At 38.6% G+C, this 72,089-nt stretch overlaps 2 protein-coding genes across 2 annotated transcripts; both read left to right on the forward strand.

Annotated features, from left to right (window-relative positions):
• The first annotated feature begins 19,942 nt into the window (after window positions 1–19,942).
• On the forward strand, window positions 19,943–35,483 carry LOC311305555 (apolipoprotein B-100-like). The gene is made up of 26 exons (XM_084433339.1): window positions 19,943–20,053; window positions 20,674–20,712; window positions 21,666–21,778; window positions 21,889–22,034; window positions 22,378–22,522; window positions 23,217–23,369; window positions 23,684–23,808; window positions 23,907–23,992; window positions 24,132–24,582; window positions 24,905–25,022; window positions 25,145–25,291; window positions 25,399–25,610; window positions 25,738–25,966; window positions 26,140–26,319; window positions 26,431–26,634; window positions 26,799–26,963; window positions 27,090–27,295; window positions 27,475–27,648; window positions 27,745–27,875; window positions 27,974–28,175; window positions 28,266–28,438; window positions 28,564–28,739; window positions 28,836–28,951; window positions 29,046–29,419; window positions 29,532–33,937; window positions 34,086–35,483. The coding sequence occupies exons 1-26, from the start codon at window positions 19,999–20,001 to the stop codon at window positions 35,247–35,249; spliced, it is 9,690 nt and encodes a 3,229-aa protein (XP_084289465.1). The 5' UTR covers window positions 19,943–19,998; the 3' UTR covers window positions 35,250–35,483.
• A 15,114-nt stretch (window positions 35,484–50,597) lies between these two features.
• Window positions 50,598–59,190, forward strand: LOC311305325 (uncharacterized protein). The gene is made up of 3 exons (XM_084432963.1): window positions 50,598–50,664; window positions 52,873–52,962; window positions 56,451–59,190. The coding sequence occupies exons 1-3, from the start codon at window positions 50,638–50,640 to the stop codon at window positions 58,443–58,445; spliced, it is 2,112 nt and encodes a 703-aa protein (XP_084289089.1). The 5' UTR covers window positions 50,598–50,637; the 3' UTR covers window positions 58,446–59,190.
• Window positions 59,191–72,089: the final 12,899 nt, after the last annotated feature.

The raw sequence follows: 72,089 nt of genomic DNA on the forward strand, positions 1-72,089 counted from the left end.
TTGAAAGGAAATAAAGAAGTCATTCACACCGTGTCAAATATATCACTGCACCAGCAACATGACTGTAGCTCAGTCACAAGCAAATGCTGATGCAAATTAGAATAAGTTTTTGATAGTAACAAATTGTAGAGAAAGGTTTACTATCAAAAGGGGGGGTGATTCTTTATGATTCTTTATGATTTTTTATTCATTATGATTTTTTTTTAGCATTGATATGTAGTTATAATTTTTTATAAATGTTTAAATGACATCAATTGTAAAGTGAAATTTTATGACATTAATGATGTTTGATGTTTATTTGATTAAACCTTTGACTTTCACGTCTTCCATTGAGGAAGCAGAGGCTGAGGGCTCGGAGGCGGACTCGTCCATCACCCAAGCTGAAGTCACCGAGGTAGTCAAGAAACTCCTCGGTGGCAAGGCACCGGGGGTGGATGAGATCCGCCCTGAGTACCTCAAGTCTCTGGATGTTGTGGGGCTGTCTTGGCTGACACGCCTCTGCAGCATCGCGTGGCGGTCGGGGACAGTGCCTTTGGAGTGGCAGACCGGGGTGGTGGTCCCTCTTTTCAAGAAGGGGGACCGGAGGGTGTGCTTCAACTATAGGGGGATCACACTTCTCAGTCTCCCTGGGAAAGTCTATGCCAGGGTACTGGAGAGGAGAATCCGGCCGATAGTAGAACCTCGGATTCAGGAGGAACAGTGTGGTTTTTGTCCCGGTCGTGGAACACTGGACCAGCTCTATACCCTCTACAGGGTGCTGGAGGGCTCATGGGAGTTTGCCCTACCAATCCACATGTGCTTTGTGGATTTGGAGAAGGCATTCGACTGTGTCCCTCGCGGCATCTTGTGGAGGGTGCTCTGGGAGTATGGGGTTCGGGGCCCTTTGCCAAGGGCTATCCGGTCCCTGTACGACCGGAGCAGGAGCTTGGTTCGCATTGCCGGCAGTAAGTCAGACTTGTTCCCGGTGCATGTTGGACTCCGGCAGGGCTGCCCTTTGTCGCCGGTTCTGTTCATAATTTTTATGGACAGAATTTCTAGGCGCAGCCAGGGGCCGGAGGGGGTCAGGTTTGGGGACCACACGATTTCATCTCTGCTCTTTGCGGATGATGTTGTCGTGTTGGCCTCATCAAACCAGGACCTCCAGCATGCACTGGGATGGTTTGCAGCCGAGTGTGAAGCGGCTGGGATGAGAATCAGCACCTCCAAATCCGAGGCCATGGTTCTCAGTCGGAAAAGGGTGGTTTGCCCGCTTCAGGTTGGTGGAGAGCTTCTGCCTCAAGTGGAGGAGTTCAAGTATCTTGGGGTCTTGTTCACGAGTGAGGGAAGGATGTAACGGGAGATTGACAGGCGGATCGGTGCAGCTTCTGCAGTAATGCGGTCCCTGTACCGGTCTGTCGTGGTGAAGAAGGAGCTGAGGCGAAGCTCTCGATTTACCGGTCAATCTACTTTCCTACTCTCACCTATGGTCATGAGCTGTGGGTCATGACCGAAAGGACAAGATCCCGGATACAAGCGGCCGAAATGAGCTTTCTCTGCAGGGTGGCTGGGCGATCCCTTAGAGATAGGGTGAGAAGCTCGGTCACTCGGGAGGAGCTCAGAGTAGAGCCGCTGCTCCTCCACATCCAGAGGGGTCAGTTGAGGTGGCTCGGGCATCTTTTCCGGATGCCTCCTGGACGCCTTCCCGGGAAGGTGTTCCGGGCATGTCCCACCGGGAGGAGACCCCGGGGAAGACCTAGGACACGCTGGAGAGACTATGTCTCCCGGCTGGCCTGGGGACGCCTCGGTGTCCCCCCGGAAGAGCTGGAGGAAGTGTCTAGGGAGAGGGAAGTCTGGGCATCCCTGCTTAGACTGCTGCCCCCGCGACCCGGTCCCGGATAAGTGGTAGAAGATGGATGGATGGATGGATGGGTGACAACTCATTGTTATACACCTGAACTCCTCATTAAAGAACTTAATGAAAAACATGTATTTTCATTTATTTCTTTGTGTATCTTCAGCTGAATTTGTTATCAAATCAACAGAGAACACACTTTTATTTTTGATGTTAATATTGAATTTTAATAAATGCATTACTAGAATAAAATGCTGTGTTTAATTGTGCAGTGAATACTTAAATGTTTCGCCAACATAAGTGTGTGTTTAGATTGCTGTATTAACTGTTTTGAGAGCTGTTACCTGAGTTTGGAGAAATGTACCAAATCGATTGAGAAAAACTGTAATCAATGAGGAAGTTTTATTGCATTGTGTTTTATGAATTATATTGTTTTGTCTTATGTTTTTAATGTGCAGTACATTGGTCAACCTAGGTTGTGCTTAATGATGCTATATAAATAAAATTGACATTGAGATTGACATGTACTAAAAACAGACAACAACGTTGTCAAAATGATCCCTGTTCACTAGCCTGGGTTTCCCCATGCTGCCTTGAGCTCAGCGCGATTTTATTCACGCTGCTAGGCAGTCTGGATACCATGGACCAGATTTTCCCCTCAGCTAGGGAACCAATCACAGAACGGGGAGGGAGCAGCAAGACGATGACGACATCTATGCGACACACCGAAGCAGTTTGTTTATATCTATGGCTCCAACATGACAGATGTAAAAATATATGCATATTTTTAGGAACACATCTACAAAAATATGCCTGTATTTCAAGTTGATAAAATAATTTAAAATCCACATCAGTTTATTATTTACCACGCCCTCCCAGGATCTATAACGTTACCTAGGCTACTTTCACTTTTAAAAATTCATCATAACTGCGCGCGCGCGATCTGCTTGCAGTCGTCGAGATGGATGCTGAGGAGTTGAAGAAAAGAATAGCTAGTGGAGATTGTAAAGTTGTCGACAATACGTCATCAAAAATCAAGTCCAGTGTGTGGGAGAAATTTGGAGTTATCTGAAGAAAATATTGTGAAAGGCTTTGCTGTAAACATTTTCTTGTTGGATAGCCGCAAATGTGGAACTTCATCCCTGAGGAAGCACGCAGAAACTGTGGTAACAAAGCAGTTCTATCGAACAGTATTTTTCATATTTAACACTGTTAAGTATGTGTGGTGTGCAGGGCGTGTTTGAACCCAGAATTGTCAGATGTAGGCTAGACGAAATTGCGTGGCAGATATAACTTAGTGTTGTAGCCGCGTCTGTTATTTGGCTACTCAGTTTTGTGGTAACGTTAGCCATGTTCTTCATGTATCAGCCTTTTGACAGCTTCGGCTGAAGTTGTCCTTGTGTTAATTGTCGTGTAATAACTTCTGTATGACCTGGCAATAAACATTTAATGTGATTGTCTAAACTGATTTTATTTCGGGTGCGGGTGGGGTGTCGGTTCTATTTTAAGCGGGTCGGGTGAAGATTTTAATTAGTGCTGCTGTTGGAAAACTGGTCGGGTGCTGTTTTAAGCACTGCGGGTGCGGATTTACAAAATCGGACCCGTGCAGGACTCTGGTGTACACATAAATCTCTGACCCATCGTCGTCTTCGTTGAATATCTGTCGCTCTACATACGTCATCTGGTATAATTGAAACGATTGGCTATGAGCTACGTACAGGCGCATTTGATAGACATTTGTAGCGCCCAATAAACGGCTCTGGGCATTCGTAAACCACGCCTCAAATACGAGAAAATTAACATGTAGTTCCCAGACCACGTCTCAAAGAGAAAGTGGTCTGACGTTAGCCAGGCTACCTGTTCACACTGATCTGCGAAAATGACTAAAAAGGCTGTATTATGCATGCCAGGTCAGTAGTTGGCGAAGTCACTTCATCAATAAACACCCGCAAACGCATAATACGCATGCACACGAGAGCTGTGTCCTAATTCAGGGGCTGCATCCTTTGAAGGCCGCGTCCTTCAAAGGACGCACCGAGACTTGTTTGAAGCCATATTCACATTGCAGCCCTTAATCCCGTGTTCGTGGACAAATTTGGGCACAGAGGTCTAAGGTGTGATCACATTTAAAAAAAAAAAAAAATGTTATATCACTATCTTCGATAAAATAAAAACTATCTCTTTGTAGTGTTTTTTTATTATTTCTGGGGTATTTTTTTTATTTATTTACCTATAAAAGTACCATATTTTCTATGTAAATTATGTTTATTTTTATGTTATATTTAATATTTCTTTAACTTCAGTAAAAAATAAAATAAAATCATTCCAGTAAGTTCAGATAGCTAAAAACCTAAAAATGTGGTGACTTTGGTGACATCTGGTGTCTTATGTTGGTATAAAATGTAAAAAAAGCAATAATATCAATAATATCAATAGCTACTAGATGGCTGTAGTACTCAATGGCTGCAGTACTCAATGGCTGCATATAGGCTGAACTCTATAAACCACTGTTAATTTAACCTCGTAAGTTTTTGACTTTATCACAAGTTAAAATTGTAATTTAAAAAGAAAAAAAATATGTGTTAGGTGAGACTATACAAAGATGCCAAAATATGCTTTGACAAATATGGCCATGCTATAAGGAAAAGGCAAAGTATTAGATCATTTATCATTTATTTCAAACAAAAAACATAAAATTTCAATAACTCAAAAAATGTATTGGTACCAAACAGTTAAGAATAAACATAACAATAACTCAAAAAAGTTAGTGTTAGGTAAGAATAAACAGGTAAGAACAAACAATTATCATAGGTATAATGTTTACCTGCACTTGTGCGCATGTGTGTTTGTGTGTGCACGTTTTTGTATGTGTGAGTGACTTTTTATTTGAAAAACAAAACAAAACAAACAACAACAACAACAAAAACAACAGCTGAATGATTTGTGTGTGTGTGTGTTTGTGTGTGTTTGAGTGTTTGCTACATTGAGAATGTTGTACAGGATCACCCCTTCATTTGTGTGTATGTATGATATGCATTGTGTTGGATCTATTGATTTTTATTTGTAAAAAAAAAAAAAAAGCTCTGAATTACAGTTTTTCCCATTCATTCCTATGGGTGGCCATTTTTAGCCGCGTTTCCACCGCAGGAACTTTCCCCAGGAACTAGGAACTTTGGGCTGGTACTCGATGTGTTTACACCGCAGGAACCAGGGTCTAAATTAAGTTCCGGGTAAATATTTCCCCCTCCGATAGTCCCTGCTCATGAGGTAGTACTTTTTTAAAGTTCAGGAACTTTCAGGGGTGGGACTTGTGCGCTGCACAAGCTGATTGGTTGTGTTCACGCCGCATTTTGGTTGGATGACTCCACGCAGCATTTTCTTTATTTTTAACCTCCCTTTTAAAAAGTGGCTTCATGCAGTAAAGTTGTCTGTCTGCAAATATGGAATTTAATAAAAAAAACTGGGGGACTGGCGACGAGTTTCAGGCTTTATTATTTGGGTATTTGTGGAAGAGGAAACTTTCTGCGCGTTCGTCACAGCCATCTCACGGCCAATGTCCGCAATAGCTGATAACATACAATTTTATATCTAACGTTAGCATTAAGAGCTCTGAACACGCTTTATCAGTGCTCGTCTCTTTTCTGCCACAGCTTTTAATATTAAGTCATTATGTTTACACATTGTCATCTATTGCAAGGCAAACCATGTTACAAATTTACTATAACAGGATTGAAATAGCGCTTTGAGGTTGGTAACAAACAACTATTTACAAGACTGTCACTGTTTATGATTGATAGACGGGGTTCAGGCTTTTTTTAAGCGTATTTGCGCAAAAGGACATTTTTGCGCGTTCGTCCCAGTCATCTCACAACATGCCTTGTCTAATTTTATACGCATACGAGCTTTCTGAACACGCTTTAGTATCAGTGCTCGTCTATTTTGTTATGTTAATTACCTCGTTAGTAAACCAATAACTGCAGCACAGTTTGAATCTCCTCCATACTTATAAATGTGGCGCTCAAAACTGATTACTGTCCGTCGCAGACTGGGAGGAGCAGTTGCGCGCAGTTTACCTTCCCGGTACTTTAGACCGCGGTGTAAACGCAGAAAGCAACCAGTCTGGGGCAAAAAAGGTTCCTGGGAAAAAAGTTCCTGGGACAAATTGTTCCGGGTAATTTCGGTGGAAAAGCGGCTTTTGTTCACGATAGCGAGATTAAGGAGTTTTTTTTTTTTTTTTTTTTTTTTTTTTACCCACTTAACATTGTAGAATCGAGTCAATTTTTGTGTGTGTGTGTGTGTTCAGGTGGCAAACTTAGGAAAAGTAGCCAAGTCTTGTACCGCTCAGATTAAGGAAAGTATTTTTTAAAATTAAATAACAATTATTTTGCCCACATTTGTCCCGAGCATAGCCGATTGCGTCACCGCGGCGCGATGAAGACCCTCCCAATTCGAAGGTCCTTAGAATGCTCCTTCAAAATGCGGCCTGCAAATACCTCCTTTTCCTGTGAATGCAGGATTAGAAGGATCCTTCACAGCCTTGCCTACACCAGAATTCATTGCACACCGGAGACGAAATAGCCAGATTACACTTTTAAATGGGTTTCAATTTAATCGATGTATCTAATGATAAAAATGAAAAAAAATAATAATGAAAAAAATACAATAAAGGTTCAAATCTTATAGGCTATGTTACCAGTATAGCCTACTTTTATTATGTACATAAATCTACCATGGTGAACATTTTTGTTTTTAGGCAGAAAAAAAACTATATATTTATAAATATATAACTTAAATAAAGTTTTATATATAAAGTCCAGTACAAATGTTACTGCCGCTCTTCTCAACGGCTGTCACCAGTTGCTAGGTGACAAAAACTAGACCGTCCCATTGAACAACTCCCAGGACACAGCTAGCAACAATTTGTTAGTGACAATACATTAAGTTAGTTTCATTTTCCAAATAACCAGTGGTGGATGTGGTGTAATCTATATTACATGTTACCACTAGAGGGCAACACTGGCATGTATGATGTCTGAGTACTGCATGGGCAGACAATATACGGGCGAGTGAGAAGCACAATGTTGTTGCAGCCTGTTAATAAAGCGGCTCAGTGAACACTCAAGGCAACTGTCTTTATTTGTAAAAGAACTCAACACAACATGGTGTCAGAAGTGGCTGTGCTTTGAGAAAGAAGAAGTCAGCTTTGCGCCCGGCTAGCGATTATGAGTGAGGAAGACCAAGCGAGAGGAGTCTCAGCAGCGTGGGCAGCCGCAGCGGCACCAGGGCACGTAACCGCGCCGGCAGGTCCAGTAATGGCAGCGGCAACCCCAGCGGCAACCTTCACCATCAAACCACCGGAGCCGTTTGATTTTGCAAAGCCCCAAGAGTGGGAAAGGTGGAGTAGACGGTTCGAGCGTTTTAGACTGGCAAGTAACCTGAATAGCTCTTCGGAAGCAAACCAAGTCAATACTCTGGTTTATTGCATGGGAGATGAGGCTGACGACGTGCTAAGAGGGCTCGAACTAACGGCCATGCAGCGCCAGCAATACAATGCAGTCAAAACAGCTTTCGACAGACATTTTGTCCCAAGAAAGAACGTGATTTACGAGAGGGCAAAATTCAACAAGAGAGTGCAACAGCCATCAGAACCTGTGGACACATTTATTACAGCTCTCTATGCACTAGCAGAAAACTGTGAGTACGGTGCTCTTCATGATGACCTTTTGAGAGATAGGCTTGTAGTGGGTCTTAAAGATTCGTCTCTGTCAGAAAGAATGCAGCTTGACAAAGATCTTACCCTAGCTAAAGCTATCACAATGGCGAGACAATCTGAAGAAATAAAGAGACAGCAAACTGACCTGAGAGGTGAAGTTATCGCCAGCAAAACAGCTATGGATGCAGTACAAGTTAGAAAAGCCAAGCTGAACAAGTTCAAAACCAAAGAGCAAAAACAGTTTAAGTCCCCGAAGTTTCAGCAGACCAAACATGACAGTAAAGCATGTTCCAAGTGTGGCAAAGCACCCGCGCACGCAGCAGTACAGTGCCCAGCAAAAAATGCAGAATGCCATAACTGTGGAAAACGCAGACACTATGGTAGAGTCTGTAAGTCCGGCACATCTGTGAATGAGGTCGCACAGTGCGGCTGGACTTTTTCTGGGTGAGGTGGATTCTGGAGAAGAACCATGGCTGGCGGACATAAACGTGAGCGGACATAAGGTGACCTTCAAGCTAGATTCCGGAGCAGATGTATCCGCTATTTCCGAACAAACATTTGTGAGCTTCAAACTCAAAGACAAAACATTGGACAAGGCAGAAAAACCACTGTATGGACCGGGTGGGGCTACGTTAACTGTTTTGGGGTCTACCACAGAGACTATTGTGTATGGTGACAGGAGCACTACTGAGAAGATCTATGTAGTCCGAAACCTTCGCATGGCACTACTGAGTAGAACAGCTTCGGTGAGACTGAAGCTTATTGCCAGAGTTGATACTATAAACGAAGCGACAGTGAATAAAGCATACCCCAAGTTATGCGAAGGACTTGGGCGGGTACAAAAGCCATACACCATAAAACTAAAACCTGATGCCAAGCCCTTTTCGCTCAAAGTGCCAAGGCGCGTGCCACTGCCGCTCATGGGCAAAGTTAAAGAAGAGCTTGACAGAATGGAAGGGTTGGGAGTTATTAGTCGTGTGGACGAGCCGACCGACTGGTGCTGTGGCATGGTTGTAGCTCCCAAAAAGGACAAAGAGAAGGTGCGTATCTGTGTGGACATGACACCTTTAAATGAGTCCGTGTGTCGTGAAAGATACATACTTCCTTCTGTAGACCAAACACTAGGCATGCTCACAGGTGCTCAGTATTTTTCTAAACTCGACGCAAATATGGGCTTTTGGCAAATACCACTATCCAAAGAGTCGGCACTCCTCACCACCTTCATTACGGCATTCGGCAGGTACCACTTCAACCGTTTGCCATTTGGTATTTCCAGCGCGCCTGAACATTTTCAAAACATGATGGTGACGGAGGTTACAGCAGATCTCGAGGGAGTCGCACATGGACGATATCCTGGTCTGGGGATCGACCGTAGAGGAGCATGACACAAGACTGCATGCTGTCCTGCAGCGGGCAGAGAAAGCCGGCGTTACATTGAACATGTCAAAATGTGAGTTTAACAAAAGAAAAGTCAAATTCCTTGGATTCATCGTCTCAGCAGATGGAATGAGTCCCGATCCAGACAAAACCCAAGCTGTTCAGGACATGAAGGAGCAAAGCAACGTGAGTAACATGTGGTACTGGGGGCACGATCAGCAAAAGGCGTTTCACAACCTTAAACAAGAACTGTCTTCTCCTCCTGTGTTACAGCTCTACAACCCGAATAAGCCACAGAAAATCTCCATGGATGCCTCTTCATTTGGCCTGGGGGCAGTCATGCTGCAGAAAGAGGGAGATGTGTGGTCACCAGTTGCTTATGCTTCCTGATCATTAACACCTACAGAGCAGCGCTACGCTCAGGTGGAAAAAGAAGCGCTGGCTCTTACGTGGGCCTGTGAGAGGTTTAATGACTTTATCCTAGGCCTTCACTTTGAACTCGAAACTGACCACAAGCCACTAGTGAGTCTTCTGGGAGGACAAGCTTTGGATGCGCTTCCGTCGCGGATACAGAGATTCCGTATGCGCTTAATGAGGTACTCATACACAATAAAGCACATCCCTGGCAAAAGTCTCACCACAGCTGACACACTCTCACGCTTACCGCTTACAAACAGTGTTACTGGCGCTGATACAGATCTTATGAAGGACACTAATATTTACCTTGAATCTGTGCTAGAGGGTCTCCCTACAAGCAGTAAATACCTGGCAGATCTTCAAGAGCAGCTGATGTCTGACAGCGTCTGTTCTCAAGTCATGAGGTACTGCGCAGAAGGCTGGCCGGATCGTAACCAGCTACAAGGAGCGGTGAAGCACTACTGGCTTGAGAGAGCTGTTCTGAGTGTGCACAATGGACTACTACTTAGGGGCACAAGGTTAGTTATTCCTGCTAACATGAGAAACTCAGTTTTGGACAAAATACACGAGGGTCACCAGGGTGTGGTTAAGTGCAGAGAGCGTGCCCGTCAGGCAGTGTGGTGGCCAGGTTTAAGCAACCAGATCAGTGAACTTGTCCTCAAATGCAGACAGTGCATACAGGAAAGAGTCAATGTAAGAGAGCCTTTAATGCCCACAGATTTACCCGAAAGACCATGACAGAAGTTAGGTGCTGACTTGTTCGCTCTGAAAGATAAAAACTACCTGTTACTAGTGGACTACTTCTCTAGGTATATAGAGATTGCCCAGCTCAGCCCAACTCGCTCTGCCAATGTCATTGTGCATTTGAAATCAATATTTGCACGTCATGGAATACCAGAGATACTGATCACAGACAACGGCCCGCAGTTTGCATGTCAGGAAATGAAAGACTTCGCAAGTGAATACTGTTTTGAGCATGTGACCAGTAGTCCCAGGTACCCCCAAAGCAACGGCGAGGCGGAGAGAGCTGTCTGAACAGTCAAAAATCTCCTCAAGAAAGCTAGTGATCCGTACAGAGCTCTATTAGCCTATAGGACCACAGCGCTGGCAAATGGCTACAGCCCTGCACAGCTACTCATGGGGCGTCGACTCCGTACCACCCTGCCGATGCTACCAGAGGCTTTACAGCCATGTGTGCCAAATCTTCGACAACTTCGTCATGTGGAGAGGGAGAGAAGGATGAGACAAACCGAATGTTTCAACAAAAGACACAGACAAGAGATCTGGACAAACTGATACCCGGAAACCCTGTTTGGATTGCAGATGCAAAAGCAACAGGCACAGTGACATCTGTCCACCCAACTCCATGGTCCTATGTCATCAGTGGACCGCAGGGAACAATCAGAAGGAACCACAGTCACCTTGTGCCTTTGCCGATATCAGAGACTCATACTGAATCACAACTGACCCAGTCTAATGAAAGAAACACTCCTGCAGAGACACTTTCTGAGCCACAAGCACAACAAACACCAGATGTTGTTCGAACCAGGTCTGGTAGAGAAGTGGTAAAACCAAAAAGACTGGATCTGTAAAAGAATGCATTAACATTTCTGTTATGCTTTGAATAAGTTCTGAATATGCCTTAATCTAATTCTGTCAGGTCCATTAAGTCAAGAACACACAGACAATAAAAATAATTAAGAATTTTTATTGAATAGATTGCAAACAGGTTGATGTTCCTGAATTGAAATTTGGCGGTATGGCTCTGTTCAGGGAGTCCTCTGACCTTTCATGAGCACCATGAAATAGCAGAGAGTCAGAGGACAGCAGCAGCAGCATTAGGGAACGTTCACACAGTTTAGGACTGTAGGAGCTAAAATATCCCCCCTGTGAACAGAGCAGGCAACATGACATAAAGCAAAATGCCACGTTATGCATAAGGAGGAGCTGGGGAGGTGGCGGGCAGCAGTAGCGAGCAGCAAGCATGTATGAGCAAACTGAATGTGCTTTAAATAGGGCGCCTTGTTTGAGCTTGGCCATTGAGCAACGAGGGGAGTTACCCAGCTAATGCAGCTCAGCTGAAGCAGATCAGCTGGAGCAGATCAGCTGGCTGGACAGTGTTGAAGCTATAGCATTAGCAGCATCTTGACTACCTGGCCTGCCAGAACTGACGCTGACGCTCAATTAAGAGTTTTTGCATAAAAAAATGTTCTAATGTCTGCAATAACTGTTTGATAAGGGAAAAGAAAATGTTATGAAAATTGTTAAAATGTTAATGGCCAGAAATTTACAGTTAGCTGACCAATGTGACATGTTAAAAAAATTTTTTTTTAGATATGCTAATGGTTTGAGTTACAGCTAAGAGTAGTTAACCTACCTTCAGTAAGGGGGATGTGGTGTAATCTATATTACATGTTACCACTAGAGGGCAACAATGGCATGTACGATGTCTGAGTACTGCATGGGCAGACAATATACGGGCGAGTGAGAAGCACAATGTTGTTGCAGCCTGTTAATGAACACTCAAGGCAACAGTCTTTATTTGTAAAAGAACTCAACACAACAGTGGAATGTAACAACATACATTTACTCTGGATTAAAGTATAATTTTTTAAGTACTTTAGATTGTTATTCAACTCCACTTCATCTCAGAGGCTAATATTGTACTTTTTATGAAAAACTGACTTTTTACACATGGATATTATGATATTAGATATTGTTTAAAAAAATATGAACAGTATATAACAGAAACACTAAAAATATGTCTTATAGATCAAGGATTGGCAACGTTTGGTCCTGGAGAGCCGCTGTCATTCAGAGTTTAGCTCATAGGACAGTTTTGCATGTTAAAATATTTTATGGTTTTGAGTATGTGAGTTCATTTCTTTTATTCTTCCCTCTTTCTGAGAACATCGCAGTGACATGACAGCTCACGACTGAGACAGCCCTGCAAACCTGTTAGTGGACAGTGGAAATATGCACTCATCCCAGATGATGTCCCGCTGCCAGAGGCCTTCCAGGATCTCCTGCTCAGCTCAATAAAAGTCTACAGAAAAATGTTTTCTTCCAATCTGTTTTATGTATACTGTTAATTTAAACTTTTATTTTGTTTTTCTTATCTCAAACGTAACTTATCTTGTAAATAGTTGTAAAAAGTAGGCTACTGTAAGTAAAAATGTACAGAACAATTTATTTTGTATCAAATGTACAAATTAATTGACATAACAAAAATAAATGTACAGAATAATTTCTTTATTACATTTACAAGTTTTATAACTTGCATTACAAACATAAACAATGCACAGACATTATTTTTTGTTTCATTAACAAATTATAACTTACATAAAAATAATGTAGGCCTATACGATTGTTTAATTTATAAATTGTAATTCACATAACCAAAAGTTTATTTCTCTACCAATCTGTCAAGAAGAGAAAACAATCTGTCCATTCTCTCCCTGCTCTGTCTCTCTGAAACTTCATGTCCTCCCTAAATATCTCGATCAGCTCATCCTCGGCTGAGGATCTTGACTGGTGTTGGTTCCTCTTTCTATCCTTCACTGTCCTGGGATAGACGGACAGTAGGCAGGGTTGCCAGGTCTGTGCAACAAAAGTAGCCCAAAAACCCCATCGGCTTTTCTCCATTGGGCGGCCGAATTCTCCTCTGGATTTGTGAGTTTGAGAGATGTTTTGGGGTGTTGGAGTATCGAAATTGTACTTACAGGGGTGGAAATCAACCCGTGGAAAAATGTTTACCCGCGGCAACAACTTAAAAGTAGTCCAATTCCGGAGTAAAACCTCGGACTCGGCAACACTGGCGGTACTCAGCATTAGAAGGAGCCTTCGACTTGGTACAGCCTTCTTCGCACCGCTGTGACGCAATCGGCCTTCAAATGCGGCCTTTGGAGGATGCAGCCCCTGAATTGGGACACAGCCATTGTCACCGTTTTCACAAATTCACGTTTTTGTTGTTTATATGGAGATGGTAATATGGAGTTGTTTTCAAAGCCTTACACTTTAAAACCCATTTTCAAAAGCTTGCATTTTCAGGCCCCCAAACCATTTATTCAGGCATATTTATCTTCCTCACTACTGATCGTTAAAAAAAACACAATGACTGTCAGCAGTGGCTGCCAAACAAAAATCGTAAAATTAAAGTAAAATATCCTAATTTAAATAAATCAACAGAGGTTTAGAATTTCTGCTGTTGTATTGGCATGAGAAATTAACTACTTATTTCAACAACTGAACCAGTGAACCACTACATGAGGGCTATACCTTCATTACAGTTTTTCTCAATCGATTTGGTAAATTTCTCCAAACTCAGGTAACAGCTCTCAAAACAGTTAACACAGCCAACTAAACACACTCTTATGTTGGCGAAACAGTTAATTATTCACTGCACAATGAAACACAGCATTTTATACTAGTTATGCATTTATTAAAATTCAATATTAATATCAAAACTAAAAGTGTGTTCTCTGTTGATTTGATAAATTCAGCTGAAGATACACAAAGAAATAAATTAAAATACATGTTTTTCATTAAGTTTTTTACTGTGATGAGGAGTTCAGGTGTACAACGAGTTGTCACCCCCAAAAAAAACAAAAAAAAACAAACAAAAACAAATAAGTACATAGGTATATAAAATAAAAGAATGTACTGCATTCACTGAATCAAATTTATTGCTCATGCCTCTCAATTACATTTGGCCAGAGAATTTCATCAACATCACAGCAAATATTTTCACGAGTCATGCATCGTGGGAAAAAAACGCCTCTGATGCTGTATCCATCCTTGACATGCTTGTGGCCCAGTATCTCCACAGGCCTCTTCCATTGCTTGAAGACTTACTTGGTTGTAAGGGTTGCGATCATGTACTTTCCATCTCCAAGAGAAGAATTCCTCAATTGGATTCAGGAAAGGAGAATATGGTGGAAGGAACACCATCCTGAAATGTGGGTGATTCTCAAACCACTCTAACACTAGTGCTGAATGGTGGAATTGGACATTGTCCCAAACAACTAAATTCTGCACCATTTGCTCCTGAAAAGAGGATTTCATTGAGGAGGTTTAAAAAAAAAAAAAAGGTAGGAGCCTTGCTGTGTTGTATGGTCCCAAGACATCATTGTGTGCCACAACACCAGTTGTAGAAATTGTGGCACCGAGAGTGATGTCGCCTCCTTGTTGTCCAGGGACATTGACTGTAGCACGATGGCCAATCAAATATCTCCTTTTTTTGTGAAGATTGAAGCCTGCTTCATCAATATACAGGTACTCATAATGAGTTGCACTGCTATCAAACTCCAAGATTCTCTAGAGTAAAAAGAACACAAGGTACAATACAGTAAGTTAGTGTTTTACATTGGCATTGATTGCAGTCAATACTACTGTGAAACTCCTGCTGAAGTTTGAGTTCACACTTTGAAGCAGTAGTATACATAGATATGCCTAAATCTTTTCACTTACAGTAGCATGGAATAGTTTATGGACACATACTTAATTCAGGAAAAATATATCTTTGTGTTGACAGTAAAAGTGCAGTAATTGGGTTGCACATACTTGAACAAACTGGAATCGCAACTCCTTCACTCTAACGGAGTTCCTCTCAAAGGGCACTTTGTATACTTGCTTCATTCGGATTGCATTTCTCCTTAGAACACGATCAATTGTGGAGAGACTGCATTGGTGGATATTGTGGAAAAGTTGATTGTCCGGTGTTATTCTTTGGTGAATTTCTTTGAGGTGGAGGGTGTTGTTCTGGACCACCATGTCAACAATGGCATGCTCTTGCTCAATTGAAAGAAGTCTTGTTTGTTCACCTGAATGTTCTCTAACTTCAATTCTGAAAAATGTCTAGACCTGCATGTCAAACAAGACTACATGGATTCTCATTGTAGAAGTAGAATGATATAGTTACTTACCGGTTTTCCCTCTGAAATGTGTGGATAATTGAAGCCACTGTGGATCTGTTTATATTGGGCTGAACTCTCTGCCCAGCTTCTCTCAGTGAGAAACCATGATTTATGACATGGTCAATAAGTGTGGCTCTGATTTCATTTGAAACATGTGTGTACCCCATCCTTCTACCTCTCCTCCCTCCTCTTACACCTTGCGCTCATCTTACACCTTGCCCTCCTCTTCCTCTCTGTGCATCTCTTCTTATATTTTCTACTCTCTCTTTCCACTATACCATTGCCCTCCAATCTATCCATCTCTTCTCCCTCTATACGCTATCTTCTCCTCTTCCTACATCCTCAGCTCTTCCTCTTTCTCCTACATCCTCAGCTCTTCTTTCTCTTTCACCTACATCCTCAGCTCTTCTTTCTCTTGCTCCTACATCCTCAGCTCTTCTTTCTCTTGCTCCTACATCCTTAGCTCTTCTTTCTCTTGCTCCTACATTCTCAGCTCTTCTTTCTCTTACATCCTCAGCTCTCCTTGCTCTTTCTTCATCTCCTCCTCCCTCTACCCTGTCCACCACCTCTCACTCTAACACCTCTTCCTTTTCCACTGCTCATTCTTCTTCTTCTTTTTATTGTCTTTTCTCCTCATTTGTCTGCTTTGTTGTTTTTCTTCCCCTTTTAATTGTTGTAATTAAGACAGCTGTGTGAACAATTAGGAAATTGGCTTTTTCTGTGTTGAGTGGATTACTAACTCATCAGATATCAATTTGGGGTTAATTGAGGACATAAGGTGTGCAACTGACTATTTTACAATTCACAGTGTTTTGTCTGTTGTGTTTTGAAAATGGTACAAAAATGCTTGTGATCTTTGTGAAGACCAATGAAAAAGAGGCAAATGTTTTTCCTGATATATTCAAGATTTGGTTGGCTGTATGAACTGCTGTGATAGCATTAGGGAATTTTGTGCACAGTGTATTGAGAAAATTATGCTTTTGATTTGTAATTTGTATGAAATGAAGGAGAATTTACTATCTGTTTAGGACAATTACAAAGTGTACAGATCACTGTGTTAAATGTTTTGAAAGTAGTTACCTGAGTTTGGAGAAATGTGCCAAATCGATTGAGAAAAACTGTAAGTGTGAACTATTTTGAGTTGTTGTGTGTAAACGATGACAACTGTGTTGTAGTTGTGTTTAACTTTTGCCTGCCTGTGTTTAGCATTTTGAAACAATGGGGTTTAGTGTTTTAGCAATTCAGAAAAACGGTAAGAATTAAACTTGCATATTGACTCGGTAGTATGCGGACGTCTTTTTGTTGGGTGCTGTTGCAATGGTGAAAAGAATTTCGGAGCTCCATTGATCATGGCTTTTCATAGTCGTGGTGCACGCACTTAACTCATGGGTCCGTCACTTCATTTGCACTTTCTAGCTGGTGGACTTACAATGGCTGCCGTGTGCATAGAGTGTCCCATCTTGGGTGCTTCTCAATATCCCTCCTCGTTTTCTCGCTCCTCTGTCCTCCAGCCTGTGACCCGGAAACCGATTGAATTCAGCCATCTTGAAGGACATCTCAATTCTCTAATTGCACCGCGAGGAGGCTTCCAGAGGAGTCATGAGCGAGGATACACAGGTGTTTCCTATGCAGAAGTTAATTAATTTAATGTGTGCCACACATTAACAAGAAATGTCGAGAAACCTGGCACACGTATAAAATTCTAATGAATTAATTTTAAATTTAAATTTAAAATGAAATGAAATTAATAAAACGTATAAATTCTCCTACCCCTTCACATCTGTCACAATAATTTTAATACAGTATATCACACATATATCAACAGGGCATCTTGCTTTATCTTTATTATTTATTAATTTCTTAAATAACCAAACTTTAACAACATAAGGGCAGATCCTTTGAGCGCAGTTGCCACAGTGAAGTGACGCTCGAGTGATCAAGAATATTCCAATATATAATAAGCTTTCCTTCGATTCCTCTGTCCTCATTTTCTTTCCCTCGCATCCTACAGGGGGTGGAGCTGAGACACTAAAGTTCAATTTTAGATCATAAGACTTGGCATTATGGTGATGAACTTTGAAACTGGCATTATCTTTTAAACTAGATTTTCTGTCTGTCAAGCCTGACTGGGCAGTGAGATAGTAAAATAGCTAAGCTTAGCTTTCTGACACAGCCCCTGTCACCCCTATTTTGCATTTATATGTTAAAATTTGAAATTGACATTGTCTTCAAATACTAGAAACCCATTTAGTGTTATTGTCATTAGTAGTTTAGTCAGTAATGTTATTTGCTGCTATAGGAAGGATTCATTCATTTACTGTTTATTTGTATTTTATTTGTATTCCAATTTATACATCGTCTTTGCTTTCATCTTATTCTGTCAAGTTTCACACTGCCAAAACTTCACAATCAAGAAAATCAACAGTACTTCTGACAAACGCAAACTCTTCAAAATATTAAATTCTCTCCTCTGTCTCCCACTATTTTATTTCTATTTTATTCCCATTTCTCCCACACTTCTGCCATCACTCACACATCATCAACACATCTCTCCTCTCAGGCATTTTCAGACTCAGGCTCGGGTGACACAAAAAAACTAAACATTTAACACTTTAGAAATTTACAGGCCTGTCTCTCGGATTGAACGAGTTGTTTCCAACCAGGTATCATCTTTCCCTTCACAGAACAAACAGCTGGATGATAACCAATCAGGTTTTAAAAGTAGCTTTTCAAACGATACTGGCTTTCTATCGGTTATGGAAGCTCTGCAGATTGCAAGAGCTGCTGGGGCCAGTTATACACTATGTTAAGAAGGTGTCTTAAGAACTAGTCTGACAAACTAGCAGTTAACCAAGGGTTAATCAGCCTTTCTTTTCGGATTCAAATTAGACCAATATACCTTTTTATGTAACTGACTTTAAAAAGTTTTGGCCAGTCTTGAAGTAAAATTAAAAAAAATAGATGCCTAACTTGTAAGAGTAGTCTAAGAAGTTCATTAGTCATTAGTTCTCATTCTGATAGATCTACAGTATCTCTCGCTTTCGACACTGTTAATCAGGTTAATCATTTGCTGGTTTGAATATATATGCAACTGCAAACCAAAAAATAAATAAAAATAAAATAAAACAGTGACAACAAATATATTATGTAACTTATCTTGATGAGCTTCTCTCTGATTATAAGTCCCATAAGTTAACCCCCAACAACAGACTAATTTTGAAACTATGATAATGAGAAGTTTAGCATGACAAAATCCAACAAAAAATAAATATAAGATCTGAGACTTAAGTTGAGACACATTTAGTTTCTTTCTTTTCTATAATATTCCGATCTAGTGCTAATGATGCTGTTGATAATTCAGAATATATAATTCCGAACACAGTCCGTCAGTTGTTCTAAATGGATGAAATGTTCTCTGAACTGTTGCACACTGACTTGGTTTCAAAGATAAGAGTTGTAAATTGGGAAAGGACATGTTCTTTGAAACTACCTACGATTAGGACATGACTCACATGTCACTGCAGAGAATGGTATTTGTTAACAACTACTCAGATGTGTTTTGAATCAGGGTTTCTGCTCCAATAATTAGGCTACAGTATTTGTGGCATTTGTAATTTGTAAATTGCCATAATAACATTTTAATAAAAGTTTATTTCCTTAATATTTTAGTTTGTAGTAAGTATTTTATAAAAGCATATCAAGAATATAATTACAGCTAAATAAGTTGTAGGCCCTTTAAAGCCCTTTAGCCCTTTTATTGCTTATGATTTAGTCTTACACTTAGATTACATTTATCACGTGTATTTACTAGGGGTGTAATGATACCCTCATGTCACGATTCGATACATATCACGATACTGAACTCACGATACGATATTATTGCGATACTCCAAGACATATGATTAAAAGTACACAAAATGTACTGTTGATTAAAATGCTAAATTTGGTATTACATTGTGTTTGTAAATGAATAGGCTTGGACTTGGTGCTGGAAACCCAATGCACAAGACAATAGTGACACCAGAATAAATATATTCATGATTCTGAAGCTGAAAATACAGAATTATTTTAGACGAATATGCTTGCACTCTGTCACTGACTAGATTTATTTAAAATAACGTAGGCCACTTTTTACTGGTAGCATAAGACATTTGGCATTATCAGGACCCACAAATATTCCCCCACTGTATTATTATACATTATATTCAACATTATGTATAGTAGTTTAATGTAGTACTGACACTAAGACTCTGAAAAGTTTAAGTTTTCTTAAACACACTCATTTTTATTTTGGGTGAACTATACTATTTTTGTATTACGATATATTGTTACACACCTGGTATTTACACAATCTGTGAAGGATTAAACATAGCTAATTGAAAATCAGCTTAGAAACAAAACTTGTTCCCCCCAACCAAGCAACAACCTTTGGCCAATGCAACATTTTCACAAAGAAAAGAAAATCAATCAAGGTCTAAAAGCTGTGGTTGATGTTGGCTAATGCAATCAGTGAGTTCTATCAGTTCAATTGCTGACAGGAAAATCTTGGATGGTGTTTATGAAACAGCCTTTGCCTTTGGCCTGCCACACTGGCTGATGGAACTTTGGACCTGTTGCAACCCTTGATTAACACTGGACTGAATAGATCCGAGTATAAAAGATGCACGCCAGGGGATCACCATCAGTCTTCGTTTGGAGGAAGACTCGCTTTAGTTTCAGGGCTTCTGAGCTTCGTCTGTCCCAGCATGGGTAGTGTGAAGTTCTGCCTATTGCTGATGCTTGGCACCTATGCCATAGCCCGTGAGTATAAAGTTCCTTTGCATTCTGGTGCATTAAAAGATTTTCAGTGCATATAGAGTGCATTCATTATTTTGCTTCATCCTATGTCTCCTATATCCTGTTTTTTTTAGCATTTTATATTATTTCAAGGCTATTAATGTTTTTAATGATAAAGTTGTTTGAATGATTAAATTCACCTTTAAATTATTTATTTTATTTTATTGAAATACATGATCTTTTAATGTTATGTTTAAAAGATAAACATGCATTATTTATTTTGCTTCATCCTATGTCTGCTATATCCTGTTTTTTTTTTTTTTTTTTTGCATTTTATATTATTTCAAGGCTATTCATGTTATTAATGATAAAGTTGTTTGAATGGTTAAATTCACCTTAAAATTAGATATTTTTAATTGAAATACATGATCTTTTAATGTTATGTTTAAAAGATAAACATGCTTTATTTATTTTGCTTCATCCTATGTATCCTATGTCCTGTTTTTAGTTGAATTCAGAATGTGTTATTAAAGATAAAGTTGTTTGAATGGTTAAATTCACCTTAAAAATAGATTTTTTTAATTGGATACATTATTTTTTAATGTTATGTTTAATGTAATTACAAAATGACTTTTTCTCGCCAGAGCAAGAAATTGAGTCCAATTCTCATCCAGGATGTCACTGTAAGTATTTTTCTTTCTTTATTTCTAATCCTTTGATTCATTTTTATTTTTATTTTTATTTGTATTTGAGGTGTCTATGACTCACACATGTTAAAGTTCCATACAATTTATCCTGACCTTTTACCTGTTGGACTCACTGTACCAATTGTTGTTGACACTTACTTTGAACCCTCAATAAATGAGATCACCATTGTAACCTGGCCTATGTACTCTTTATCAACAACAGACAGTTCTTGAGTCAGGATGACAGAGTCCATATTTCTTATTGCTCATCTTGATTAGATAAAAAAATGTAATATGAAATGCAATTTAATAAGTAATATTTTAAATAATAATCTGATAATTTGACCGCTAAGAAAAATTATTGAAAAGTCTAGTGCCAAAAGGCAAAATGTATATTCAAAATTTATATTACATTTACATTCTATCAAAACAATCCACAGTTAAAAAAAAAAAAAAATGTTTTATTGGAAAACAAGAAATTAATTGAAAACCAAATGTACTGAAAATATGATTAACACTTTAAGGTTTGTTTAAATTTGTTAACATTAGTTAATATAATATATTATAATATATTATATTAACTAACATGAACTAACAGTTCGCTATATATACTTGCGCTATACAACATTTAGCAATCTTTGTTCTGAATGAATATACAATTGTTCATTGTTTATTCATGTTAGTTCACACTTTACTAATTTAACTAAAGTTAATACACCTTTTAATTTTAAATATGTATTAGTAAAGGTTGAAAATAATAGTAACTAAGTCTAATACATGCTGTAGAATTATTGTTCATTGTTAGCTTATGGTAACTAATGTACTGTTTAACAAATGTTAGCAAAGGAAACCTTATATATGAAACCTTAAATATGACTGTTTATCAGCATGTGATTATTGTTTCAAATATATAATTTTTTTAATTGACCTTGTATTTATTTTATTTACAGTATCTAAAAGATTTAAGATCTACAAAAAATATACATATCGGTATGAAGCAGAGATCCAAAACAGGGTGACTGGGACCTCTCCTCTCATGAATGGCCCCAAATTGTCCTGCAAGGTACATCGAAATTTGAGAAATCATATCTAACTATACAGTTTCTCAATATATATTCCCTGTTTTTTTGTTTTGTTTGTTTCTTAAAGTCATTAACACCCTTCCATCCATAGGTTGAAATTGATGTGCCTGTGGCATGCAGCTTTGAGCTCCGGACGAGTGAGTGCTCCCTAACTGAGGTGGTCGGAACAGATGCAAATGCGGCACCCATCTATTCACCTGCTTCTGAGGCCCAAGCTTTTCAGTCTGCCATGGAAAAGTATGTTTAAGTTTCCCTTCCCAGCTTTAGAGAAACTGACCCAAATAATAAAGTTCACAAATATTTAAAATGAGCAAAGCCAGTATAGCTAAAATATACAAACAGCCTGTGAAAAATAAAAAATACCTTTAAAACTATATATTGTAAGACTGGTTTACACTGCCCTAACAAACACTAACATTTTAAATATTTTAAAGTTACCTTTGGACCCAACAACAATTAAAGTTTGTGTTTATTAAGACATTGTGAACTAGGCTATGTTCTCCAGTCTATAATAAATTGATTTTAAATTTGTCCAGAAACTCAAGAAGTTATTCAACAGCCATTAATTTTCTTTGAACAGGAATGTACTGAAGTTTGTAGTTGAGGGTGAAACTGGTGTGACACTCTATCCTGAGGGTGATGAAACCAACATTCTGAACTTCAAGAGAGGTATCATCTCTGCCCTGATTGTGCCTGTCATGGAGAAGGAACAGAGCAAAGACATGGTACATAAACATATTTACTTCTTCCTTAAGGTCCTAATCTGTAAAGGTATTAATTGCCTTTTATTGTTATGTTGAACTTGTTTGCAATGAATCTTCTTATCTAGAATAATAAATTCCAATGAAGAACAAGGTGATCTTGACCTAAGGCACTTAGCTGATAGGAGACAATTACCTAATATCCATTACATTGCCTCTAACATCATCAATATCCTCATGACAGATTTTAAACAATTATGTTAGTACTCTCATGATTTGGTGAAAAGTGTTTTGAGGCTAGCTTTTGCATATTTGCTTAGTATAATCATTATTGTAATTTTATGTAAAACAATATTTAATTTGCAAACAATATCCTTTCTCTAACAGAGCCCTCCAATCCCCACTACACCATTACTGTATTTAACCTTAGAGTAGTTTGACTTTACTCATTAGTAGTAATAAAATTAAACAAAGATTGTAATTAAAATATTAGTTTTACATAACCTTTGGCCATATGGCCCAGTAAATTAATAAATAAAAATAACATAATAATTACTCATAATAGTGGAATATCAGTTGAGTACACTGACTTTATATATGCCAGTACTTTTTGCAAAAAAATGCAAACAGTGACTGAAAGTAAGTGAGGATCTGTAAAAGCAAAAGCCTGTACACAAACATGTATTCGCATTGATTTAGATTTCCTTGTTTCATCTAGGTTACTGTCCATGGAATCTGTGCCACTGACGTCAAGGTCAACACCAAGGAAGATATTGCCACTGATGTCACCATCACTAGGGACCTGTCAGGATGTGATGCTTTCAAAACCCAAAGAAGCCACACCAGCCCTCTTGCCATCATCAATAGTTTGGTGAGAGAAATATATATATATTTTTTTATTACACCCTCTGCTGGTTGAATCTTGCAATTATTGCTTCTTCATTTTTTTTTATTTATTTATAAATTTAAATAAATGCATTTATTCCATTAATCATCATCCTCAGTGTAATTTACCCATTACCAAATGTTTTAACAATTAGGTAAAGATTAAGCAAGTTACCTCTAAGCAATATTGACAAAATCATTATATCATACAGACTGAGCCAACAACAGGTGGAAAGAAAATGGTACTCATATATTTCAAGAAACAGATATTTGTACTTAAATGTATGTGTTTGTCAACAGCAATACCCTCTGTCCAAGCTGATTGGCAGTACCCAGACCTGCAACTATAAGTTCGACAACCAGAAGAAGCACATGACATCTGCCACATGCACAGAAAAGCACATATTCCTTCCCTTCTCTTACCAGTGAGTGACACTGACATCAAATCACTAGCTACATTTCCTAATGCATAAGTGGTACAAGTGGTCCTGATTCATTCAAATGTATTTAATTTCCATTGCAGGAACAAGTATGGTCTCTCTTCTCTTGTGAAACAAATCCTAACTCTTCAGGAAACCAGCAAGATCAATGACAGAGTTTTTGATTACCGTGAGTATTCCCAGTTTCACTGTATATCTCAAATAAATTAAAGATCTTTGGATTTGATTTGTCTGGTTAAAAGTTAAGGAATACTGACTACATTTCCAGACACTTTCACTCACACATCATCCCACTCTCTACAATACAGGTTCTACTAACCCCAAGGACTTGGTTCTAGAAGCAGTAGAGGTCAAAGCCCCAGTCCAAACCTCTGAGGCTCTGCTGTTCATCTTCAGGGAGCTGAAATCCATGAACGAAAAAACAGATCGCCAGCAGAGTGCCAACACGTTCCAGAGTTTGGTGTCTGAACTCCGTGGACTTGAGCATGAGGTTTTTCAGCAGGCCATTACTCAGATGGTGGAGGAGGACAAGCTCTTGACTTGGCAGGCTTTGACTCAGTGTGGCACCCCAGAGTGTGGTAGTGCCATGTTCAGTCTCCTGAAGACCTTTGACACTGATGCCATCGAGGTAGATGCTGCTGTCTATGCTCTAGGAATGATGCACAGCCCTACTGGCCTCTTGGTGAAAGACATATTGGAGATTGCCAAGACCAAGCAGAGCAAGCCAATAATGTATGCTCTCAGTAATGCTGTAAGGCGGTAAGCAAACTCTTTGTACCATTCTTATAGAATCTTTCACTTCCCTGCTGAAAAGACCAGCAGAGATTGATTTTCCATGCTTGTCCAGGTTTGTTCATACTAGTAAAGTGGTGGCCATCATATAAGCTGCAAAACATAGTTTGTGAAAATTGTCACCTGTATGGTCTTTCTAGTGAAACTAAGTAATCATGCGCTATAAGCTAGTTAAAAAGCTAGATGGGGACATATACACACCAGAATCCAAAACACAACATATGCTGGGGGGGTCAGAATATGTCTGGATATGTCCACTGTAACTGACAATGTATAATATATCCCTTAGGCACTTCCAAGCTGAGGGTCAGCTCACCTCTGAGATTCTTGAGGTGTATAACTTCATTACCTCAATCCTTGGTGCTGACTGTGCTGGCGAGAAAGATCTGATCTTCTTGACCTTAAGGGTGTGTCTATATTCCTGGACATATTCACACTAGTAAAAACAAATCCAGTAATAATATATCCAATATAGTAATATAATGTTATTATTATGATTATTATAATTATTATAACCTGTCCTGTTTAGGTGATTGGAAACATGGGTGAGGCTATGGAAGCAGCTGATCCCAACATGAAGACCACTCTGCTTAAGTGCATGAGACAGCCTGCCACCACCCTATCCGTCCAGATGTCTGCCATCCAGGCTTTTAGACGTATGTCTGTGACTCCTGATGTAAGTATTGCTGGATTTGTCCATCTATTTACATTTCTTCAGAACCAATTATGTGGAACTTTCTTACAAAAACTAACCAACTTCACACTAATATTTTTCACGCTCAGGTCCGTTCCAACATTCAGAGAGTGGCCCTTTATGCCAAAGGTGCTGTTCAGAAGAGACTGGCTGCATATCTTATCTTGATGAAAAAGCCAGAGGCAAGCGATCTGGAGGTTGCGAAGAAGATCATTACCCAGGACCAGAATGTGCAAGTCAAGTCATTTGTGGCTTCTCATTTCTACAACATTATTCATTCCAGGGATCCTGAAATTCAAGAGTATGTTACTCAGTTTTTCAGTTTTATTTAGACTGAGTTTAAAACATTTCATTGCATATCATCTGCTGTCTATCATTTCAGTTTGCTCTTTATCCTCTCCTTAAGACAATAACTTTTTCCTTCCCAGGTTGGGCAAAAGGATAGTTGAGGTCATGCAGGATGATGAGGTGCTTACCCACTCAAACTACACTCAGCTTTCTCGTAACTATAAGATGGACATATTTATGCCAGGAAAGGATGTCATAGGCTCCAGCACACAGGGAAGCATCATCTTTGATCCCAGCAGCCAGCTGCCCAGAGAGGTTATGCTTGAGACAACCCTAAAAGCCTTCAGTTACAACCTTGACTTTATGGAGGTAGGAATCTTCATGCGATATGTACTTGTAATTAGTTAATTGTGAAACTACATTGTTATATGTTTTAAGTTTTACTAATTGTTTGTACCAATTCTTGATTTTGTTCTACTTGTTGCACACACACGTGACTTTTAGAATTTAAAATGATTATTGTTCATTTTTTTGTCACCAAGTTTGGTATGGACGGCAAAGGATTTGAGCCAACTGTTGAGACTCTCTTTGGAAGCAATGGCTTCTTCCCTGATACGATTTCCAAGGCAATGTACTGGTTTGGGGACAAAATGCCAAACAAAATCAATGAGGTTCTGCAAGAATGGGTTGACCCTCTGCGAACAGAAAAAACTAAGAGACAGGTACTGATATCCATTGCTTATTCCAACCCTAAAAAATTTGATTATTTACATGATTGAGGTTTTGATGCATGTATCCAAGGCTAGATAATATCAGGACCTTCTCTTTGACAGGTTCCTGAGAACATTATCAGGGAAATGGTGCGCAATTTTAACAAGCTTGCAAAGGACCTGTACAACCAGGACTCCCCAGAGGCCATGGCTTACTTAAAGATCATGGGGAATGAATTGGGATACATCAAGAGTACCAATGAACTGTCAGCTATTGTTGATAGGATGGCCACATATATTCAGGCCCTCAAATTCTCACCTGCTTGGGTATGTATATGCATTTTACATACATATCATATGTCTATATTAGCTCATATATCAGACAGCAATTGGTATTTGCTTGATTGGTAAGATTTGCTTTGTTATACTTTAAGAACAGTTTGTTTTTCAGGTTCTATAAATGCAAATACATATTATTCTTGTTTCAATAGATTACAAAGGTATTAATGTCTGGAGATCAGAGCATCTTTGCTCACTACATCTTTATGGATAATGAGTTCAGCCTCCCAACTGCCTCTGGATTCCCCCTGAAGTTTGCTCTGTCTGGGACTTTTGCACCTGGTGTTGAGGGTGGTCTGCACATGGAGCCTGGCAGGGTACAAAATTTTGCCCCTGATTACTATTTGTTCAATAGCTAGATGGTTATTGTATAAAAACTGCTACATTGCTATATTACTGACATGTTTATTAGCATTACAAGAGTTTCCCTGTTCTTTTCACAGCATGAACTGTCCTTTTCACCCTCCATGGCAGTAGAATTTGTTACCCGTATGGGAGTCCATATCCCCAAGTTTGTTGTCTCTGCTGTGGAAATGCACACTAATATGTTCCATGAAAGCTCTTTCAATGCCAAAATCACTAAGGTCGATGGTCAAATAAAGCTGTCTATCCCGGCACCTAAGGGTACTACCGAACTCTTCAGAGTCAGGTATCTTTTGTGTTATATGTCTGAAACATACTTCAATGCTTTATTTAAAATGTATACTCTCTTCATACAAATAAAGAAAATATACAGAAAGAAATATCATCAGCTTTCAACAATACTGGTCAAGTCAACTGTTTAACAAAGACATAATGGGAAACCTCTTGTCATTTTTTCACAAATAGCAACAAGCTAGTGATGGTGTCCAAAACCCCGGTCACACTTGTTCCTGACACAGGTGACAGGACTGCCATAGCACACTGCAGCCCCCTTATCTCTGGGATCAATTTCTGCACCACCATAATTAACTCTAGAGCTGAGAGAAATTCTCCATACTTTCCTTTCAATGGAGAGTCTAAGTAAGAATAAAATATTTTCCATGCAAAAACACACCAAATCATTCCTCTACTTCATTTTTCAATGCCTGTTGTGCAAAAATTATTACTTTCCCACAGTTTTGTTTTGGGTATCCAGCCCACTGGTGACATCACTGAGTACACAGCAACTATTGCCTACGATCTCTTGAACGAGGGCAAGGAAGGTCGCCAGAAAGTAGATTCTCTGAAAATGATTTTGCAAGCAGAAGGCATGTAATTCTTAACAACAGTGAATTTTAAATCATGACCACTATATCTCTAAATTGATCAAAGGTGGCTAATTACTTTTTTCTTTTCTAATCATAAGGTGAAAAGCCCACAGAGGCATCTGCTACTATTAAGTACAACAGGAACAAGAATACTCTCACCACCAGCATTGCGATTCCAGACTATGATATTGAGGCTGGAATCAAAGTTGGTGTCACTGACAGCATTGCCAAGGGAAAGAAGATCGCCATTGATATCTCCAACAAAAATATTCACCAGTTTTCTCTCATTGGTCGTGCAAAGTAAGTAGAGATCCAGATAACTTTTTGAAACACTTGTCGATGGACAACCAAAATTCTTTTCATCTAAAGACAAGTTTCTGCTAATAACAGGCTTGATACCATGAAAGATGGCTTGCTGGAAGCTCAGTTGATTGTGCCCTCACTTAACACTGAGTGCATTCTTACTGCCACCCTGAACTGTGTTGAAGATTTGACCGTGGAACTCAAGAGTAACATCAAGCTCCCAGAGACCAACTCTGTGCAGAAGATTACCTTCCAATATGGTATTGGATCTATTTCCTGTCACTGTTTTTTGTAAACTCTTGATTATTAATTTAAAATCTTTATTATATTAAATCAATCATCTATTCTGTCAAATATGACAAGTGAAAATGTGCTTTTACAACAGCTAAAGATGAGATGAAGATAGAGATGAAGTCTGACATAGACTCTGAGATACAGAAGCTGATGCCTAATGTAGCACCTCTTCAGAGTCGCTTGGATCAGGTCTTTGATGACATCATGGAACATAAAGTTGTAAGGACTGACATGAAGCTCCGTCATATTTATGCAAAACTCTGGGAGGTATGATTGTATATAATTTCAATTGAAAACAGTATTCATTACAAACAGTATTTTGTTTTAATGATGTTCATACCAGTATGTTCATTAATTTTACAGGCTTACCTCATTTGGATGGATAAGATTGCTTCTGATGTGCCCTACCTTCAGACACTAAGAGAGAACATTCCTGAGTTGGTTATTCCATCTATGCCTGAAAGGGTGTTCATGAACACGTAAGATTAATGCAATTTTTTTTTTTTTATCTACATAATCCAACTTCTAAGGTGCATATCTATTCACTTCCTAAAATGTGTATTCTCTTTACAGTGAGAGCATGTTCAAATACAAGTTCAACAAAGATCGTGTCACTTTCACCATTCCTTTGCCTCTTGGTGGAAAGACATCTGAGGACCTGAAAATCCCTCCCACAATGGCCACCCCTGACCTAACTATGCCTCAGATTGGTCTAATGCTGCCCTCTAAACAGTTCAGTCTACCCACCTTCTCCATCCCCTCCAGCTATGATCTCTCAATGCCTCTTCTCGGAATGGTAGAGGCATCTGCAAAAGTCAGCACTAACTTGTATGATATAGAGGTGGTTTTCTCTGGTGGCAACAACACTGTCGATAAGTCCAGCTACACTGCAGGCTACAAAGTTGTTGCTAACAGCCCGTTGGAACTTCTTGCCTTTACTGTGGAAGGTAAACACATGCATACATGCAGTATACATGATACATGAATTTAGTGTATTGATATCGGTCCTTGGATACATTTTTCTATAATTTCTGTAATTTCCATATCTGTTATATACAGGATCTGCACAAACTGCTGGCATTTCAGAGGACACTGCGAAGTTCGACATAATTTCTTCCCTGAAGCATAAGCTCTTAGATGCAAATTTCAGCCTAATGGAAACAGCCAAAATCACAGATGCAGTGAAAACAACAGGAAATTACAAGATTGAAGCCTTCAGCCCTCTGGGTATGCAGATGTCTATGATGTACACAACCCAGGCTTTATTATCTTCTGAAATGACAGGTGATGGCAATTTAGATGGATCACTAAAAGTAGGATCAATGTCTACTACGACCACTGCCACCCAAACCTTTATACTTCAACCCAAAACCAGAGAGGCAAAAGCTGAATCCACTTTCAGTGTCAGATGTCCCATTCTCCAAATTGTAAACAAGATGAAAGCTGAAGCAGTCAATGGAGAACTTTCTTTTGAATCGAACACTGACATAGAGAATGACCCAGTCCATCACACCACCAAGTTCAACATTGAACTGAAAGAAGCTCAGTTTACCATTAAGTCTGATTCTGTCACCAAATCTAATGAGCGAAAGCTTCAAAACCAGGTAGACTTTACTGCAACCATGAAGGAAGTTGCTCTCAGGATTGAGTCCCAGGCTGATGATAACACAAACCGAGCTTTCTCCCAGCTTGCTGGATCCCTGAACACCCAGGGACTGGAGCTCAATACTGATGCCACTATCATCTTTGCTGCCAACCGTGCCTCCAACAAGGGCACCCTGTCATTCACCAAAGATGGCCTGACCACTAGCTGTACCACCAGTGCCCAGGTCAGCTCTCTGACCTTTGAAAACATTTTCCATGGTGGCATTACAACCACTGGTGCAACAATGTCTGTCTCTACCAAAGGAACAGTCCACGAGAACAGTGCTGAACTCAAAGTTGAGGGAAGACTTGCAAGCTCAGAGGTATACCTAAACAGTATGTACAAGGGAGACATTTTCAGTGTCAACACTAGAAACAGGATAAATTTCAAGTTGAATGAAGATGGCCTGAACCTCTCCAACAACTTGATTGCATCAAATCAGGAGATGAAAATAGAAAACACTGACTCTCTGATACTTACCCTCAAATCTCTGGCCATCCGCTCTGAGTCAGACAACTTTCTGAATGAGAACAACTTCTACAAGCACAAAATTGTAGTGGACATGCATGACTTTAAAGTATCTTTAAATGTCAACAATGAACTTAAAGTCATTGGTGTCAACTACATCAATGATGCCCAGATGACGGCAGAGCCCTACAGGATGGAAGCTACTGGAACTCTGAAAGGGGCATTTGGTGAAGAGGAACTAAGACATACATATGAGATCACCTATGTTGACCAGACAGCCACTGCAAAGTGCAGCACCACTGGAAAACTCTTGGGCACTCAAATGACTCAGAGCTCTGAGTTTGAGATTGTTGGATTTTCCACAAAGTTCGGCAATGAGGTGCGCTTCATCTCTCCCTCTCTCCGACTGGAAAGCAACATCCTCACTAAAGCAGAACCTTTTAGTGTGAATGTTGAGAGCTCCTTCAATTCTGATGGATCACTAAACCTGTATGGAAAACACAGTGGCCAGGTGAAAAGCATGCTGCTCATTCAAGCTGAACCTAAGTCTTACTCACACAAGCATGAATACAAGGCATCAACCTCTCACCAGTTGAACAGTGGAAACTCCATTGAAACTAACTTCCAGCATAAAATAACCAGCGCTATCACCCCTCAGCAGCAAAATTTTAACATGAATATGAAGTCTATGCTGAATGACCATGCCTTTGACCACTCCCTGGAAATCTTCAACACTCCAAAGAACATACGTATTACACTGAAAGGCACAGTGTCCACCAACCTCTTGAACAAAGCAAATGATAATCAGGAATTTGCCATAACAAGTGCTCTGCAATATGAAAAGAACAGTGATAGTCATTTTATTTCCCTGCCTTTCATTGAGAAGCTGCCTGTTGTCATTAGGGATGTTAAAAGTTCAATGCTCACCATGAAAGATCATAGCATTGACATGCTTCACGGCATTGATGATAAATATGACATTACAGCCACTCTTTACAGCAAAGGAACGGAACTTTCACAAGTAATTGAAAATTTTGATGTAGATATGTTCTTGGATGATGTGAGACTTTTTGCCTCCTACATGACAGCTGTAGTAACGGAAATGGGCAAACATCTGCGATATTTAAGGAACTTGATTGACAGTTTGGATCGAAGAACTGGCATTATCACCAAGATAAATGAAATCTTCAGCAAAATTAATGAGGTTTTGGCAGAATATGAGGTTGAGGCAAAGGTCGAGAAAATCATTGATAATGCTGTGGATTTAATGAAACAATATGAGCTAAGAGAAACTATGCAATCAGCTGCAAGTTACCTAAACCATCTTGACATAAAACCTGAAAGAATCTTTGGACAGATTAATGAACTGACAAAACAACTAATTACCAAAGTCAATGAAATGATTGCTTATGATTTTGACACCTTGGCTGATGAAGTAAAGCAGATTGCTACTGACCTCATTAAAGTCCCCTGCTTTGGAATGCTGCATAGTGAGATTGAGATCAAATCCTCCGAGCACACTCTGAAGACCATCGCTGAACTCAAGAACTCGACAGACAAGATCACTGCTAATCTGAATTCTCAGTTCCAGACTCCCATTGATCTCCTGGCCTATACATTTGATGCCACTGCTCACCTTAACATCCCTAGAATGAAAGAGCTGTCCCTGACTGAGACAGTGAAAGCCAATCACATGGCTTTCTCTCTTGATCACCAGGGAGAAATGTCCATCAATGACGTTTTTGCCCAGGTATCTTCCAAGACCACAGCTAAGGTAACCACAGAACCATACACAGCTGACTTAGAGAACAATGCATTACTGAGCACAGAGAATGGCTTCTCATGTACTTTGGAGACCTCTTACATCCACAGTGTGAACATGCCAGTGGCCAACATCTTCAGTGAAGCAACAATGACCCAAAAAGCTGCCGCTCAGCTTGAATCTGGTATATTTACTCTCACCCTTGGAAATGATGGCAAAGGAAAATACTCTATCCTTGATTATTCTGATGAAGGAGACCATAAGAGTAACTTGGAGATTGTGATGAATGTAGAGTCCATAAAACTGAACTTTAATGGTGACACTGAGAGTAGTCTTCTCAAGATGAAGCAGAAAGTGGATGTTGAGACCAGTGGTTTGACTCAGATTAAGTTTAATGTGCATGCAGAGACAGAAACTCCCTTCATCCAGAGAAGCATTGCAGCAGTAAAAGGGCAGATTTCTTTGAAGAAACTCATGTTTGAGCTAAGTGGGTCTCATGATGCTGAACTGATTGGCAAAGTTGAAGGCACCATTACCAACACAATTAACTTCAAGGCTGTGCCTTTTAAAATGATCTTTGATACCAAGAACAAGGAAAACATAAAGCTGATGCTTCCCTTTAAGTTATCCAGTAAGGTTGATTTGCAAAACGATATGACTTTAACTCTGAGTCCCTCTGTGCAACAGGCAAGCTGGACCGGTCTTGCTAGGATCAATCAATATAAGTACTCTCATTATATCAGTATGGCTAATGGCGAGAAGGAAATTCAGATCTCTGCATCAGTCAATGGTGAGGCTGACTTTAATGTGCTGACCTTGCCAATTAACATTCCTAAATTGACTATCCCTTTCATTAACAAGGAAACACCGTATGTAGAGAAATTTTCTTTATGGGAGGACACAGGCCTTAAAACAATCTTGATCACACCTCAGCAGACCTTTGATATGGATGCAAAGCTTAAGTATGTGAAGAACCATGAGATGTTCAACATTCAGCCAGCCCTCAATTCTGTTATTAGGAAAATTCAAATACCCATTTTCACAGTTGCCAAAATCTCATCTGATATATACGAATGTCCTTATTTGGCCAAGATCCCTCTTCCCAGTATAAAGGAATCCATTATGATCCCTGTCATGGGAGACCTGACCTATGACTTATCTGTGAAAACTGCTATGATCACCATTAATACCAAGGCTGAGATCCTTAATCAGGATGAAATTGCTGCCCAGTTTGAAACTCTGGCTACATCTGAGTTTGGTGTTTTTAATGGCAAAACCAGTGGCTCTGCAACCTTTAACATGAAGTCAGGGATGAAATTGTTAACCAATCTGATTGTGGAGCATAAATATTTTGAGAACAACTATAATGGACTTCTTGAGGCCAACACAGAAGTCTCAAAGGCTGTTGTTTCAAATACTGCCAAAGTCAATCTACCAGATATGAAATTTATGCTTTACCACGAATTAACTGGAAATGCAGAAGAAGGTCTTACTGTCTCTGTATCTTCCCCGTCTGCTGGACTTCTTGGTCTTCAGCTACAGAGCAAGAACTTATCCCACCATACAGGAAGACTTTTTGGTGCAATCCCAGTAAGAATTTGTTTATCATTTTAGAATATTTCAATTTATTATACATTTAGTGTATCTTACATATCAATCAATTGTTGCTATCTTAAATATTTTGAACGTTCAATTACAAGGTGACATGATTATAACATTTTCTGTTTCTTTATTACAGTCTGAGGATAATGTGGACATTCTGAAGGTTGACATTGCGGTAATGAACTCAAACAGACTGAGCTTCCAGACACAGTGGAACAAGGAGGTCCCAAATCAGATTCTTTTGTGGCTGAAGGAGAAAGTTGCTTCATTAAAGGATTTGAAAGACACAATAACATATTACATTACTGCAGTTTACAATGGCATCAGCAAGAAGTATGAGAAGCTAGAGAGTGTCATTGATCACATCAAAGATCAAGGTAAAGTCATGTACGAGAGAGCAGCTGAAAAGATTGCTGATGCTGACCTCGCAGGAATCAGCAGTAAGATTTCAGACAACATTGTAATGATCCTAAGAGCATACCAGAAGAATATTCAAGCCCTACTGGAAGCAACCATTTCATTTATGAGGGACACCCAGTTCCAGCTTCCTGGACATGCTGAGAAACTCTCTGGACTTGAGGTCTACAATAAAATCAGTGTCTTCATTTTTGATGTCATCGAGGAGGCCATCACAAAGGTGCCAGAGATCTTTACCTCATGTGCTAAAGCTGTCATTGAACATATTAGAAAAGTAGAAGTCACAATTCCTGGGTCTACCCATATTATCACTGGAAGAGATGTGTTGGATGACTTCCATGTTGCATTTCAGAAGTTCCAAAGCCAAATTATTACCATTGTGAAGGGTCTAAGAGATGTAAGCTTTGAGACCATTGTGCATAAACTGTCTGAAATCCTGAAATTTAGTGTGGAGAAAGCAGAGGAGCTCTTTAACACTATCAAATTTCAAGATCTCGACAAGCTCTCATCCTGGATCTCTAAAGTCTTCTCTGATGCTGTCAATTCCAATAGCCTGAGTGAAATAACTGAGCAGGCTGAGAAGTTCAGGACAATTATTGAAGACTACTATAAAACTGTCAAAGCCAAGGCCCAGGACATTTTTGCTGAGATGACCATTGAGCAACTGATTGAAGACATCCAGGCTTGGATTAAATCTATAATGAACCGACTGGAAGTTCTCAGGGACCAAATTACTAAGACCCTCAAAGATGCCATCAAGAACATCCCGTTTTATGTCAGAATAAGTGACACAGAGATGGACATTGACATTCCTATTCCATTCATATGGGATTTCTTCAGTAGAATGATTTCTCATCCTTGTATCAAGTCACTAATTAGCTAAACTCTTTACCAAGAGTAATGATTAAGATTGCCTCATTAAAAGTGTTATGCCCACAAAATATTTAGCCCATGCTGCTTTGGTTCCCTCTTTTTGTTTTGTAAGTGACTAATTTAGAATAATGTTCTTTAAAGTAAATATCTGAATGTTACAATCTGTCTTATTTTATTTAATAAGCAATGACATTGAAGTATCAATAAAACAAAACATTTGTACTGCATATAAGGTGTTATGTGTTCCTTATACTTTGACACTTGCATTGCATTTTCTTATATACAGTTCTTATTTTCTTTATTCATTCTTTGGTATGTACATCTTCATTTTCTGAATATCATAGGTTGACCATACACTCACCACTGGGTGTCACTAAACAGCAGGGGAAAACAGATAAGTTTTAAGATGCACTTCAGTTAAATTTAGTAGACAGGGCAACACTGATCAGATATTCCACAGATTCTAGTCTGATAAAAATAATAATAAAGAAAGAAATAATAGAAATATTACAAATCAAATTGTGAGTAAACTGTTCAATCTGAAATCTTGCTTGCTCAAATAGTCTGGTTCAGTGTTCACTGTTGGCGAATGGTCTTTTATCATTCAGATTCCTTTTGTAAAGGTTTTATAAAGGTGTTAATTAATGACTAATAACTCATTTACAGATGCATTATAATTTGTTGATAAGAAGTTAGAACTGCATGACTAAAAAGGGTGACTTTATTATGACGTACAGTATATCTGCCAAATAATGAGCCATTTCTAACTCAAATGTTATAAATGCTTAATAAATATATTTATTCATATATATTTCACTCAAAACCAGATTCCTGAATTATTCTATGATGCTGCAAAAATTTACTATTATAGTGAAACTGAAGGGTGTTGTGTTTGTGGTTTTCTCATGACTCATTTCACTTTTCTTACAATGTTGCTTACCAGAAGCTACTCTCTGACTCATAGACTTTCCACCGCCATGCAGAGAAAACAGTAAACACAAATCCATAACGTCTCACCCAATTCCCCAAACATCCTATTTTCAGGTCAAAATGAAGCTCTACACTCAAAACCATTCACTCTTGCTGAAAAAACTAACTTTGCCCTCAGACATCACACACAAGCCCTCACAAACACACACACTACAACATCTTACACACTGGTGCAATAAATTCAAAACAACATTTCCAAGTTATGTTGCTTGTTGGTTGCTTTTTCCCCCTGAAGGTTCTTATGATCGAGGCGACAGTGAAGCGACTCAAGTTTGGCTGTACTCGTTGCCCAGCCTCCCTCATAGTCGTACCATGGACAAAGACATGGGCAACTACACTGTAAATGCAAACATGGTATTTAATTAAAAATAGTAAATTGACCTTAATCATTTTTTTTCAACCTGCTATTACAGTTTTTCTCGATTGCTTAAACACATTTCTTGAAACTATGCCTCGTATTCTCAAAACAGTAAACACAAATCCATAACGTCTCACCCAATTTCCCAAACATCCTATTTTCAGGTCAAAATTAAGCTCTACACTCAAAACCATTCTCTCTTGCTGAAAAACCAAACTTTTCCCTCAGACAGGACACACAAGCCCTCAAAATCACACACACTACAACATAGTCTAATAAATTCAAAACAACATTTCCAAAACTGGTAAGTTATGTTGCTTGTGGTTCCCCCCCTCACAAACCTTTCCACATGATGAACACAAAAGACACAACCAATGGATACATTGGCACAATTTTATTCATTCATGTACTACACAGTACAACACATCCACAACAAAACAAAGAAAATTTTTTTTTCCCTGTTTTACTTTTTTTTTTAAATTATTCTCTCCTCTAAAAAATGTTTTATATTTACTTACAGTAAGATGTGTGTGACCATCATATGACAGTAAAAGAGCACACACAAACCTTATTCTAATATGGAATTGTATTGGAATGGGAAAGAGTGTTGGAATGTGACAGGAGGGCCTCCACTCAAGGAGACAATATGATGAACACGTCTAAGAATGTTCCACATATGGTTGAAATACCATCATTTGCCTAGAAAGATAAAATTCTGGGAGTCAAGACTATAAAGGAGAAAGGATGCCCTCCCTTCACTGTCACACTCTGTGCCACTCTGTGTGCCTGCTGGCCTTTTCTTGCAAGAAAATACACATCATCGAAGACTATTGGAAATGTTTGTCTTTTATTCAGTGATAGAATTTTGTTTGCCACCACTCCACCCTGAAGGTTCTCAAGGCAACGGTGAAGCGACTCAAATTTGGCCTTACTCGTAGCCCAGCCTCCCTCACAGTCATACCATTGATAAAGACATGGGCAACTAGAGTGGCTTGAATTTCATCTGAGACTGCTTGTCTTCTTGCCCTTCCTCCTCCTCCTCCTTATCCCTCCTCGATCTCTTCCTTCATGTCTTTCTGGATCCATTGTTCCAAAACTCAATAAACTGATTTGGGCCCTTTTATCTATCTATTGAAGGATATGATTGATGTGTGTTCAATTTTGACTCTTAATGTTTCCACCTGGGTAATTGTGTGTTAACTGAGCTGAAGCTGTGCTGACTTAAGTGAACAATATTGAATGCTAGTGCTTTCTAAATGACAACATGCTCTAGGCAATGAGAAATTAAGGGATTTGTGTGTAGAGTTTTGCAGTGACAGTTCAACAAATCTGACTCATGTGTCTAAACAGGGAATAGTGTTTATAGTTTAGTGAAATGGGTGTGCTTTTTGATAAATGGCATTATGGTTTTGAAATTTTAGTTCAAAAGCCTGGTTATAGTGTTTAAGCAATCGAGAAAAACTGTAATAGTGGACCATAATGTTTAGACAGACTCAGTTTGGTATGTTTGGGATGTTTAACACAATGTTTAAATGTTTGTTCAGCTGAGAGCAAAATTATAAACCCTAATATGTAAGTTTGATAAAAGACTAAAAATCCATCCAAATTCATTTAGTAACTCGAAACATTTAACAACATTGTAAGTATACCGAATGAGGAAGCGACACAACTTGTTTAATTCAAATGACACACTTTCCCATTAAAAATAGCACTACAAATGAGTTTGTAATTTGCTGTGAGTGGTGTATTGGTGTCCCAGTTAAGCGTTCCAAATCCACAAATGTCTCTGACGTGTAGTTGAAGACAATCAGTGGTTCTAAACATGATTCTGACCCAAAAATGGACTGAAAAAAAGTATATATTAGAAGAATAAAAGGTAACAGTTTCTGTGAAGACCATGCTTATAATGAATTATAGCCCCATTTATACTTATTTATAAGTATTACTTTTCTATAAATATATTTATAAAGACTGATTAAGACCTATACTGCATCATAAGAATAATTATAGTTGCATTCATATTATCTTTATATAACTACTTATAGGTCATGCATTTGCTTTTTCGATGCACGTGCTCATAATCCATTATGCACTGATTTATAAATTATCAAATATAAAATAGTTCCAGAGACAATTACCAATTAGTTATCAATTATAATATGATATATAATAAAGATAATTATTATTATGATCATTATGATATATTATGATTGGCTAATGTTTGCATTAGAGGTGATGAATGCTAACTTTGATTTGTTAAAATCTATATCTCCTCAGCCATATGCATATATTGCTTATAGCAGTTTGGAATTATACTTTTTGTTATACTATTGTTGCAGTGTTTTGCTAGTATGTAACATAAAACATTTTTCAACTGTTTGTATTATTGATTTCTGTTTTTTTATTTTATTATTTTTATACAGGAATTATTGTTCATTAGTTACATTTACAAATAACTTAAAATGTATAATGAGCACATCTTCATGTTTTCTTTGCTTTAGGAAAACTGCATTTAAGTATTTATAAGAACACAACACGGCTATTAATCACAATATATTCACTTATTTGAAGGAAATAAATTGAGTTACTAAAAAGTCATTGCAACTGTAATATAATAACAGCAATGCAGGTTGCATCTTCATAAATACATTCATGGAACCATACGACTGACTAATTAATACTTATAAATCAGTGTATAATGATTATGAGCATGCGCATTGAAAAAGCAAATGCATAACTTATAATTATAAAAATAATATAAATGTGACTATAACTGTTCTTATAATGCAGAATAGATATTAATGAGTCTTTATAAATGTATTTATAAAATAGTAATACCTACTTATGAATAAGTATAAATGGAGCTAGCTATAATTCATAAGCATGGTCTTCTTAGAAAGTGTCTTCTTTTTAAATAAAAAAAATACAGCCATTTTTTTTCTCTAATTATATTTATGTTTTGATTCAAACCTTACATTTTGATTTAATATTAGTAGAAAGGTTCCCAAAGATAAAAAGATTATTATTAAGACCATAAACTGGATTAGAATAGAATAGAATAGAATAGAACGATTAAATCATGTACAGTACATCGATTCCACAATTAATAAAGTTAACACAAACACACAAATGTAATCTGTTCATGTAACTTTATTATCATTGAATTAGACTACTTAATTTGGTCACTCAAAAACAAAGTGATTTTATATGGTATTTGTATATATATATATATATATATATATATATATATATATATATATATATATATATATATATATATATATATATATATTGTCATTTGTCACATCACTGAATAATACTAGTTAGCTAATGAACAGCGCTTATTAGCACGCTAAATGCTAATAATATCCTTTCCTTAAGGAAAGTAGCAAAGACATTGCTTAATTCGGAACTGCATATACTACTTTTACTATTTCTGTCATAGAAAGATATGGTACAAAAAGAGTAATATGCGGTTCTGAATTCAGCTACACTCTTCATGTTCCCATTCTCAGCAAGCAAAAGCTCCACTCTTCATGACATTGGTAACCCAGTATCATTCAAACGGTTCTAAATACAAATATAAATAAACAAGAAACACTTTCCATTCTCGCTTTTCTCTTCTTGCTAAAAAATACAAACAATATACATGATTTCAACATTCAACAGTCCCATGCAAAGCAATTTTGTTGTGTAGTTTTTTTTTTTTTTACATTTTGTTTATGACATGACACAAAATAAACATTTTGACAATGTTTTCTATAAAAGAGAGAACAGGAATATATCTTCGAATATTGTATATTATATATATATATATTACAGAATAATATCCTGGTATTAATTAAGATGTCTTTTTTTGTTATACAAATAAATATGTTTCTTTTTCATTTTGTTTCAAATGGAACAAAACAGGATATATTGATTAGATCAATATAAAAATGCATTTTAAATAAATGACATGGTCACTTCACTTTGTGTGTGTGTGTGTGTGTGTGTGTGTGTGTGTGTGTGTGTGTGTGTGTGTGTGTGTGTGTGTGTGTGTGTGTGTGTGTAACATTAAGAGACTGCAGTTAGGATAGTAAAGTAGGTGTATCAGCTTTTAAGGGAAGTGAAAATGCTTTCAACATCTTTTGATTATGTAAAAGGAAAAGGAAATACATGGAACTAAAATGTTAAATTGGGTCACCACTTAGGTCACACTGAAGCAAGAACAACTAAGAACCATATAGGAAAAGTCTCTAGGCACTCTCATTATTTTAAAATACATCTGTATTTATGTGTCATTTACTAGCAAAACCATGTATTCACATTGCTTTACATTCTAATTTCCCATAAATACATGAAAGCAACAAATTCACAGGAATAAAAGCAAAAAATCAGGGACGTGTGACCAGTGCCCAGCCCTGTTGAGCCAGCATTTTGACCACATTAAAGGTGCTCTAGCGATCCCGGGGGCCTGTACCATGAAGCCGGTTTAGGTGGCTAGCCAGCTATGTTTCAGTTTAGTTTCAGCCAACCCTGGGTTTTAGGTACTATGAAAGTAGCTTGGCTTTAATCGGTGTTCGTTGCCATGGTATCTTACGCTGCACGGCTAACCTGCTCCGGGGCAGGTTATGTTCTGGATTCAAGAGCTCAGACTGAAGTTTGACCAATCAGCTGAGAGCAAAGAAACATATAGGTGACGTAACTTATTCCAAGTGTCTGTTGCAATGACTTCACCTTTTCTTCCAAATCCGGTGGACATCTCAGCGCAAATTGTTTGACGAGCACTTCGTGGAGAAAGAGTTTTTAGCCAGACAAAATCCCCTTGCCTTAACTGATAGTTACTTGTATGAAAGATACAGATTTTCCGCGGAAGTAATGTCTGTAATGAACTTCTTGAGCCGCACATACAGAATTTAACACGTCGAATTCATGCACTTACTGTACCGCAAAAATATTGCGTTGCGGTTTTTTTTTTTTTTTTTTCAAGTAGTACTTGCACGGTGGGTGACGCACAGAAGCTATAGGGGAAAACACGGTTTGTCGAACCATTCGTAAGGTGGTCCTTGCTCTGCAGGAGTACATGAAAAGTTTCATTAATAGTGTTCCCCGGACATTTATCGACCATGTCCATAAAAGAGGGCTTTTATAAAATTGCCAGTAAGATATATTGATAGGGTGACATCACATGAACACTTTTTTTTAAGCAAATTTCACAAATGTACTATACAATATAATACATGTTAAGAATTATTTTGAATCTTTTTTTTATTATTCTTCTGTTAATCTTATGATAGGATTCCCTAGAGTCATTGCAACATGTATGCAGTCTATTGCTCCAATCTCCACTGCTCTAGGGGAACATGAGGCAGATTATGTTAATAGGAAGTCCTATCACAGCCTTAATGTTCAGGTAGAGATGATGTGAATATGTGAGATGATTATTTTCTGTGAGATGAATCTTTAAATTAATAGTAACATTAACAGATATAACAATGATTTACTAGGCTAAACATTTCATCTGCAGACGACTTGTGGTCATGAACATATATGATCAAGTTTGGATGCCAAATGGCCTGGCTCCAGTGCTTGACTCACAAATTTTCCATGAGTCTGTGTTGTGTCAGCGCTTTGAGGAAAGCGAGTTAAATTTGGTACAATACAAAACACTGTTAATTTGAACTGAGCTAGAAAAACCTACACAATAACCCCCTATCATGACCCTCAGACAGGGCCACAGCACCGCTTCAGTGTGGCCCTCCGTAAAACCAGAGTGAAGATAGAGATGACCTTTGGCATCCTAAATGCACGTTTCAACTGTGTTCAGCCCTTAAGAGTCACCAGAGCGGGCATCAGAGATAGTGGCTGCATGTGCCATTCTGCACAATATAGTCACCAGTAGAAAGGAGCGAGAAACAACACAAAACCAGCTTCTCCCCGATGAAACTGACCCCATCACACTTGACCACCCAGCTGGTGCAGATGTAGATGCAATCACCATACAATATTACACTTAATAAAAGCACATTGAAACTGCAGATATGTCTCAAACTGTTTTATTGGTTTTGTGGGATGGTAGGGAGAAAGAGAGCAAGAGAAAGTTGCATTAATAAATATTCATACTAAAGTGTTACTTGGTTAAATAAGTTAAACATACATACATACATATATACATATATATATATATATATATATATATATATATATATATATATATATATATATATATACTGAGATCAGTTTTATCCAGCTGTTTGATTTTGTTTGGAGCCTCCTCAGCTCACAGTCAGCTCCTTTAGTGAACAGTCTAGTTCAAGTCTCCTTTTGTACAGGGCCCTGACTGAGTCTGTTTCCACCTGAAACATAATTCCACCACAAACATGATCATTACAAGTTTTCTGGAGGCTCATCAAATCACAAAAAGTTCCTTGACTTCCTACAAACACAGGACTGACTGTAGTTTATGTCAAGGGTTTTAAATCCTTACACATTTCTTCTGAAGGCCATTGAGGTAGAGGCCTCAGTTTCTGGGGCAGGTTGTGAAAAAACCTACAATAAAAGAGATGTGTAAGGGCCAGTCCCTTTTTTATGCCACACATTCAAATGTTTGCCATAATAAAAAGCCCAGTGCATTCACATCAGCAACTGTCTGAGAACAAGTGTCTTCATTTCCTCCACCCTAATAAATATAAATAGGCCAATGTAAAGCATAAAGCAGGTTATGTTTGGTGTTCTGTCTTCTGCATACTGACCTCTGTGTGGGAGACTGTGTGTGTGTGCTGGCTTCAACAGGGACACTGTATTTCCCTCTGCAGAACATACAGTCAGCCATATTTAAAACTTAAAAGTAGTAATGTATTGCACACGTACCCAGTGTTACTTGCTTAGAGGAGCCAGCACCAGGGTCAGACTGTACAGCACCTGTAATCCCATCCATAATCGGCTGTCCCTTATTGCCTACTCAGAGCCAACTACTCTGCCACAGTGTATTCTGGTTTTCTGAATTTAATTCTTTATTTCTGTTTTCTGCAAACAAGTGTTTGTGATAAAATGTTCACAAAAGTAATAAAAGGTTGTGGTAAATACTCACCACTTTGAATTATATTTTTATATTTTGTCTTTATCTGCTGCCAAGAACATTTGGAGTTGGGGTTGCATCTAAAAATCAATGAATATTATTTTTTCTTAGTACCGGTACATGCACATTTTTATATATTATAAAAATAGGCTATAGGCTATATTACACATATAGGCTACACATACATACATAATTTTACATAAATATAGAACGTATTTGTTTAACTTACACATTAACAATCAGCAATCTTTCTCCAACAGTCTTCTCTTGCTTTGGCAGCAGAGACCGTATTGTTTCGAGCTTGAAATACATATTTAAATTCATTTTAATTATGAATGATTATCTCTTGCTCCTCCGCGGAAAAATCGCGACCCGCGATTGGTTGTTCAGTGTCGACGTCACTCTTTTATGTGCACGCGCGCGTGGAGTAATCATAGCTTGAGGATCAAAGCCTGAGTTGACAGAGAAAGTTGATGAGCTGCATCATGGTACCAATAAAGCCTGATTGCATCGGTTTGGTTTTGTCAACTCAAAACGTATCCTGTAACCCCGAGTTTGTTCAGCTACCTTCATGGTACAGGCCCCGGGAGACGTTACTTCTTGTTGACATTCGAATTGTTGTCAAACAAAAACGGAGGCTAGCTAAACCCTCCCTCCTCCTCATCCCGTCTCCTCCCTTCCGACATAAAGGAAAGTCAAATGGTGCGTTCAAGTCATCTCGTATAGATCGTATTTACGAGTTGAACGCACTTGAACGCCACCACAATGTCGTAAATACCAGTGGGGAGCTCGGGATTTTCTCAAAGCTCCGATCTTTACGAGTTGGGGGCGTGTCAGTGATTAACATGGCGAAATACACACTACGTTAAGGTATTTAGCTGTGATATTGTCAGGCTTTTCTTTTTACAGGGCAGTTAGCTATATCGCCAACACAGAATATGATAGTATTATAATATAACTATGCAACATACACGATGAGTTGGCAGTGGCTTCATAAATTAATTAAAAACATAAAAATACAAAGTAGGCCTACACCTGATGCACATTTCTTTGTTCTTCATTTTCTAGAACAAGAGTTTAAGAACCATACTGTATTTTTGTGTAATTAATTAAGAGAAAGTACTCCGCCATTTTGCTGCAACGAAAGTGACTTGAACGCACATGCCGTTAAAGCACGACTTCCCACCTCGTACGTACGAACTTCCCAGGAGGACTTGAACGCACCAAAAGTATAGCTGCTAGAAACATATGTTGTATTCACCAAAGTTAACGCTGACTGCATAGTTCTAGCTAATTACATCCTTGTGTTGGTTTGGTGAACATGAACGGCAATTTAGAAAGAAAAATGGATTTACCCACCAGTTCTGCAAAAACAGTTTTTTCCGATGTAAATTCGGTACTTCGCGCGTTCCTTATCCTTGTCCCTCTTCTTTGCAATTTGTTTATCGGAACGTCGTGTCGTGTCTCTTTGGTCGTGTGTCGGCCATAATTCAAACTTCCCTCTTCATGCTTCTCTCTCCTCCACACACCCCCTTCATGTGTACGCGCACTAACCCCCCAAACCCCACCCTCAAATACTTCTCGCCAGTTATTGGCTGGAACACTGTTGTTGTGTTTCGTGGTGCAGGGGCCCGTTCTTCGTACGTCGCTAACTCACTTAGCTGGATTTGATTGTTGGCGATTTGGCATGATCTTGGATTGTTTGGTTCTTCGACGCTCATCCTGGACTTGCTGTCATAGCAACAGGTGCGCAATCTTAAACCTGCTCGGGAGCAGGCTTATTTCATGTAAACAGGTTTAGACTGCGGCTCATAAACGGAGCTGAAACGGGAAGTCCAGCGCAGCGCGATAGTGCACTTTCTGAGATATATTTTTTTTTCTCGTGACTTGTGAGATTGTCGTTTACATTATTAATTTGTTGGAAACGCACATTTATTTTCGACTTGTCGGAGTCGGGCTTTAACTACAGCACAAACTGTACCCTAAGATTAATTGCGAGTGGCTCTTTCCTTTACACTACTGGAGATGCGGAGAACTTGATGGAAAGTGCTGTTTGTCGTGTCATTCGGAGTTTACCTGGCGCTTTTAGGTTTAAAAAACAGTTTTCGTTTTTTTTTTGTTTTTTTTTTTTTGTGGCATTTCCAAGCCACTGAAGACCCAATGTAAATCAGTTTTTTTAAGCAGCTTTTTATTTATTTTATTTATTAGACTATTTAAATATTTTTTTATGAAGATCATGCGATCATGACCATGCTGATTACAGTATGTCACTCAGGCTTATAGGCTAGACTGCCATCAAGGCCTCAATGAAGGGGATTATGTGAACAGAAAGGGGGTTCACAATGTAAATGTGCAGCCCAGTTACTATTGTGATTCTTAATATTCCAGATTAATAATATTATATCAAATAAAAAAAAGGCAGTTGACAAATCTTCCATATCACAAATGTGAAAGCAAAATGGTCAGGATCTGTGTATGACTTAAGAATTTTCAGAGATTCACATTTATGCACATTATTTGAAAGTGGTAAGGAAAGTTCCACAATTAAATATCAAGCTCACTGTATTACACACACTTATGCTGATCCTAACAGAACTGCATTTCTTCATAGGTGATTATGACATGTTCCTGCCTGCAGACAGGTGTTTTAAGACCCCATTCCCTGACCCAAACCAGTTACAATGCAGCTCTAGCCAGGACAAGGGCACACAATGAAATGAACTTTGGCTAACTAAAGGGAAGATTTCAGTGTCTGAAAAGTCTGAGGGTTGCACACCTGACAGGGCCTGTGACATTGTCGCATTTGCATGTGCCATATTACACAACACTGCCAAAAAAAAAAAAAAAATACACTTTTCATTAAATGTTTAATAAAAGACAAATATGCTTAGTTCCTTGAGTTTTATTTCAATTGTTCTTTGTAAAGAAAAGCCAGTGGTCAAGTGCCTGCAACAAGAGATATTAGACACATGCCTCATGCAACAAATAAAAGGAAAGTTGGCTATACACTGCCCACCTGTAGGCCTATGTCTCCTCTGTCTGTGCAGACTCTTCTGTAGGCCTTTCTGTAGATGTGGAATCCTGCAACTTATATTGCAGCCATAAAGCATACAAGTATAAATTAAGTAAAGTTCTTTATGCACTTGCAGGTAGGCTAGTTCCTCCATATGACAGTTATCTGAGAGGGTTTATTCACTCTCCAGTGCAATGGAAACAAATGGACATTATAAAGTCTTATACTTTATTTATTTTGGAAAGTTAGAAAATGTCCACTTACTGCACATATTTCAGCCACCACTTTCTTGGGAACAGATACAAGTGTTAATATTTTTACATTAACATAAGTTTATCAGTTTTCACTTTCACAAGTCAAAGCAATTCATCACTCAAGATTTAACAGTTGAAATGACTATACGGCCTTAATTTAATGCAGCAAAAATTATTTTACAGTGTAGGCTACTAAGATCTTTTCTTTTCTTTTCTCAACCTTTTTCTTGGTTGCTTTTATAATCAGACAACCATTTATTTAACAGTGCCTTTTATAAAAGAGACTATATAACAAAAAATTACCATTATGTAGAATATTTTTGTACTTCACTTTTATTTGTTCCCATGTTCTAGTGTGGTGACTCTGACATTACAACAAAGTAATTATGCAATTATTAAAATACAAAAATTTAGGCTAATAAGTGATAAAAACATCTAACATGGCCACTTCTAACGGATTTAAATTGTCTGCTACTTTTTGCCAGCCCTCTCTCCTGGCTTTTGCAGACTTTGAGGTGTTCCCTGACGTTTTAATTAAACATTAAAATTCCGAATAAACTTTGACTAGTTCTTGCTCTGCTGAGGAGAAAAACTGTGGCACTCTTTGGCCACGCCCACGCTGAGCAGCCAATAGCAGCGTTGCTGATCAATGTTTCTACTATCGATACATATCCCCTTTTAACCAGCGCATGAACGCGCAATTATCTCAGATGACTCAATCCAGCTATACTAATCATATCCGGCAAGTGTGTTCGAAGAACCGAGTTAGCCAGATCATGATTAGCACAATGATATCATCTTGGATGTCTCATTTGATCTCGGATGTTTTAAGCAACGTACGAAGAACGGGCCCCAGGTGAGCCCAGTTTGTTTATGTTGCCGTTTGTGGAGCCTGGGCTGTCTACAGAGACCGCGTTTTTTTTACAGTGTGTTCAGGGGACAGGCAGCTAGCGGATAGTGAGGAGATGTTTGCTGGATGTGACAAAAAATGTTTTGGCCTAAAAAACGCGTGACATCGCTTAGAGCACCTCCCAGCTAACAGGGAACGTTCTCAGAACATTGGCTAACGTTCTCTGAAAGTTCTCTAAAAGTTATCAAAAACGTTCTTGTTGTAACGTTATTATAATGTTGTGCCAACGTTATATGTCATTGATAAACGTTCTAAAAACGTTAGCATTAAAACATTATTCTTACATTGTTAGTGGAACGTTTTAAAAACGTTATTGTTAAAATATATATTAAGATAAAAGTTCTCTTAAAGTTACCAAAGTAACGTTGTGCCAACATGTCATTGATAAACGTTTTAAAAAACATTATTATGTTAAAAAATATATATTAGTCATTACAAATTTGTTATACAGCTTTTTATTCTGCAAATCAACTTCAGAAACATATCATTTGTAAATCCAGTGACACAACTAATGACACAATGCACTGACATTATTTAACTATTTCATTTAAATATTTTTTATGGTCAGAATAAAAAATCCCAGAATATAAAATAATTATGTTCAGGAAAATAGCAGTATTCATTTAAGTTGAGTGCATTTTGCTTGTTGTATGAATTAGACACTTTTATCACAATGCTGATTAACTTAGATAAAAGTTCTCTCAAAGTTACCAAAGTAACGTTGTGCCAACATGTCATTGATAAACGTTCTAAAAACGTTAGTATCAAAACGTTATTCTTACTTGTTAGTGGAACGTTTTAAAAACGTTACTAAATTAAAACAAATAAACAACTTCAGAACATACATACATTGACACAATACATTGTCACAATGCACTGACATTTTTTGGGGGGGTTAAAATATTTTTTCAAATATTATTATTAGTTTAGAAAAAAATCCCAGATATAAAATAATTATCGATTCAACAGGAAATAATTCAAAAAGTACAGTCAATTATAAATTTGGTTTTACCTCTAAAAAAAATAAAGTATAAAGTCGGCAACACCTAAGTACGGAGCCCCCCTAGTCCCACTTTGGCAAAAAAAAAATTATAGTCCCACTTTGTCAAAAAAAAAAAAAAAAAAAAAAAAAAAAATTATAGTCCCACTTTGTCAAAAAAAAAAAAAAAAAAAAAAAAAAAAAAAAATATAGTCCCACTTTGTCAAAAAAAAAAAAAAAAATTATAACTATCTCGTGGCCTCAAGATACTATCTCGTGGCCTCAAGATACTATCTCGTGGCCTCAAGATAGTAACTCGTGGCCTCAAGATAGTAACTCGTGGCCTCAAGATACTATCTCGTGGCCTCAAGATAGTAACTCGTGGCCTCAAGATAGTATCTCGTGGCCTCAAGATAGTAACTCGTGGCCTCAAGATAGTAACTCGTGGCCTCAAGATACTATCTCGTGGCCTCAAGATAGTAACTCGTGGCCTCAAGATAGTAACTCGTGGCCACAAGAAAGTGATTTTTTTCAAGGCGAACGTTTCCTTTAATGTTTCCATGGCGACGCGTCACGCAATACACCGCAGCCACAATAATACTGTATGACAGATGTGTCAAAATATTCACAAACTTGCTTACCTTGTCATCAACTAGCCTATCTGATATTCCGATTCTCAAATACGTGTGAGTGTGTTTGGTCGTTTAAAAACCTTTATAAATAATCTTGATCTATAACATGAGATGGGCGCTGCAATGTTGTCCCGTCAGTCGGATTTACAGCACATGAATTCATCACTTTCTCCCGAAATAAATGCAAGAAAGTGGCCGGTGAACTGAGAAGAATAGAGTAAACTTTATAGTTCCTTGTCTTGCACTGTTTGTCTGATATGAATAACACATGGCGGCAAATTATATTTGAATAGATTGTTATTGCTGCTTCCACAGACATCAGTGTGTATTTTACAAACTCCAAATGTATTGTTTTACTCGTGCTTATGTGTATGGTTCATTAATTATTGAAGTGTTTCACATTTTGGTAGTTTTTAATGTAAGAAAAGCATGTGTCCGTGTAGCCTACGAAAAAACGTCAGCAGAGGGCGTTCTAGACTTAGGTCACGGTACCTCTGGCTATATTTCCATATGTGTATTTCCCATTGGAACTCAATTGAGACAAGTGAAGCCCATTTTTAGCGATTTCTTGGCACTTCCTTTCCTGACGCGCAGACTCAAACCGAGCAAAGCGTTACACGGACCACGTGAGCAACCCGTCTGTCTTCTAGTAGCTGTGCCAAGAGAAATCTGAATCATTCCCTCCCGAATCTTGCAGAGACGGAGAGTGTGAGTAGGAGGTGTCCATGAGCTAGGAGCAGGAGCAACTTTTGCTAAGTATTCTGATTAATTATATTGTCATTTTGCCTCCACATCCCCCCGATTACCCGCGAGATTCTCTTCCTGTCCATACGGTAATCTCGCTACTGTGCGACAGAAAGTCGCTTGGTTATGACGCAATCGTTAGCCTACTTTTACAAAAACTGCTTCTACGGGGCCATAACATAAGCTGCAAGGTAATGGAGCATTTTATACATTGTCGTGTTTATTTAGAAATAAATAATGGACAAATGGAGTCTTCAAACGCCTCAGATGTAAAGTTATTCGCTGTCAAAGTGACGCCAAAATGAATGGGAGTCAATGGGATGCTAACAGCAGGTGAAGTTCTGCTACAAGATGGTGGCACGCGGCGGGCTTCAACTTCCGGTCGACAACTTCCGGTCGACTTCCTTCCCGCTTGACGGCAAGGAGCTGTAGAAGAACAGCAGATGATCTGAAATGATATGAATCATTGTGACGGCTTTACAGAGGTAAGAGTGTTTTAATTAGCACGGTGAACATTTAGTTAGATGGCAAATTACTGATTTAAGATAACTGCAAGACTAGCTAAGTTAAGTGTTCGAGCTGGAAGCATTAGTGATTAGCATATTTAACATTAAGCAGGCTAATTCAATGTTAACGGCTACCATTAGGCTAACGGTTCTTTAGCCTCGGTAAAGTCCGGTAAAATTTGTAACGTTATGCCTGGTTCAGATTACACGAGTTTAGCCCGATTTTGGCATGATCCGTTTGACGTAAGTTTGGGTGTCCTGGGGATTCGTAACCGACAACGTGCGTTGGGACGCAAGATTCGATCGTTTCATCTCGTGAAAGAAAAAAAAAGCCCGGCAGTTCATGTGGTGGTGTTCTATTTAGTTACGTTAACTGATGGTGTCACTAGTTTTTGGCCATTGACTAATGGTGCGTTCACACCAAACGCGAATAGCGCGTCAGGCGCGAGTGATTTCAATGTTAAGTCAATGCAAAGACGCGTTTCGCGCGTAAAAAATTCCTGCGGCGCGAATGAGGCGTTTAGCGCGGCGCGGTAGACGCGAATACGCCTCATTCGCGCGTCAAGTGCGTTATGCGCGAATGATTTTATTAGTGCTATTTGTGCATTCACGCGTTTGACGCGAATTCGCGTCTGCCGCCCGAGTTGAAAAATCTGAACTTCTGCGTCAATTCGCGCCGCGTTAACCAATCAGGAGCCTGCTTGCTGCTGTCACGTGGTGAACTGACAGTTTATAATGTTATTTTATGTTTGGCCTCAATAAATTATTTTGTAATATGACTAAAATGCACAACAAAGCAAATCTTTCACATAAAAACTCGATTTCAATATGAGAGATACTCATTTTTTATTGAATGCTATTTATTCCATATCTATTCTAGATTATATGAAACTTTATTAATCTAATGTAAAGACGACAAACACAATTTAGTGTATAAAAACTTTTTAAAAAAAATCACAGGACAGGTTTCACTTTTGGAGGCTGGCTCCATTTATTATCAAAACAAAAATAAATGACAGATTAGGTGCGGGCGAGGGTGAACCTCGCGCCGGGCTGTACAGCGCGGGCTCGTCATGCAGCGACCACTCGAGGCCGAGGCTTATACGGCCTACGCTGTCCTCGTCAGCGTCCTCACCGTTAGGTCCACCAAACCTACCTCCTGGAGCAAATTGTGAAACTCCTGAAACCCTCCGGAGGGTCTGGTGGACCCGAGTACAGCGACGATGTCCCCTACGCAGCTGTTTCTGCTCTCCAGAGCATATACGAGCGGTGACTCTCTCGATTAATGCTACTGCTAATGCTCGATAAACATCTAAAAAAGATGGCCGCCAACAGGTTTCGAAACTTTCGCCTCCGGATTTCGCCTCTGACGCGCGTGACGCGCGTAAATTTCATTTCAAACTTTTGATTTTACGCGCGTCAATTTCGCTCTTGACGCGCGAATTAACACAAAGTGGTCAAGCGTATAACTAGACGCGGCAGGCGCGAATTTGACGCGCTATTCGCGTTTGGTGTGAACGCAGCATAGGCCTAGTGGATGCAGTGAAATATCAGTTATGTCTGTGTATCAAGTAATCATATAATAATAATAATAATAATAATAACTACATTTAATTTATATAGCGCTTTTCAATAAACTCAAAGACTGTTTAGCCTATATGATACTGAGACCATATTAAGAACACACTACTTAAAGCATATGTCACCATACATTAAACACTAAAACTATATGCTATAAACACAAAATTATAAGGTGTGCCTAAAGTGGAGGGGAAGCTGCTGGAGGGCTTGTATAAATACCAACCATGCTCTTAATCATGAGCAGCTGTGTATATTCAGTTAATATTAGAGTAGCCTATTCATCGTATTTGAATAACGCATTTCCTACAAATATGACACAATGTCATCGCCTATAATGTATTACGGTCTCTCCTCATTTACCTACTAAGATGTCTTTCATAATTGTGTGCATATCCATACTATTTTCATTCACTAGTGCATTTTTGTCCTGATGAGTAGTAGAGGCCAGCAACTTCAAATATCCATTCTCCCTTTTTATGAGTTTTCTCAATACTGAGATCAACAAGAGTAATCTTGCTTTGCAAGATACTATACAATCCACGGTTTGTAAATCGCAAAAGTAATGCAAGTTTTGAATTTATACAATGTTTAATCCCATTTATACAGGATAGAAAAAGAATGGATGCTGAGCTGAGAGGATTTTTAATTCAGCGGGAAATTGATGAGGAATTTATCCAGAAGCTGGAAAATGAAAAGGTAATCTAAGCCACTTTACATATGAATCTGCCTCATTTCTTTGTTATTATTCTTAAAGGAGAACTTTGGTATTATTAAACTTAGGGCTTGTACTACGAAGCGAGGTAACTGGCTTATCCAAGTAATTTCAGGAGTAACTTTGTGATGTCCGGTGTAACTTCCCGATTAACCCGCACTACGAAAGGTGCATTGGTTTCGTTTTACCCGAGGTATGCAGCTATGGCAATTTACGCTACATCTCTAAACTGCTCTGCGCAGGTTATCTTAGTGGTTAGCTCAAAGTTACCCTAGATACGTGCCCACTGCAGAACCCATGGTGAACATCATCCATGTCCAGGAGATCACCTCAGCCAGTGGCCATACAACTGGCTGCATGTCTGCAACATAATGCTATTGGGCAAAAGACTTAAGCCACTTTCCGACCGGAGGAACCTTTTCACAGTTCCTAGAACTATTGGCTAAAGTACCCGGATGTCGGCGTGTTCGCACCGCAGGAACTAGGAACGATTTTAGTTCTAGGAACTCCATTTGTAGGAACTAATTTAGGTCCTACTTCAGAGTAGGGTCTAAACCAGCACTATAGAGAGCCTAAGTCCCGCCCCTCCGCTTCCGGCTCATGGGACCTTATTTCGGAAAAAATATGTATGGAAGTCAATGGCGAGAGATAACTTATCTTTTTTATTCCGTCTGAACTGTGCCCTGAACTACACATATGATGTTTGTCAATTTAAAAGGTAATTATGAAAGTCAAGAAAGTCGCAGTTTGTCATAAAACAGAAGAGTAACGTTTAGTTTTATGTGAAAATCACTCGATGAACTACATCTCTCGTCTCGCACTATGTACGTCACAAGATCCGTTGCTCGTATGTGTGCAGTCTGGCTCAAAACACTCAGGCATGACAGCGTAACGTTACGATTATAATGTAAGACTATAGAAAAAATGACAGACGTTAGCTTCAGTAAAGTTAGCTTCATTCATTGAGAGAAAAGGTATGACGTCGCATGTGCGCCTTCTGGGTTTGTAGTCTTTGTAATTACGTATTTTCACAGTCTTATACCTCAGCAGTTTTACATCAAGCTGCGACTTTCTTGACTTTAAAATGTATCTTTTAAATTGACAAACATCAGATGTGTAAATCAGGGTACAATTCAAACGAAATCAAAATATTTGTTGTCTCTCGCCATTGACTACCATACAATATTTTTCCGAAATAAGGTCCCATGGTGGTCGACCGGAAGGGGAGGGACTTAGGCTCTCTATAGGAGCTACTCGTGACGTTAGTGTACGCTGATTGACCGAACGCACGCGGAACACCAGCACCCGCCATTTTTAAAACAGCTAGAATGTAAACACACAGATTATAGCCTATATATTTACTCCATAAACTAACTATACAAACATGGAAAACAGTGATAGATGGGTCTCTAAACCTTAAATGCTGAAGAGAAAATCCAACGCAACTTTGAGGGGACCAAGGCAAACATGATTATGTTTATCTGTCCAGCTAGCAACACTGGACATCAACCACACGGCATAGGCTAATAACCTTTTTTCATATACTGTCTACTTTCTATATCAATTCTATATAATAACATATTAAACAGTACTGTTAGACAGATCTCTAACTAATAAACACAGAGAATGCGAGCATTGTTTGCTCTGGCGTTCTCAGCGCCGCCAAAATAAAGGTCCGTCGCGCCGTCAAAATAAAAGTCACCGTGCTTGCGTCACTCCCTTACCCCTCCTACCAGTTCCTGTGGCCACTTGGCCAGTGCGAACGCAAACAGCAAAACCGAGTTTAGGGGAGAGTAGTTCTTAGAACTGTTTAGAAGTGGACAGTTCCTAGAACTAAGTTCCTAGAACTACTTGGTCGGAAAGTGGCTATAGACACACATTGCCATATTGAAGACGGTGCACTAGTTAGAGCTAACTTGAAGTGAAACCACATCGGCAGATGCAAGAGGCTAGCCCAGTTCATTGTAGATTTCGTGGCTGTGTGGGAGGAGTCTGGTTATGCTTTAAAAAAAAAAAAAAAAACATGCTTTGTCAAGCTTGTATAGAGCTGGTAAGTCCCGTCCCTTCCGCTAACCCCACTGGACCTCTAGGTTGAAAAATCGTTAATGCAAATGAATGTGAGAAAATAATTATTTTCTGTTTGAATTTTGCCATGAATGTGAACATATGTTGTCTGTGAATTTTTAATATAAATTTTCATGTGAAGAATGCTACAATTTAGCAGGTAGAAGTTTGATACGGTTAGACTTTGTGTGAGAGCACTTTGTGTACTACAACTTGTTTTTACATCAGACGGGAATCTGAAGAAAGAACAGCCAATTTGGTTTGAATGGTGACATTTGGGTACAAAACACACAGGCATCTCGATCTGTCTCCATAGATGATCGCAGCATTAGCACCGTGATTTGACAAGTGGAGGGAAAATGTGTTATGGGGTGACGTCACATAGGCGACATGTAGTCTTTCTCGTTATGTCTTTTCCACAACTGCTAGCCGAAGAATCAGACAATATACTGTCAAACTCGTAACATGAAAAATTATATAAAAAATTCACAGAGACAACATATGGCACATTCATGGCACAATTCAAACGGGACCAGAAAAATAATTATTTTCTCCCATTCACTTGCATTGTCGATTTTTCAACCTAGAGGTCCACTTGGGGTTTTACGTATGGGCGGGACTTACCAGCTCTATAGAAGGATGCGCGCTGCCCACCTGAGAGTAGCATCGCAGACCTGTGTTCAGCAGCATATGGAGGCTGTCAAGCAATAACCTATTTGAAATGGGACAATTCACAAGACATGTATTGCAACAATGCATTCATTCTAATATCAAATAGTATTATAATAACCTGTTTTAACATCCTACTGTTGTAGTAGCCTACATTTGAGAACTGTACCCATAAATAATTGCACATGCATTTGAGTTGTTTTCATGATACAATTTGTAAAACTTTCTTATTGAATTATTTAAATTTTATTCATCACCACGATTTCACACTTTCTGATGACTAAAAGGTGCTTAAATTGAAAATACAGAATTCAGAAAGATTTTACCAGAAAACAAGAAATCTGGCAAAAAATGTAACGTTAAATTCAATTACATTTTATTTATATAGGGCCAAATCACAACAACAGTTATATCAGCGCTTTTCATAAAAGAGCAGGTCTAGACCGTACTCTGTGATATTTACAGAAACCCAACAATTCCCACCAAGAGCAAGCACTAGGCCACAGAGGCAAGGAAAAACATCCTTTTAAGTTACATAAACCTCAAGCAGAACCAAAAGCCTAAGACTACAGAACCTGAATGTTCCATAAAGTAATACATAGTGATTTCATTAATTATTAATTACAAACTTTGATCATATAATAACAAATAAAACATTGTTAAAAAATGTAAAATTATAAAAAACGTTTTACTATTTATAGGTCAATCTAAACATGCTCCCAATTTTTTGTTTTTCTAGATTGATGCATCTATAATCCCTGTAATGAATGATGGAGACCTGGCAAAGTACATCCCTAAAGCTGGAGATAGAATAGCTACTGTGGCCTTCTGTCGGAAAGCCAATGCATCACTTGACACAAAGAGCAGGAAAGAGTCTATAATGACAAGGCTACGTCAGAGACTGTCTGGAGAAGCACCTGTACCTGTGAAAAAAAAGCCATTGGCAGGAAATGCAAATGCCAAAAAAAAAGATAGACGGGTTGAGCTTGGATGGATGGACTTTAATGAAAAAGACGAACGGTACAAACAAGTAAAGGCAATCAATGGGGGAGGAACGAGACACCTGACAATCGACAAGGATAAAACCGTAGTAGAAATAAAAAAACTAGCTGAAGACCTGTTTTTCCCAAATGGTTTTTCGAAAAAAAATAAATGGCTCTCCGATTATTCTACTGAAATTGAATCGTCTCAGGTACATGTCAACAGTTGGAGCACTGTGGATAACTTGTATGAAGAAAGCAAAGTAAAAATTCTTAGACTGTATCTTTGTTCCAAAAGAGTAAATGTGGAGTTGTCCTCTGAGGAAGAGGAAGCAGAGATGTATTTAACTTCAACCCCAACTGTTGATCTCACAGGACATGAGCCACATGCTTCAACTGAGGTACAAGATATGGATGACATAGTTCACCAAGAGATGGACCACGAGATTATAATTGGGGCTGTGGCAAATGAAGATGTGCAGTTGGATGACACTGTGCCATGGAATGACCAGCTACCACAGAGATTGGTTGAACCTCAATCTGTTCCTTTGATTGACCAGCCACTGCAGAGCCCAGGTGAACATCAACCAGCTCCTTGGCCTGACCAGCCACTACAGAGCCCAGGTGAACATCAACTAGCTCCTTGGCCTGACCAGCCACTACAGAGCCCAGGTGAACATCAACCAGCTCCTTCAAATGAACAGCCACCGCAGGGATTTGGCGGCCTTGTTGCAGAGCCATGGAATGACCAGACACTTGGTGAACGTGCTCCGGTTACACTGATTATTAGGCGGGGGCATTGTCTCACTGACCTAATCAAAGCCTTCACAAACCCAGATATTTTAAGCGCCGATGTGTTTATTAAGATGCGCCTACCTAATGGAAAACTTGAAGAAGGAGAGGGAAGTGGTGTGACCCGGGACTGCTTCACAGAGTTTTGGACAGACTTTTATGAAAGGTGCACCATGGGCGGGGATGTAAAAGTACCCTTTATTAGGCATGATTATCAGTGTGAAGAGTGGCAGGCCATTGCTAGAATCTTAGTAGTAGGATGGAAGATTGCCCGCTATTTTCCAGTGAAACTGGCGACACCATTCCTTGAAGAGGTACTGTACTCCACAACCTTCAGCAGCTTAAAGGACACCTTCTTGCAGTACGTGTCTGAACAGGAGAGAGAGGTCCTTCAAAAGGCTTTGGAGGACTTTGACTCTGTTGACAGTGATTCACTATTTGATGCTCTTGAGCCACACGAGTGCCAGCAGGTTCCTACAAAGGACAATCTGATCCCACTGCTCTCACAGATGGGACACAAATCTCTCATACAGGCACCAATGTATGTAATCGAGTGTTGGCGTCCTATTGTGGTGCACTTAGCAAGTGTGTTGCCACCAGATGCTCTGCATCATGTCATAGAGCAGAAGACCCCAACTGGGAAAGCTGTAAAGGACCTCCTGCAGTTTCCAGATGTGATGACTGCAGCCGAAAAAGCAGTTGCCCGCTACCTGAAGAGATATGTAGGTGAAGTTGATCTGAGAACCCTTCAGCTTTTCCTCCGCTTCTGCACTGGTTCAAATTTGATGGAAAAACCAATTAAGATAGAGTTCATTGAAACCTCAGACTTTGAGCGAAGACCACAATCACACACATGTGGCTGCCTTTTAAAGCTACCTGTGGGATACAACAATTATCCAGACCTCCGTAGTGATTTCAATACTATACTCACAAGCTCAGTATGGGTAATGGATATCATCTAGGCCAGAAGGGTGAGTGCCAATAGGTAGCACCCACAATTTCTGGAAAGAACATATAAAAGATAATGTTTAAGTTGCAAAAGGCATGATTTCAACATTTAACTTTTTGTTCTGATTAATTTACACACAAGCTCTCTTTGACATTGGATTATCTTTAAAATGTGCACCCTGATTCAGTTAAAGCTAGCAGGTTTTTTTTTTTTACATGCAGTGAATTTGCATTCACAGAATATTTGATTGTGACTGTGTGCATGTTTACAGAAGAATTTAACATGTTCACATCTTTATTGTACACATAGTGTATATACACAAGTGATTTGAAAATTGATTTGCTGTTTAAAGTACAAAAGGCATTACATAAGCATGTATTGTTTCCTTAGAAATTGGTAGGACAAATTCATCCCATTGTAACTAGAAACTGCATGGGATATGCAATAGTCCAAACAAAAAAAGATAAATTCTGAGTTATGATAGCATAAAGTAGATAATTTGCAGATACACAGAAAGCCAATTCTAATGTTCAATAAGCATAAAACAAACAACTACCAGAAAGTCAATGTTTTAATTCAATATATTTGTAGTATATTTAAGTAGTTTTACTTAAAACAGATGTCTTAAAAGTGGTATTGCTTTCCTCTTAAGATAAGGGGTTGTACTTCAACCACATTGTTTTTCAGCATTTGTGCAATACACTGAAAAAATGATTTGTTGAATTAAATGTTATGGTAAGTGGTTCCACACAATTGATTTTAGCTACATTTAAACAAATGCATTAAGTTGAACTAAAATGTAATAAGTTCAGCTTAATGCATTTGTTTAAATGTAGTTAAAATCAATTGTGTGGAACCACTTACCATACATTTTTTTAGTAAATTCAACTATCTTTTTTTTTCAGTGTAGAAGTTCCACATGTTTTAAAAGAAATAAGTATCCTTGATAAGCTCAAATAAGCTACCCTATGGTACATAGGTCGAGATTTGCATATTTTGTTTTACTTTAATTATTTGTAATTTCGTGAAATTAGTCATTACATTTACTGAAAATACTTGCACTCCATGACCTGACTGATAGTAAAATCTAATGCGCTCACTTATAATTGTGAAGGGTTATTTTTTGCCTTTTGTTTATATAGAAAGAAGGTGTTCTTTGTTTATTGCTAATTTTTCAGTAGACTGTTCTAGTCTGTTTAACGAGTGTATTGTGAGATATTAATGTAACCCAGGGTTAAGAAATTAACAGGACTTTAGGAGGGAATAGAACCAAATTGGGATTGCAGGTGCAGATAAAAAAAAATGGAGATTGGGGGGTGGGTTCAATGTGTGTTCTCACGTGCAGGAGGTAATTTTCTGCTCACATTTACCAGCCTGAAGGGGAGTGGATAACTATACTGGGAAATATGTGTAGTTTTTTTCCCACATTTCATATATACTGTATTTGTTAATCTATGTTATTGAAAACTATGAAAAAAATGTGTCTGTAATGTTACTTCAGAAGAGGGATTAGCACCCAGCTCTTTATTATATTTGAATAGCAGAAATGTTATAAATACATCTGTTAACTCCAGTTCTGAGTGCCTGTTGTATAATCGCTGACATTCATGTTAGCCTAAATTAGGCTTACTGTTCAAATAAGATAAATAAATTTCAAAACAAGATTTTATTTTTGCATTTGTGTGGTTGCTTTTTCAATGATGTAACATAGTTGCATAGACATAGACTTAGACAAGACTCCGTTAACTGATTCATTGTTAAAGGGGCTATATGGGATTTTCTGAAATTTAAACTCGCGACTGACACCTGTGGCCAAAAAACGGAACTGCTCTTCCTTTATGCTCGCTCTCCTACGTGCACACTTCACAAGTCATCTGCTGCAAAGAAGTCAACATTATGTTTACAGAGGTAAGAACAGTCAAATACATATATTGTTTGAGAAACTAAGTTTGTTTGCTGACTAGCGGTGGTGGCAGAGTGATCTGAAACGTTTAACATGAACGCGCTTGACGTCACATCCGCAGACAGCGCGCGAAAAATCCGACCCGACAGAAAATAGGAAAAATAGGATACAGGCTTATAGGTGCACCCACTGTGAGCGGACAAGGTGTCAGTATGCTCATCAGGAGATGTTTGAGTCATAAATGGTCAAATAAAAGGGCTATCGTTACGTTTATTTTGGGGAAAAAGCTGCATATAGCCCCTTTAAGTTAAGCAGGGCATATTGTTATACCCCATACAAACACCCGGAACCCCTCTAATGCTCTCAAACCTTCTCAGGATACACAAAGGGAAGGACCACCACACAGTTCTTAAAAAATAAACATGATGGACTGCGTAACTTCAATTACATATTTATTCAATTTGTTTCACACATTTAATATTAAGATTCTAAATTACCGTTTGGCTTACATACCTACACCTCCTTCTCATCTGCAGGTGGAGATTTGAGCTAAATGAAGTTAAACTGATGACTGTTTAAAATCCCTGTGATGTTATACCCTATACCGGGTGGGTGGGCAAGTAAAGTAAACACAGAGAACAAACAAACAAAAAATTTCTATTTAGATATGATTTTCTTTGAAAGTTGTGAATATTCAAAGTTATTTTGGAAGGTTAACATTAAGCTTGAAGAAAATGAACTGATGGCACATGGCTGCAGTATGATTAGGTTATTAATTTGTTCAATGTAACTGTTGGAAGTCGCTGAGATTACTATGCAGACTAAAACAAGATTTCAGTATTTATAATGTAATAACTGGGACTGTTAAAAACAAACGGATGGTACACTTGAACTGGGTGACAATCAAATGATTGTTGCTTCAGTGGCTCCCCAATAACTGAGGTTGACTGCATGTCACTTTCAGTCAGGTAAGTATAGTGAACTATTCTCCATAGGCACAATAACAATGATTCACACCATGCCATGGGATTTTACTGTTCTAGCAGACAACTCTCAGGCCTGCTCACAAACGATATAGTGACTGCATGTAAGTTTTGAAAATGATCTGCTGTTTTTGTAAATTTAGATTTGATGTATTGGGTGTCAGTGGTTCTGATCTTTTTGAAATATGCTGGGCAGAGGTACAGCTCTAGATCCACATGTTACTAAAATGACAGTGAAGCTGCATCATTATCTTATTAATGTTGATCACAGTTAGCCATAGCTGACTACCCTTTCGCCAAGTGTTACTTAAGTACTAACTTGTTTTAACCAACATTCAAAACTTGTATTCAGTCAACAGCCTCCCCTCCCTAATGATCTAGTCTCTCTCCTTTGGCTGATCTGAACACAGCCTTACCCACGCAAATCCTGGTCGGGTTTGACACTCAGCACACGTCTCACTGGACTATGGCCAGGGACCCCCTGCCATGTACAAAACTGTCTGGAATGGGGGGAGAGAGAACTGGGGTATCCAGCACCAGGTGGCTAGTGATGGGGGTGATTTAAGGGAAAGAAGCCCCCCACTGGCAGCCATGACATTAGGTGGTCCTCCCTTGAAATGTGGTGGAAGAGGTCCTGCAAATCTGCAGAGTTGGTCGGACATGTGGCGTGCTCTGAGGTTGACGTGAAAATGAGCATTGTAAAGTTCAGAAATCTTTTAAGTTGGAGCCTCAAGTGAAATTATGTTATTTTCTGCTAGTATAGATCGTCATGTAGCAAGAGCACAATATATTAGGGTCAATTATAAAGACATTAGGGGTTTGATGTAAAAATATATATAATAGTAATTGAGTTTCTGCTATGATTTAAAAAGTTTCAATTAATTTTACATTAAGTCTAAAAGGCCAGGAAATCAATGGCTAACGTTCCATATATTTGATATTCACATCTACCAAAACCCTTTAATTGATAAATCTGAGGGCTAAGTGAGAAGGAGGAGGAGGATGAAAACGTAGATTATTTAATACCATGAAGTCACAACAAAAACCCCAAATTAACATTCATTAATTTTTATCTGACACTTTATTCCAAATTCCAGAATGACTATGTCATATATATATATAGGGGCGGCTGTGGCTCAGGAGGTAGAGTGGGTTGCCCGTTTATTGGAAGGCCCTGATGGCTATTCCACCAGTAGATTTAGTTTCTGTTTGAGCACTTATAGGCTCAGTGTATGAATGTGTGTGAATGGTGAATGCACTGTAGTGTAAAAGCGCTTTGAGTGGTCGCAAATACTAGAAAGGCACTATACAAATACAGATCATTTACGTATATGTATTGTATATATTAAAAAAGAACGTATTTGTGGAGTTTTGTTCTTGAACAAAAACAGATGTGGTAGGACACAGGGTGTGTGTCAGGAGGAATTTATATAGTGTATTTTTTTGGCTACTTGCCCACTTTGAAACATGACAGCATCACATGACTGAGAGAAAAAGCTTTACAATCTGTACTACACTGAAACTGTGCTCTGAAGCTTTTTAAGCTTTTCCTGCAAATACATGCATTTAGTGGGGGTGGGAATTGATAACAACAGCTCATGCAAACAACAGTTTCTAATGAGGGGTGTGGATAATGTTTTGACAAAATCTGACATTCACCTGTAATGACACGAACCTTGCCATTTATGCAGGCAAACTGATACGTAGGTCCAACATGCTGGACTAGGGCCACACAGACCGCGCTGCCCCACAAGTTCCTCTCCTCAGCACTATGACAATAGTTGCACAATCCATCGCAAACCACCTGCCCACAAACAGGTCACAAAGGAAAGATGATGATGTTTAAAGTCTACTACACAAGACACGATTTAGCTGTGTGTGATCATTTTCTACTTCCGAGTAATGATGATGTTAGATGTGTGGTGACAAACTTGTGCTGTCATAACCAAAGTACAGAAAAGTTTAAAACAAGATAAGGCAGTCTTTACCCATTTCATTGACCTAACAATTGTATTCACCAGATCTTTTTCTGCATGTGAAAGTGTCTGTCTGCCTTCATTCCTGCTTTAAATGTGATCTTCACACGGAGCAGCTGGCCAAAGTTGTAATGTTGAATTCCTTGGGTCTCTATACATACTCTGTGACTCCACTATTGTTAGTTTAAGTGACAAGAATGTCACCCATCACGTGGACTCTTTGAAAGCCAAGACAAGCTGGTTGCCTGTCCACCTGTGGCTTCGATTCTGCTGATGGTGGTTACGTCTGCAGTTCTTTTTGTACCAGCCACCACTACTTGACAAAGCAGTAAAATAAGATTTTTTGTCTTATGTGAAACACATGAAATAAAGTAAGCAAGTGATTCGTCCCATCTCCTTCTCTGGGTTTGCATGAGCGTTCAGTAATTCTGGTGTGGTGTTGAAAAGGGTCTTGGCATTATTGGTGAGTGGTCTTTTGGCAGAAACAAAGGGTGACATTCATGCAGTTGGCTACTGAAACACATTTGGGCGGATGATATTCCTCAGTGATACATACAAGTCAAGTGCTTGTGACATACTCATTGGAAAGCCGAAGCCTGATTCTTCCATCATTATTGTGCACATATCGAATATGTCCTCATCACATGGAACTGCACTAAGAAACTTGCATCTCTCTTTGCAACTGGCTAAGTCATCAGTGAGTGGAAGAAGAAGGTCCTCTGTGCCCCACAGGTGAGGTGCCAGATACATGAGATTAGGAATTCCTGATGGGACATTGATGTTTTTAGAGGGCCGGATGCGATGTGCATTCCAAACGTCTCTTATTTCATTCAAGTCCTCCTGTAAAATAAAGGGAAAAGAGAAAGGGGGAGGGGTCTTACACCATGTGTTTGCCTAGTAGCACTTTATTAATAGATACGCGGCATTATGGGGTTGCATCACAGCATCATTAGCTGAAATCGAATAACAGGGCTATATATGCCAGGCATGTTTTGCGCACCCACATATTCTTACAGTGGATTCAGTGAGCTACCAAGTACACCAACCGGACACTGAAAATTATTATACTATACTTTAATATAATTATACTATACAATAATTATACTACAATTACTATAAATATAAAAACAAGGTTAAGTTGTTATCAATTTTTTCACCGTAGCATAGCCTAGCAACTACAATACAACTTAATGCAAGTATAGGCCTACCCACCGTGCGTAAAGACGCACACAACTCATTCAATAAAACAGGTAGCCATCCCCTCATTCAAATATATGAGCCAGCTGTTTGAATATAGCCCATGGAAATTTTAGTAACTCTTTGCATTGTTTATGGGTTTGCTAGTTCATATCAATGTGTAAAATGATGCCAATGAATGCATAAAACATGATTTATTCATAGTTATAATCTGTTCAAGTTATAATCTGAGCTTCGTGGGGGTCTCTAACTAATGTTACAGGCGGCGGAGATATATATTGCTTATTACGTGGTCCAACATTTCCCTCTCTCACACACACGCAAACGCGCAAACGCACAAACACACACACACACAGCAGTCCACTACTTGCCCCAGATGTCTGCTATATATTTTACGCACTGCTGGCCGCCGGTGTTCTGACGATTTGCTGCCTTGTCGAAAAATGCTACCGTAGCGCGAATCGATCACAGAGAATGTCATTCATTCTCTATTGTTTCCATAATGGTGTGAATCTCACAATATTATGACATCGTTATTTCATTTAAAACAAGTAAGTGTATGGGGTGCATATTTTGATATTTTAAATGAACTAGCAATTATCACATTTGATATAGGCTAACAAGTAAAAATTACATTATTGTATATTAGGCTATATGAAATACAATTATAATAAAATTGTAAGTTATGACTACTGTATACTGTACTGTTTTTATTTTTAAAACGAAAAAATTATCTGAAAAGTAAAAATTATCATCAAATATTAATCTTTGACTTGTCAAAGCACACATTTCCTTATAACTGAAACTTTCAGCTATTCTTGTTCAGCTGACTGACCGTACAAATATTCATATGGTAGTTAGCATTTTTTAAAGGGAAATTACATTATAACACATGAAAATTTGTTAAAAATAACCAGTAAGTAGCCAATCTCGATGGGTAGCATGAATCGTCAGAACACCTGTTGTATGCAGCGCTGTAATAATTGGAGGATGCATTATAAAGCCAATAATACTGAACAAACAAGCAACAGTAAATAAAGAGTCTAATACAGTACAATACAATCGAGTTCATGTTCGCGGATAGCAGCCTCAACCTATTCGGTCAAAACTGTGCACACCATAGAGGGTTGCCAACTTGCTGAAATAGAAATACGGAACAGTGAGCGGGGGGTTGGGGTTAGTGGTGAACCACCACCACCACCTGGCACGGCGCCAGGATTCCAGTTTTGGATGGGCTAGACCAATAGTGGGTGGGCCTTAAATTAAAAACGTTATCCAATCACTGTTTAACCTAATAAAAAAATATTGACTAATAAAGCCTACAGTTATATTATCTGTGCGTATACATAATATAGATTTGAATAGCTTGATGCTCTTTAAAATGTATTGTTGCATTGTTAAAAGTTTCGGTGCATAGGACGACCTATATCCACGATCGCTCTCCATGGTTCTGACCAAAGAAGAGCGCTTTGGAATCTCCATTATGCATCATACCTGGACTGCATTTTCCGATAACATTACTCTTAGCGCGCTACAAAGACTCTTAAGGTATAACTTAACTAAAGGTATACTACCACTAAAGGTATACCATTGCTAGGCTAGGCGTCTTCAGGGCTATCATCTACTCGCGAGGCAGAGGCGCTGGCGCCCTCCTAGCAACGGCGCTGTTTTTGGTAAAACATGATTTTGACGACTTCATTAAGTTTTGTTTTGTAGAAAACTCTTTTTAAAAGTTTTTCGTTTTGTATAAATTGTATCTTAATTTTGATCAATGTTTTATCAACAAATTGCCGTATTTATGAAATAAGAAGCAAATATATAGCAGGCAATGTAAGGCGCCATGCAGCACAACTTGCATTGAACGTGAACTGGAGGGCGCCGAAACTCAGCTTGTGCCTCACAGATTTGAGAAATATTGGCTATCTATTACAGAAAACTTGAAATGTCTACTTTTAAACAAAAATATTCAAACCAAAATAAATAGGCTACTCTCTGATTATCCATATGAAATGTGCATTTCTCTCTGCAGCGACACAGAAAACACCAGTTTATTACTAAACAAATAAATGTCTCCTTGCTAATTTAGACACATTCATAATCATTACTTTAACCGGTTCTTTGTGGCAAGCTCTATGCGTGCGGTCATAACGCTTATTATCCTGTACCAGCCTATTTAAGTAATTAAATTAATATAAAGGGGCGATTTGTCCACAAATGGCTTAAATGAACTACTACTAGTCGACTAGAAAAAAAAACATTAGTCGGAGGCAGCCCTTATTCCACATATTTTCGAACCAGCAGGCCATTCTGGGTTGAGCGAGCGACCCTGCGGAATGCGGAGCGTAATATTCAGAAATGCGCTCTCCGCTCACGAGCTCTGATCGGAACTAACCTGGGGTGCGTTTCCCGAAAGCATCGTTGGCCATCTATGGTCGCAAGTTCCGTCGTTACCAATAGAGTTCAATGGACATTGCGATGAACTTGCGACCATAGTTGGCCAACGATGCTTTCGGGAAACGCACCCCTGAACTGCTGAACTTGCGAAGAAACATCAAAATAGACATAGCCAGCTTTTTAAAAACTAAACATTTAGACTATTTTGGTACAAATTATTAGCTTATTGACGATTTTTTTACTATACGATACGTGACTCACAATGACTGAAACGACCAATTTAAAGGGGATTCTCTGATGATGTTCCAAGATGTTAAAAACGCTACGCTGATCAAAGACAAACGGGGAGAAATTAGTATCTAAGTCACCGCACCGACTGTTTTTTTTTTTTTCTCTGCATAGCCTACAAATGTCTTCGTTCAAAGTCTGTCTGACATAGGCTATATTATAAGCTAATAATGTGTCTGTCATGGATTTGCACTGAATTTTCTCAAAAATACGGAACAAAGTGCGGAACGGTTGGCCGGTAGAAGTGCAACCATGCGGTGCGCAGTGGAGTTCAATAGGAAAACATGTTAATTTAAGTCTGTTTATCTTTTTAATGTAGGCTAAATAATAGTACTAATTACAATGAAAAATACATTATTTGTGATTCAAAATAATGATAAATTAATTAGTGACCCCCACAGATGCATGAACAGCTACTGTTTAACAGCTACTACTAACTAGCTATTGTCAGATCATCGTCGTCATTTTATATTACCTGAATGATTGCCATGAAGCAAAATTGGACAAGTGCTTTGTCCAGGAAGTCGCCGGAGAAGAGCCCTTCATCCTTGAGTTGTCCAAGTTGCTGGATCCAGTGTTCAATCCCTTCCTTTCTCATTTGTCCCCACCAGCTCTCTATCCGCTGGTTTGCCGTGCTTGCTCCTGTTATATAGCTCCTCTCTCCTGCTCTGTCATCTTCATCATTTCGACGCAAATACTGTTGGATGTCTCTTACCAAAGCATTCTCTGTACCCATGTCTGTGCGTAAAAGCCTTGGGTAACCGCCAGCCTGCTCTATTGCTTCAACAAAGTAGCTTCCAATAACTTTTGGATCGCTGTTTGTGTAGGCTGCTCTTAGCCATATAATCCTACGGGAATATCCGTCTATGCATCCATTAATGCATATACCATACGGCTTGAGTTTGTCGTAGGAATCTACATGCCATATGAAATTAGGCCCCTGTGAAAAATACTGCCTTCGTCTAAGACGTCGTCTCTGGCGAGCTTCAGAATTGACTGGGTCCAGCTGAGACAGAAGGATCCTTACGTCTTCTTTCCTGACACGGATGCCTCGCTCCAAACACTTCACATACATCCACCGGTATCCATGAAGTTTTCCAGGGCCTTCCAGTTGACTACATATAAAGTCGACAGCATCCTCTAAATTATCATATTGCCGACGATGTAATCCATAAACTTTCAATGTCTTCATTAACTGCCTTTTACTGACAATAATCCCTTGCAAAGCAAGTGTGTTCAGTATATCCTGGTAACGCATCCCTAAATTAAAATACAACTTTATCAAATGATCTCTATCCATAGCTATTACCAAGAAGTGCCTTAAGCAGGTGGCAGCTTTGCGTGCACTCTCTGCTTTGGGGAGAAAAGCTGCTCCATTGTGCATTCTCCTTTTATATACACTTATCTTGAGGCCACGAGTTACTATCTTGAGGCCACGAGTTACTATCTTGAGGCCACGAGATAGTATCTTGAGGCCACGAGTTACTATCTTGAGGCCACGAGTTACTATCTTGAGGCCACGAGATACTATCTTGAGGCCACGAGTTACTATCTTGAGGCCACGAGATAGTATCTTGAGGCCACGAGTTACTATCTTGAGGCCACGAGTTACTATCTTGAGGCCACGAGATAGTATCTTGAGGCCACGAGTTACTATCTTGAGGCCACGAGTTACTATCTTGAGGCCACGAGATAGTATCTTGAGGCCACGAGATAGTATCTTGAGGCCACGAGATAGTTATAATTTTTTTTTTTTTTTTTTGACAAAGTGGGACTATAAATTTTTTTTTTTTTTTTTTTTTTTTTTTTTTTGACAAAGTGGGACTATAATTTTTTTTTTTTTTTTTTTTTTTTTTTTTGACAAAGTGGGACTATAATTTTTTTTTTGCCAAAGTGGGACTAGGGGGGCTCCGTACCTAAGCTCCAAAATTATCAAAAATATTTATTATCAAGACAACTATCGCATAGCGGTAACGTTTCGAGCACGCAGGCTCTTCATCATACAAAAAAAATAAAATAAACTTTTGCAATTACAGTCAAAGAGAAAACAGGGAATGTGTTATGATAGACTGTAGTTTTATCTGATCATTCCCCACGTCCGAACGACCTATTACCTAAGATGGGCGTGGTTTTGCAGCGCACGGCACGACCCGTCAATCAAACACAGCGTCAGCGGGACAAGATGTCGGACAAGGAGACGACAGCTTTTAGGTAAGTTGAATTTTGCGTGTTGTATGAATCAAATACTTGTATCAGTGCTAATTAACTTAGTTTTGCAGCAGTTGCTACTGTTTTAATAAAGTTGACTAGATCAACAGTTTGCATGAACTGTCTTGAGTAACGTAAACTGCTCCCCTCAGTCCACAGAGCAGTTAACAACACTACACAATGTAGTTAAAACTGAAGAATAAACGCGAAATTACATTGATGTCTTTATTTAGATTCACCTTTTCCAGTGTCCTTGTTCGCCTTTTCAATATAGCTAAACTGATTTTAATTTGAACGCGTTCTTGAGATTCAAAAGTTAATCGGCTAACCTTAGCTCAATTAAGTTAGCTTAGCTATGGTCTGGGTATTTCCCCCTCCAGTTATCTGTTTCATGTGTCAAGTTCGTCATCTGAAATCTGTAACTTATTTGTAATTTTATCGTGTAAGTTGTCCACAGTGTTTGCAGTTTTACAGGTTATAACAAGCTCCTATGTGACATTTAAAAAGGAAGGATATCCCCAGGCTCCTCTTAAATTTGATATTTGGATCGAGCACTTGACAACAGTAATGGACCCTTTTCACAGACTGTAATTAACGTTACGCGTTTTAACAACCATCAGTATTGTAAATTGTGCTAATTTATACAGTGTATGGAAGGCCATATTTTCAATTCCTCCAGGCAGCTATTTTTATTTATTTTTTGCTCAAATTGCGTTAAAATTTGTATTTTTGGCTTGGTGCAGCAGTTGTAGGCGCGAATTTCTATGGTAACCGGCGCCTCTGGCGTTGCAGTGATGCAGAGCCGTTGAAAGAGAGTTGCGCACAACTTTGATCTTGTGGTCACATGGTTCATGTAGCTCTCAAAAGAGAGCCTAAGTCCCCCCCCCCTTTCGGTGGAATATCATGGGACCTTAATTTGGAAAAATATTGTATGGTAGCCAATGGCGAGAGACAACCACTGATCTATATAGATCAGTGGAGACAACAAATTATATTCACAGCAATTTTTGCTAAATATTAACGCATAATATGCATTGATTACTACGAGGACCACATTAACTGGGGCATTTTATTCTGGGGAGTGATGGAGAGACAACATTAATGTTTTTCTTGAGTTTAACCCTCGTGTTTTCCTATATGATAATTGGGTCACACTCAAGTGACCAAACACCTTAAGTGTACCTTTTCATCAATTCAATAAATGTACTATATTTTAGTTCAATAATTATTTAATATTTTAATCTTTTTGTTGCTTAATAATATTTGTGCAATAATTATGATCCATTAATGACCTTTTAAAATATTTTTGATTTAAGCAAAGTTATCATTAGATTGCAGTTTTGGGATGTGGCACGGTTCATTAATGCAATTTAAACTTTAAGAGTGCATTAAAATAGAAACAATGCAAAGTCCTTGAGCATGAAAAGCAATATAAACTCTGGGCTTAGGGACAAGAGCAGAGAGCTAGTCTCGTATCTTCATGTGTTCTCCCAATATTCCAAAGCAGATTAAACTTTTTGTAAATTGTCAGAAAATTTAATTAGATATTCTGCATGAGCAAGTACAGCATCCCAGTGCTTTTATACTAATCTCACCACACTTTAATACAACACTGTTTTATTTTCTCCCTGCAGTATCTCCGGAGATCCTCTCAGGGTCCAGTCCAGTCCAGTCCGATGTGCCGGAAGTGGAAGCTGATGTGATTGTGGATAATGTCATTTAAAATGTTTTTTTTTTTTTTTTTTAGCTTGCTGATAGGTTAGGGTTAGGTAAAGAGGTAGTTTTAGTTTTGTTTCATGTTTCATTATTTTGAAGTTTAATCAGTTTGTTCTATGTTAGTCCAGGTTTATTTTCATGTTAATTTCATATTTCAATTTAACCCAAGTCGGTTTCAATTGTATCTGTATCTTGAAATAAACTACACTTTGGTTCACTTCAGCCCGTCTTCAGTGGACTACATTACACATATTATAGACATGATTCATGGGTCTTTTTGATTTTAATTATCTTTCTAGATCTTTTGTCTTAATTTTTAAATTTGAAAGCTCTTAATAAGGTGCTTTTATAAAATGATTGTCATATATACATTATTTGCAAAAACATTGAGAATGTTTAAACAAGTGAATGGAATGTTTTAAGAACGTTTTTCATAATCTTAGAAAAACATTAAGAAAACGTTTATATAACGGGAGAATTGAATGTTCTAATAACGTTTGAATAACGTTCTTATAACCAAGCAAGAGCATTAATACAACGTTTATATAACAGGAGAATTGAACGTTCTAATAACGTTTTGAATAACGTTCTTATAACTAAGAAATAACGTTAATACAACGTCCAAAAAACTGGACGCTTTGAACGTTCCTAGAACATTCAGAAATAACGTTTTTATAACTTAATGGGAACGTTATGGAAACGTTCTTATAACCTAAGAATTGAATGTTCCAATAACGTTTGAACAACGTTCTTATAACCAAGCAAGAACGTTAATACAACATTTATATAACAGGAGAATAGAACGTTCTAATAACGTTTTGAATAACGTTCTTATAACTAAGAAATAACGTTAATACAACGTCTAAAAAACTGGACGCTTTGAACGTTTCTAGAACATTCAGAAATAACGTTTTTATAACTTAATGGGAACGTTACGGAAACGTTCTTATAACCTAAAATTGTTAGCTGGGCTTTAACAGATGACTTTTCTC

Source organism: Rutilus rutilus (genome assembly GCF_951802725.1).
Source record: "Rutilus rutilus genome assembly, chromosome: 15".
In the NCBI taxonomy this organism is placed as follows: Eukaryota; Metazoa; Chordata; class Actinopteri; order Cypriniformes; family Leuciscidae; genus Rutilus; species Rutilus rutilus.

What these genes read in the sequence shown, in the direction of transcription:
- LOC311305555 (XM_084433339.1), top strand. Translation starts at nt 19,999, where the DNA reads ATGGGTAGTGTGAAGTTCTGCCTATTGCTGATGCTTGGCACCTATGCC. An exon ending in TGACAGAGTTTTTGATTACC is followed by an intron (nt 23,993 to 24,131) that starts GTGAGTATTCCC and finishes TCTACAATACAG; the next exon opens with GTTCTACTAACCCCAAGGAC. An exon ending in TCAAATTCTCACCTGCTTGG is followed by an intron (nt 26,635 to 26,798) that starts GTATGTATATGC and finishes TTGTTTCAATAG; the next exon opens with ATTACAAAGGTATTAATGTC.
- LOC311305325 (XM_084432963.1), top strand. Translation starts at nt 50,638, where the DNA reads ATGAATCATTGTGACGGCTTTACAGAG. An exon ending in ATTGTGACGGCTTTACAGAG is followed by an intron (nt 50,665 to 52,872) that starts GTAAGAGTGTTT and finishes CCATTTATACAG; the next exon opens with GATAGAAAAAGAATGGATGC. An exon ending in AGAAGCTGGAAAATGAAAAG is followed by an intron (nt 52,963 to 56,450) that starts GTAATCTAAGCC and finishes TTGTTTTTCTAG; the next exon opens with ATTGATGCATCTATAATCCC.